General features: G+C 34.9%; 3 protein-coding genes across 4 annotated transcripts; 2 read left to right on the forward strand and 1 right to left on the reverse strand.

Annotated features, from left to right (window-relative positions):
- Window positions 1-11,127: 11,127 nt before the first annotated feature.
- Window positions 11,128-33,419, forward strand: LOC133293846 (protein ALWAYS EARLY 2-like). The gene is made up of 17 exons (XM_061492459.1): window positions 11,128-11,259; window positions 12,182-12,297; window positions 12,792-12,890; window positions 13,063-13,125; window positions 13,591-13,668; window positions 18,787-18,955; window positions 19,644-19,906; window positions 20,122-20,458; window positions 20,628-20,705; window positions 21,216-21,487; window positions 22,686-22,973; window positions 23,061-23,239; window positions 23,348-23,630; window positions 24,428-24,631; window positions 32,005-32,217; window positions 32,533-32,820; window positions 33,059-33,419. Exons 2-17 carry the CDS (start codon window positions 12,193-12,195, stop codon window positions 33,221-33,223), a joined length of 3,084 nt encoding a protein of 1,027 aa, XP_061348443.1. The 5' UTR covers window positions 11,128-11,259; window positions 12,182-12,192; the 3' UTR covers window positions 33,224-33,419.
- Window positions 33,420-38,076: 4,657 nt separating this feature from the next.
- On the reverse strand, window positions 38,077-46,428 carry LOC133293848 (sucrose nonfermenting 4-like protein). Of its 2 annotated transcripts, XM_061492462.1 has the most exons (15): window positions 46,104-46,428; window positions 45,903-46,008; window positions 45,630-45,741; window positions 45,375-45,462; window positions 43,166-43,348; window positions 41,941-42,048; window positions 41,780-41,839; window positions 41,551-41,640; window positions 41,049-41,183; window positions 39,996-40,140; window positions 39,749-39,922; window positions 39,121-39,184; window positions 38,954-39,023; window positions 38,736-38,853; window positions 38,078-38,629 (listed from the first exon to the last, which is right to left on the reverse strand). In XM_061492462.1, the coding sequence occupies exons 4-15, from the start codon at window positions 45,441-45,443 to the stop codon at window positions 38,538-38,540; spliced, it is 1,308 nt and encodes a 435-aa protein (XP_061348446.1). In that variant the 5' UTR covers window positions 45,444-45,462; window positions 45,630-45,741; window positions 45,903-46,008; window positions 46,104-46,428; the 3' UTR covers window positions 38,078-38,537. The 2 variants fall into 2 exon arrangements, with proteins under 2 accessions (XP_061348445.1, XP_061348446.1); XM_061492461.1 differs by having other exon boundaries at window positions 38,077-38,629; window positions 45,630-46,008.
- Window positions 46,429-62,402: 15,974 nt separating this feature from the next.
- LOC133293903 (uncharacterized) lies at window positions 62,403-66,733 on the forward strand. The gene is made up of 4 exons (XM_061492525.1): window positions 62,403-62,498; window positions 63,058-63,135; window positions 63,246-63,983; window positions 64,642-66,733. Exons 1-4 carry the CDS (start codon window positions 62,403-62,405, stop codon window positions 66,538-66,540), a joined length of 2,811 nt encoding a protein of 936 aa, XP_061348509.1. The 3' UTR covers window positions 66,541-66,733.
- Window positions 66,734-72,089: the final 5,356 nt, after the last annotated feature.

A 72,089-nucleotide genomic window follows, 5' to 3' on the forward strand; every position in this document is an offset into this window, starting at 1 on the left:
GAATCGTAACAAAACTCATACAATATGCACTTAAGTCATTTTCAAAAGCAAAATGCTCAAACTAAATAACATATATTACATCAGATCCAATAAACAAATCCATACTATGTAAATTAAAATAACTACATGAATCCAACAAATAAATCATGATGCTTGTAGTAAGTATAACTCTCCCAAAAATCTTTTAATATATTCATATATACAATATAACATGTTGAGATGTTGGTTCCTCCTATATAAGAAATAAAATAAGATTTCTATTATAATATAATCGAATATAATTAAGTTATAAATAATTGCAATTGATTAAATTTATATCTTTTGTTTTTTCTTCAAGACATACTTACTCTATTTTATTTTATTTAAAATAAATAGTACAATATAGGCTGGCCTGTGGGCTTATAGGCTCGACCTTTTGAAAGTTGGCCTATGTAACACCCCGTGTATACCCGGTAATGTTATCATACTATCGTATTAAGCTGGGCTTAATTAAAAATTGCGAAATATCTTTTTCTTTTCTAATTATGACGTCATTATACTTGGCCAAGTTGATTACTTAATCAATTTCATAAAAACAATGCCTGTACGTAAATTGCAAGACAACTAACTGAAATACCTCAATATAAAATATAGAGTGAGTATCTAAGTCACAACATTACATCACGTAATCTGGACAATATCCTGATACATTAATACAACTCCAACTAAAACAACCCATAACAAGTCTACGTGGCATGGACAATCCTCATGCTCACCAAATCAACAGCATAAACGACAGAGTCTCAACAAAATAATCCAAAATCATAACATGAAGCTAAAAGCATAAAAACAGCAAACATATCCAGCATCCAACATGTCAGCATATAATATCATCAATATCTAACTCAGCTCCGGCCTCCTGCCGCCTGGGGCCTCAACCCCCACATTACCTGATCCTGAAATAAGTATTCCCCAAACGTGGGGTGAGATCTCTAAACTAGAAATCTCAGTAAAACAAGGGGTCCTCAAGGATCTTCCACCCCAAGCTCACTTACATGTGCAGTATAAGTTCTAAAAGCATTTATATCAATATTAGTTCCAAAACTATGTAGTGCAACAGATATTCATGTCACGTGTGTTTAAACTATTCTACTGGCCAGAGAAATGCAGGAATACGTCTATTCCTACATGTAGTACAAGGAACACCGCTTGCACCTCACCCACAGCCTCACCATATTGTATGTACCACATACTCAGGCTTACCGTATAGGTGGAACACCACATGCATATCATAAAGGCACTAGCATATAACAGCTCAATAGTATTTCCAAAACATCAAAAGCACGTAACACAACATGCATATAACCATACCCCCATGGGACATGGTGGAACCACACCATGGCTAAACCGAGGACACGAAAGCTTACCTTGCAAGCTCACTATCCAATGCCAAGAGTCCTCACAACTCAAGTCCAACACACAGCAGATCACAATCTGATTTAGGACCAGCAAGTATATCAACATACATAGCTCAAAAGCATTAACATAAAGGCTACGTTCTCCTTTTACGATTTACGTCTTAAGGCTTCCAACAAAGCCACAAGCCCTTAATCACATGATTCTGACTTAGTTCATTAATTACAGAAGTTCAACTTCATCAATCCAGGGTCCACAAACCCCCAATAGCCTACTGTACACACAACACATCTACTGTTCTACGAAATCCCATAATATCTGGATATTCCTCGGGGCATATCCGGATATCTCACTGTACATATCCGGATATCAATATCCGGATATTTCACGATCAGATATCCGGATATTTCACGACAGAATGCAGTTACTGCATTTCGTGAAGATATCCTTCCAATGTTCCATTTTTACCGATTACAGAAGCCCAAACATGCATTTCTAGGGGTGTTTGACATTACCCAACGTTAGGTTATCATCTTTTAACCATTACATGCATCAAGGTTCCATTTTTAAGCATAAAAACTCAAGTTCAAAGATGGTGATCATACCACAAGCTAAAAACAGCAAAGGGAGATGCTCTTGGAGCTCACTTGAAGCTCCCACAATTCTGACTTTACAAGGCTACGGAAATACACTTCAAACTTGTCCATTTATGCCAAAAGGTGGCTTCTTGAAGCTCAAGAAGCCAAGAACAAGGCCACACAACCCAAACTCAGAACAAACATCCCCAAAAACGTCCCACAAACAGCAAGCATCAACTCAAAATGCTCCACCACCCTCTCACAATGCTCTCAAGCTTAGTGTTTACAACTCTCAAGAAGAAGACTCACAACAAAGATGACTTCTTGGTCCCTTTTCATGAGCAAAGGCCAAGATTTTCAAGAGAGAAGAGAAGGCTGGAGAGAATCAGCAAAAAGACTCACGTAGAGGTTGAGTATGGCCTAGGGTTTTGTGCCCTTAGGCTTATATAGGTCCACTTAACACTAACCACACTGTATTAACTTTAATTGCTACGCTTAGCATTTTAATCCCAAACTTTGAATTCTTAACCTACTCAATTTTACAATAATTATCATATTTTTATTATATTTTTCGGAGCACCTTTTCGGTACGCGCTTTTCATAGCCCGTATCAGTTTCTGGCACCAGTTCTCATTATTTTGACTTGAAACTCGTTTTACAAGTCCTATAAATTATTCTAGGAATTATCATGCACTTATTATAATTTTCCGGGATACTTTTTTGGTACGCATTTATACCGACTCGCAGAACCGGTATCTGCATTTTTCTTCCGAAAAGTGACTTTCAGCATTCTTAATCACTTATCATAATTATTAAAGCCTCTTATAATTATTAGGGTCAATTATGGAATCATTTCCTAATTTAACATAATTAATTACTTAATTTCCTTAATTAACGGTGCGGGTTCTTACATTCACCCCACCTTTTTAGGATTTTGTCCTCAAATTCAGAAAACATACATGTCTCGAAACTCGAGGTACTGCCGGAGAAGCTCGTCCTCACGCTCCCAAGTACACTCCTCAGGAGTTCTTCCGGTCCATTGCACTTTGACCATCAGAATGATCTTGCTCCTCAGCTGCTTCTCGCCACGATCGAGAATCTTGAGTGGTCAGACGGGAGTCTTTAGGTTCTCCCGAACCTCCACATCATCAGGTTGCACCACGTGCGACAGATCTGCTATGTACTTCCGAAGCTGAGACACGTGAAATACGTCGTGGATGTTGGCCAAGTTCGGAGGCAAGGCAAGCCGGTAGGCAACTGGTCATACTCTACCAATGATCTGGTATGGCCCAATATATCGCGGGCTCAGCTTCCTCACTCCGAGTGTCCGACCAACACCGGTGACAGGTGAAAGTCTCACAAACACGTGCTCACCCTCACTGAACTCCAGTGGACGATGCTTGACATCATAGTAGCTCTTCTGGCGATTCTGCGCCTGCTTCAACTTTTCTCTGATCAACTGGATCTGCTGGGTGGTATCTTGGACAAAGTCCAAGCCAAAAAGCTCCTTGTCCCCAACCTCAGACCAACAAGTAGGAGTCTGACACCTTCTACCATACAGTGCTTCGTAGGGCGCCATGCCCAGGCTAGCATGAAAGCTGTTGTTGTATGAAAACTCAACCAACGGAAGGTACCTATCCCATGTCGAGCCATGCTCCAACGTGCAAGCTCACAGCATGTCCTCCAAGGTCTGGATGGTCCTCTCAGTCTGTCCATCAGTCTGAGGGTGATAGGCGGTACTCAATCTCAACTGCGTACCAAAAGCCTCTTGCAGCGCCTCCCAGAACCGAGATGTGAACTTCGGGTCCCTATCACTGATGATACTCTCGGGAACCCCGTGAAGCCTCACAATCTCGCGAACATAAAGCTTGGCCAACTGCTCTGTAGTGAAGCTCACCTTCACTGGAAGAAAATGGGCAGGCTTCGTCAGTCTGTCCACAATGACCCAGATAGAGTCACAACCCGCCTGAGTCTTCGACAATCCCACCACAAAGTCCATGGAAATACCTTCCCACTTCCACAGTGGTACTTTAAGAGGTTGAAGTTCACCAAATGGTCTCTGATGTTCAATCTTCACCTTCTGGCAAACCAAACACTTGGACACAAAGACAACAACATCTTTCTTAATGCCTGGCCACCAGAAATTCTTCTTCAGGTTTTGGTACATCTTAGTAGCACCAGGGTGGATAGAAAACTGGCCCTTATGGGCCTCTGCCATAACCTCTTCGGTCAACGGTCCTCGAGGGACCACGATCCTCTGCTGAAACAAAAGAAGTCTATCATCATTCCAAGACACACCGTCTTGGTTCTTCACGTAATCCAGACACTCTCTCTGAACTTTTGCCTCTTTGATCTTTTCTAACAGCTCATTCACAACATCTGCTGCTTCCAGCTCGAGAAGTACACCCTCACTCGGAGCGGTCACTTCCAGGTTTCAGAACTTCTCAACCACATCAAGAAAACCAAGTAACAAGTTGGATGAGCTCCCGGGTTTCTGGCTCAAAGCATCAGCTACCACATTGGCCTTGCCAGGATGGTACTTCAACTCGAAGTCGTAATCCTTTATGAACTCCATCCATCTTCTCTGCCTCATGTTCAACTCTTTCTGGTCGAAAAGATACTTCAAACTCTTGTGGTCACTAAACACCACAAACCTCAAACCAAAAAGATAATGCCTCCAAATCTTGAAAGCAAACACAATAGCAGCCAACTCCAAGTCATGAGTAGGGTAGTTCTCCTCATGAGACTTCAGTTGCCTCGAAGCATAGACAATCACTTTGCCCAACTGCATCTACACACAACCTAGCCCCTTCCCAGAGGCGTCGGTGTAAAGCTCAATCTCGAGCGCAGGATCAGGAAAGACCAACACAGGAGCAGTAGTCAGTATCTCCTTCAACTCCTGAAAGCATTCCTCACACTTGAGTTCAGACAAATGGAGTCTCCTTCCGAGTAAGGAGAGTCAAAGAGAGAATCATCATGGAGAAACCTTTGATGAACCTCTGATAGTAACCTGTCAAACCCAGAAAGCTCCTCACTTCCGTAACTGTCTTGAGCCTCTCCCAATCCAGTACGACCTCGATCTTGTTCGGATCCACTGCAACTCCTTCAGCAGAAATAACATGCCCAAGAAACTTCACAAACTTGAGCCAAAACTCACATTTGGAAGGCTTCACATACAACTTCTCCTCCTCCAACACTTGCAGAACATCAAATGCTCCACACGCTCCTCCTCCGTCTTGGAGTAAATCAAAATATCGTCAATGAAGACGATCACAAACTGATCCAGGTACGGCTGGAAAATTCGTTTCATGTAATCCATGAACATAGCAGGTGCATTGGTGAGTCCAAACGGAATCACCAAATACTCAAAGTGACCGTATCTCGAACGAAATGCGGTCTTAGGGACATCCTTCGGCTTCACCCGAATCTGATGGTAACCGGACCGGAGATCAATCTTAGAATACACGCAAGCACCCCTAAGCTGATCCAACAGATCATCAATCCGAGGGAGGGGATACTTGTTCTTGATCGTCACCTTGTTCAGCTGCCTGTAGTCGGTGCACAATCGCATTGTCCCGTCCTACTTCTTCACGAAGATGACCGGTGCTCCCCAAGGAGACACACTCGGTCGAATGAAGTCTTTTACTGAAAGAACCTCAATATGCTTCTTCAACTCTGCCAGCTACGGTGGCGACATCCGGTATGGAGCTAATGAATAGGCCCCACACCAGGCAACAGATCAATGGAGAACTCTATCTCCCTCTATGGCGAAAACTCAGGAATCTCCTCACGAAACACCTCGAGGAATTCCCTCACCACAGGAATGCCAGTGATATCCTCCTGTGTCCCACTCACCAAACCTCCCAACATGACATATCCAAATGCCCCTGCTCTCAAGGCTCTCCTAGCCTGCAGCAACGAAATGTACGGCGAAGAACTGGCTGTGGAATCACATGGAGACATCACCACACGTTTGGCACAACAATCAATCAATGCACAATTCCTGGACAACCAATCCATGCCCAGAATAAATTCCAAGTTGGCCATCGGCAATCCTTTCAGATCTACCGAGAACTCACGGCCCTCCCACTGAAACACGACATCTCGATGTACAGTGGTAGAATCACACTTTCCTCCGGTGGCGGTGGTCACCCGCAACGGTGGAGAAAGCACAGACATGGGCAACTCAAGTCCCACAGCAATCAGGGTTACAATAAAAGAATGCGTAGCCCCAGAGTCAAACAAGACATCAACAGATGATGCACCAATGGTAACAGTACCTCTAACAAGGTTCGAAGCTCGATCCGACTGCTGACGATCCAGAGTATAAACACGTCATGTAGACGGTGGCACTACCGGTACAGAAGTAGGTGGAAGGGGAACCATCCGAAGTGGCACTGCCTGAACTGCAGTAGCTCTCGCCGTCGACGACGGACAATCTCTAGAGAAGTGACCCTCCTTGCCACACTGAAAACAAATGAACTGACCGATAGAACACGGTCCAAAATGAGTCTTCCCGCATACCGAACACATGGGAGCAGGAGGTCTCGCTGCACTCCCTTGAGCAGAAGTCCTCTTGAACTGATTCGACGCTTGCCGAGTTGCCATCTGCTTTCCTTTGCCCTTGTTCCCAAACGTCCTGTCTCTCCAAGAAGTGGAACTACCAGCTACCTTGGCCCTCTTGGCCTTACTAGTGCTGTAGAAATCTTCAATATCACGACACTGTTGAACCAATGTCCCAAAGTCTCTCGAAGCAGAACCAACAAGGTAACCAGCAATATTCTCACTAAGTCCCTTGCGGAACTTAGCAGCCAATAATGCAGGAGTAGGCCTCGCCAACCTGAAGTGTGAAAACTTCACCAGCTCATTGAACTTGGCCAGGTACTCGTCAACAGACAACGAGCCCTGAACCAACCTGTCAAACTTCCCTTGCTTCCTCTCCTGTGCATCGTACGGGAAGTACTGACCCATAAAACTATCCTCAAAGAATGGCCACGTCATCACACGACCCTGCATCTCGTAGACATGGGAAATGTTCGTCCACCACTCATGGGCATCGCCCTCCAGCATATAAGTAGCGAACATCAACTTCTGCGGATCTGAACATTGCATGACCCGAAAGATCTTGTCTAGCGCCTGAAGCCATCTTGCAGCAGCAATGGGATCATAAGACTCATCAAAAGTAGGTGGCTTATGCTTACGGAAAGCATTCAGCCGGCGATCAATCGCATCTCTGTACTCAGTGGGCTCCACAAAGGGTTCCATCACCCGAACATCATGCGTAGCACTACCAATGTGACTCAGGGTCTCATCCTGAACACTAGGTGGAGGCGGCGGTGGTGGCGGTAGAGGTGGTGGCGGTGGGAACTGACCAACAGCTGGACCAGCTCTCATCTCCTCCAACATGGCCCTCATCAAGGTCATGTTCGCCAACCGATTTGCCTCAGGAGCATCCTCCGTGGCCTTCTGGTTTGCTTATCTAGTAGCGTCCATCATTGCCACGTTGGCCAATCTAGTGGCCTCCTGCATCTCAGCCAATGCAGTCAGGATTGGATCGAGTTGATCCTCAGCAGTCTCACGTGTTCTCCTGGATCCTACCATGACTCTGCACAAGTTACACAATTTATGAGTTGATCAGGCCCACACAATGTGATCACATATGCATCATCATAATAGCAACCAACGGAGCAAACACACAAGACAGACACAACCAAACATCTTAATCATTGCAATACATACAGGCTTTTCCCTTGAACCGTTGCTCTGATACCATAAAATGTAACACCCCGTGTATATCCGGTAATGTTATCATACTATCGTATTAAGATGCGCTTAATTAAAAATTGCGAAATATATTTTTCTTTTCCAATTATGACGTCATTCTACTTGGCCAAGTTGATTACTTAATCAATTTCATAAAAACAATGCCTGTATGTAAATTGCAAGACAACTAACTGAAATACCTCAATATAAAATATAGAGTGAGTATCTAAGTCACGATATTACATCACGTAATCCGGACAATATCCTAATACATTAATACAACTCCAACTAAAACAAGACATAACAAGTCTACGTGGCATGGACAATCCCCATGCTCACCAAATTAACAGCATAAACGACAGAGTCTCAACAAAATAATCCAAAATCATAACATGAAGCTAAAAGCATAAAAGCAGCAAGCATATCCAGCATCCAACATGTCAACATATAATATCATCAATATCTAACTCAGCTCCGGCCTCCTGCAGCCTGGGGCCTCAACCCCCACATTACCTGATCCTGAAATAAGCATTCTCCAAACGTGGGGTGAGATATCTAAACTATAAATCTCAGTAAGACAAGGAATGCAGTGCAATATAAGTTCTAAAAACATTTATATGAATATCAGTTCCAAAACTATGCAGTGCAACAGATATTCATGCCATGTGTGTTTAAACTATTCTTCTGGCCAGAGAAATGCAGGAATACGTCTATACCTACATGTAGTACAAGGAACACCGCTTGCACATCACCCACAGACTCACCATATTGTATGTACCACATACTCAGGCTTACCGTATAGGTAGAACACCACATGCATATCATAAAGGCACTAGCATATAACAACTCAATAGCATTTTCAAAACATCAAAAGCATGTAACACAGCATGCATATAACCATACCCCCATGGGACATGGTGGAACCACAACATGGCTAAACCGAGGACACAAAAGCTTACCTTGCAAGCTCACTATCCAATGCCAAGAGTCCTCACAGCTCAAGTCCAACACACAGCAGATCATAATCTGATTTAGGACCAGCAAGTGTATCAACATACATAGCTCAACAGCATTAACATAAATGTTACGTTCTCCTTTTATGATTTACGTCTTAAGGCTTCTAACAAAGCCACAAGCCCTTAATCACATGATTCTGACTTAGTTCATTAATTACAGAAGTTCAACTTCATCAATCCAGGGTCCACAAACCCCTAATAGCCTACTGTACACACAGCACAACTACTGTTCTACGAAATCCCAGAATATCCGGATATTCCTCGGGGCATATCCGGATATCCAATATCCGGATATCTCACTGTACATATCCGGATATCAATATCCGGATATCCAGATCCCCATATCCAGATATCAATATCCGGATATTTCACGATCAGATATCCGAATATTTCACGACAGAATGCAATTTCTGCATTTCGTGAAGATATCCTTCCAAGGTTCCATTTTTACCGATTACAGAAGCCTAAACATGCATTTCTAAGAGTGTTTAACATTACCCAACGTTAGGTTATCATCTTTTAACCATTACATACATCAAGGTTCCATTTTTAAGCATAAAAACTAAAGTTCAAAGGTGGTGATCATAGCACAAGCTAAAAACAGCAAAGGGAGATGCTCTTGGAGCTCACTTGAAGCTCCCACAATTCTAACTTCACAAGGTTACGAAAATACACTTCAAGCTTGTCCCTTTATGCCAAAAGGTGGCTTCTTGAAGCTCAAGAAGCCAAGAACAAGGCCACACAACCCAAACTCAGAACAAACAGCCCCAAAAACGTCCCACAAACAGCAAGCATCAACTCAAAATGCTCAACCACCCCCTCACAATGCTCTCAAGCTTAGTGTTTACAACTCTCAAGAAGAAGACTCACAACAAAGATGGCTTCTTGGTCCCTTTTCATGAGCAAAGGCCAAGACTTTCAAGAGAGAAGAGAAGGCTGGAGAGAATCAGCAAAAAGACTCACGTAGAGGCTGAGTATGGCCTAGGGTTTTGTGCCCTTAGGCTTATATAAGTCTATTTAACACTAACCACAGTGTATTAACTTTAATTGCTACGCTTAGCATTTTAATTCCAAACTTTGGATTCTTAACCTACTCAATTTTACAAGAATTATCATATTTTTATTATATTTTTTGGAGCACCTTTCCGGTACGCGTTTTTCATAGCCAGTATCAGTTTCTGGCACCATTTCTCATTATTTTGACTTGAAACTCGTTTTACAAGTCCTATAAATTATTCTAGGAATTATCATGCACTTATTTTCCGGGATACTTTTTCGGTACGCATTTATACCGACTAGCAGAACCGGTATCTGCACTTTTCTTCCGAAAAATGACTTTCAGCATTTTTAATCATTTATCATAATTATTAAACCTCTTAATAATTATTAGGGTCAATTATGGAATCATTTCATAATTTAACATAATTAATTACTTAATTTCCTTAATTAGCGGTGCGGGTTCTTACAGCCTACGACCTTTTTATTAAACAAGTTTTTTTAAAGCCCAGGCCCGACCTATTATACAAAAAATATTAGGTCAGGTTTGGCCTGATGTAGGCCGAGCCGTAGGCTCCTGTAGGCCGGCCCGACCCAGTTTCACCCCTAGCTGCCACGACTATCACCATCACTGTGGCAGCCACTGTCATCACCACCACCACCACTACTACCTTCACCATGCCGCAACCATTGCCATCACTATCATCACCACCACCTCTGCCACTACCTTCACCATGCCACCGCCATCATTACCACCACCACCACAACATATGGAAAGAAAAGTGATGATCCGAAATTTTTTTATGCTTAATAGATTTTTTTATTATATTATTTATTGTGTTATCAAACACAATTCTCTTTTTTGAAATAAAAATAAAACATGTTATCAAATACATTTTTTTTCAAGGCATAGAAATAGAAAAAAAATATTTATTTTAAAAAATAATGCGAGAGAACAGAATAATTCTCATGTACATCCTACATCTAAGAGGAAAGATTCAACATTTGTGAGTGTGTGAGTACAAGTACCAACAAACCAAAATTTCAAATAATAATAATAATAATTAAGAGTGGTGCTGGTGTAACATTTCAAATTTCTCAGGGTTTAAACTGACAATAACTGAAAACCCCGGGGGTAGACCTTTATTTATGATCTGTTACAAAATTTCAAATATAATCGTGTATAATGATACGTTAAGATCCTCATGAGGCTCACAATCAGGACCGTCGACGCGCATACACAGCTACGTGTAGGGTTAACGGATAGCATGATATGAAGGCGCGTTGTTCCACTACACTATTTCTACTTTGAATCGCAGTGCCAAAAAGAAACACACTAATATCATTGGCTAGCCAAAAAGACCAAGGTTTCGCGGCAACTCCACCTTCCTTCTCTCTATCCCCCCCTCCCTCTTTTCTCTCTCTCTTTCCTCTCCCTCTCTCTAAACCCTGCCATTTCTCTCTCCTCTTACCTTATGCTTCAGCGCGAATCCAATAAAACCGTACAAACGGTGAGCAAATTTCACTGTCTGATCTGTAATTTAGGGTTTGAATTCGAAAGAAAGAAACAATTTCAGTGACCTTCGGTTAATTTCAAGAAATTTGGCCTTTCGTGATTGTTCTTGCTGATAATTTTGCATTTTTTAAGTTATATATTTATTTATGTTACTGATAAAGATGTTTGGTAGCGGATGACGTTAGTTGATTCATGCTGCAATTTGTTTTTTCTCCTGTATTTGCATCTGCGATTTCTTTTTCCTCGTTACTTTTTTTCTTTTTTGTGTGTGGAAGTTGCGTTATTTTTATTTTTTTGTGGCTGGAAGAATATTGCGAGATACGATGCGATTGCGAGGACTTGTACTTGTTGATTTAGAAGTGCTTCAGGTTCATCTCCAAGATTTAAATGATGCTTCCTCTCTCTCTCTGTCTCTTTTTTTTCTTCTTTTGTTTTGGCGGGGGGGAGCGGCGTTTATGTATTTCAGATTCATTTTGTTCTGAAGTGTTGTTGATGCTTGCAGTCAAGTAGAAGCTTCTATGTCAGTGTAGAGATGTAGTTCTTGATTGGACAAGAGCATTTTTCACGTATGAAAATTTTCTCGTGGATCACTTTATGTATTTGTTATGCACTTCGTCTATCTAAAATAAAAGAGTAACATTAAGAGAAACTATCACTGTGTAATTAACATTTTGATTATGATTATATAGAAACTATCACCCTATCCTTTCAAAAGTTATATGAGTTGTATATCTCATCAGAACGAGTACGAAAACAGGAGATTTTGCTCTAACCTTACATGTTATTTACATAGTTCTCAAGAAAATTTTATGAGTCATGTTTCTTTTATGCATTATTGATCAATTCACTAGCTGAGTTTTAACTGAGCTTTTATTACATCCTATTTTATTCAATTTTAATTTTTTTTGTGCTGATAGATAAAGGATTTATGGCACCAACAAGGAATCCTAGAAGTATGAATAAGCGGTTTTCAAGTTTAAATGAGGTCTCTCCTGAGAAAGACGGAGTTAACTCAAATAAAAATAAGCAACGGGTATGTGTTTGTTTGATGGCATTTCCGTTTTAGGTTTGGAAGGAATTGAACAGGAGCAAAAAAACGCAGCTCACAGTTGTGCTCAGTAACGTACAGTCAGAACAGCTGTTATATGAGATAAAATGATAGTTATCGTGTTTTATTTAACATATAATATTGGGGTTGTTAAGAGGGCGAGCATGGAGCCATGGTAAAGTTGTTCATTTGTGACTGAAAGGTGACGAGTTTGCAATCTAAGAAATAACCTCTTTACAAAATTGCAAAGTTAGGGCTGCTTACAAAGATTTCCGTCACCCCCACCCTCGCAAGTTTGGGTTTCATGGGAGTGGTTTATAAATTGGTGTTATTATAGGTGTATTACACTTGAAAATATTTTGTCTAATAATTATAAGGTTCATTAATTCCATTCCACTAATCTACTTTCTCTTGACATTATTTTTTCTCTTGTTTAAAGCTTGACTTTTTTAATACTATCTGCTGTGCCCATTGTGCAGAAGAAAAAGTTGTCTGATAAATTAGGATCACAGTGGAACAAGGAGGAACTAGAGCGGTTTTATGTAGCATACAGGAAGTACGGGAAAGACTGGAAGAAGGTGTTCTTCTGTTTTGTTGTTATTTTATTCTGTCATCTTTTTTCTTCATTGGAAATTTCAGGGCAGTTGTACTTCTTCTTTTTGCTTCCTACTGTTATCATCACTGATGCAACTTAGTCTTTAGAGTTATTTTTATTATTCTCCACTCTTATTGATTTATTTAGATTTCCAGGTGGCTAAAGTTGTACGTAATAGATCTGTAGAAATGGTGGAGGCTCTTTACAATATGAATCGGGTACGTTAATAATACAGTAGCCTGTGGCTATATGCCATTAACATTATCATTATGTACTCTGTCTTTAGTTCCAGAATTTTGGTGTTATTTTTGTATGTCTTCTTTTTTCTTTTTTTTCCCCAAGTCTCAGCTGATTTGTGCAAAATTCAAATTTATCTTTTATAGAAACTGATTAATTGATGTTTGGTTTATACCTATGGAATATGGATTCTCAGACTTTTGTTCTTCCTCCTCCTTTTCCCATCCCCTCTACTTTTTGCTTTGTAAATCTGGACATTATTGAATATCATGCCATGATCGTCAGCTCACCAGTTTGCATCTAGGTTCTGAGTTAGTTTGACTTTGAATATTTATGTCCATGCTTACTTACAGATTTATTACATATAGGTGTGATGAACTATCTTATTAATGTTGTATGGCTCTTTTATTTTAAGTGTCATTGAAACTACAAATTGTAATTTACAGGCATACCTATCTCTGCCAGAGGGGACAGCTTCTGTTGTTGGCCTAATTGCAATGATGACGGATCACTATAATGTGCTGGTATGGTCGAAGTTAAGTTAAATGTTGGCTGAAATTTGGTTCTTTTTTATGATTCTGGCTGTCTAATATCTCTGTGACTGTTGTATCAAATACAGTTTCCTTCCAATGTTTGCTCTGTATTTGTTTTCTATCTGTTTGGAGGTTTTTTTTTTTTTGGACAAAATAAATTCTGAAAACGGCTTTTGGTGTTAAAAGCTCTTTTGGAAAGGAAAAATATTTCAGCTTGCGGAAAGAAAGATGAAACTTTTATGCTTAAAACTAAATTTATAAGCTGTTGTGGTTATTGCCAATGGCCTCCCTTATACTATATCATTTCAATCTCTCTTTTTCCTCCTAAGCAACAATTATGAAATTACAAGTGATGTAATTCATGCTTACATTTTGATACGGGTTAACAAGGAAGTAGACCCTCTTAGAGAGACACCAGTAATTTGGAAACTGTATACCCGCAAGAATATACATGGGCGGTTAGTTACTACTAGGGGCAAAAGGGGTAGTGGGTATAGTAGGTTACTAGAGATAATGTTAACACAATGGCTGGATTACTTTGCCTTTCTGTTAGTCTGATCCTATTGTACTTACTATGTACCATGTTCTAGAGAATTCTTCCTCTATTTCTGTTAGACTAGTCAGTTAGACGGTTCACTTCTGTTACGCTTCTGTTAGTGATTGTTTCCTTTGTACTGCTCTATAAATAGAGCTCTCTTGTATTAGAATAGTATGAAAGATTTCAGTTCTTTGATATGAAGATGTTATTCAGATTCTCTTTCTTTAATTTTCCGTCACTTTCTCTTGTTTTCTTGGCACTAAAATTGTCACAAAAGACCTGAGGTGTTGAGAATGGAACTTGCAGCTCCTGGAGCAGAGATTTAATCCATAATATTTCAGCACATGTTAGAGCTAGGCTTCGATATTCAGCCTCGGTACTAGACCTTGCCACCATGGTTTGCTTCTATTATTCCGCAATTTCCGCAACTGCAATCCCCTATAACGCTATAGCGTTTTTTAGGGTTGGCCGTGCAAGGCTGTAATCTGCAATTGATAACTATGACTTAGATTTCATTGATTCAAGCCATGAAGGACTGTTTAGAGCTTGTTTGACAGTAGTGGGCTTAACATGTGTGAGCAACTCTAGGTTTCAAGCAATAGATTTAGATCTGGTTATGATAGAATGAGTACGTGAGTGAGGACCAAGATCTTGGGAAGGAATGTACTCAGAATGTGAGGAAGAGAGGGACTAGAACTGACATCTGAGGAAGACATTGGTGGGAGTACTTCACGAGGACAAGGATGTGGGACTAGTGGAAATAGAAGAGGAAGATGATACCTCGGTAGTCTCTCACCTTTAGTAGTATCTCCATCAGGTTCTTCATCTCCCTCTACTAGTTCATTTACCTCTCCTTCAGAGTATCTTCCCTCTGGTTCCTTTCACACTCCCTCACCTACTCACTCTATTCAAACAAGGTCTAAAACAACAACATAACCTATTGCATCACTGAGTCTGTTAGGAATGGTATGAGGGAGCTTAAAACCCTTTGCAAAGGATTCTTCCACCAATGGGCTAAATGATAAACCATAATAAGTGGGCCGACACCACATCTTAACCCAAAACTTTAAGGCTAAAGTTGTACGGGTCTTTTTTGCACTTATATGGTACTCACATGAACATTTCTAATCGATGTGGAACTTCATCACTAATCACACTTGATTATTTCTAACATCTTCCCCTTACGAGTGAAGTCCAATATTATGCTCCCCCCTAAGGGCAACTTCTGCGTAAGTCTTTTCTCTTCAAATATTAGGGTCACACTAGCCTTGTAGTGAGGCCTCTTCAAGTGCATCACCATTTCCATATACTCGGCCCTAGCCAAACCTTTGGCTCTAATACCACTGTTAGCAATAGTATGAGAGAGTCTAAAATCCTTTGCAAATGATTCCTCCACCAATGGGCCAAATGATAAACCACAATATGTGGACCGTCACCACATCTTAACCCAAAACTTTAAGGGTCAAGTTGTATAGGTCTTTTTTGCACTTATATGGTACTCACTTGGAACATTTCTAATCAATGTGGAACTTGATCACTAATCACCCTTGATTATTTCTAAGAGACTCACATTGAACCTGCCTCAGTTAAGCAAGCACTTAATAGTCCTCCTTGGTTGGATCCAATGAAAATTGAATATAATGTTTGTTAGCTAATCATACATGGTCTTTTGTAAGTTTGCCTTCTCACAGGAAAGCTATTGGATGCAAGTAGGTATTCAAGGTAAAGGAGAATCCAAATGGATCAGTCAATAAGTATAAGGCTTGATTAGTTGCTAAAGGGTTTCACCAGGAGGCAGGTTTTGACTACAATGAAACTTTCTCTCCAGTTGTAAGACTAGTCACTGATTGGATCATACTTACTTTTGCAATTTCTCATGGCTGGCCTCTAAGACAGCTTGATGTCAACAATGCTTTTCTCAATAGAGACTTGGAAGAAGAAGTTTACATGACTCTGCCGCCTGGGTTTGATGCGTCAGATTAAACACTTGTGTGCAGACTTCACAAGGCCTTGTATGGGCTTAAATGGGCCCCAAGGGCCTGGTTTGACAAGTTAAAACACTCTTTTACTTCTTGGTTTTCACTCTAGCAAATGCGATCCCTCACTTTTCTATCTTCAAGAGGATGGCAGGCAGATGTACATCCTAGTATATGTAGATACATATTTATTCCATGGCTAAGCAGTGATGAACCCTCCAACCTCACAAATAAATTCAAGTTCGGAGGTTTAAGTAATGGCAGTGGGTGCTCCACCTCCTCCGTTGGTTGAGGCTTCAACGGTTCTTGCGCCACCTTTGTTGATACATCTCTTTCATTCATAGCTTCATGAAATTCATCGACCTCTTTTACTTCCATGGTTTGTTGCTACAATTTCTTCTTGCATGTGCATCGTTGGAGTCCTCCAATCTCCTCCAACACCCTATAGCTTTTTATCGAATCACCATAGTTTTCCACCTTCTTCGGTAGAGATTTTTTCTGCATCTTCGTCTCAGATTTAAGAAATATTGGTTCTGCATATCGAGAGGATTCTTGAATCTCCTCACTCTCCTCATCCTTCTTCAACGTCTATGTTTTTGGTTTTTTTGACACTACTTTAACCTCATCTTCCAAACAAATCTTAGGTTGGTATAACTGTAAAAGAACTTTTAAAAACGTCCACCAACTTGCATTTGGATGAAGTCAACTCCAGCATATCTACCAGCTTTGTGCTCAACCCTTGAGTGTCTTCACCGCTTTGAACAACTTTGCAGATTCAGGAATTCCCTTCGCTTAGCAGTGTTGTTCAACTTTGATAAGCCACCCATATCCTTCTCCTCCCCAAAAATATGCAATCATCTTTTTCTTTTTCTTTTTTGATCTCTGATACCAATTGATAGGACCAGATCAGAAATCAAGAACAATAAAGAACACAAGCAAGTTTTTGGCCCAGATTAATATCTGGATTTTCTGTATATTGATGAATCAAATTGCGTCAGTAATGGAAATTTGTAAAAATTGAAACTACTACACGGCAATGTTGTTATAGAAAGAAAGCTCTAATGACAGAAACCATAGATCAGCATATTAGAGAGATGCTGAGCTCTCCAAGTCCCAATTCTAATTCTAATTCCCAACTCACTTCCCTTTCCATGCCCAACTCACCATGTAACCAACCTTCCTAACCAACTTAGCCGCCTAAGCACCTACATAACAGAATTGCACACATTTAATTACGTGTGCTATTATCCAGAATATTCCCATGGTTATTTATTCCATGTGTCGCCTCCTACCATACACCTACATATGTGTCGTGTCATATCGCAATGGCACTCACACCTTTGGCTTGCATATCTAGAAAGCCTCTTTTTCTCTCAATCATTGGGCCTTACTGCATTCTGTGATGCAGTTTAGGCGAGTGATCCTGATTATATGTGTTCTACTTCAAGAGCTTGTCTATTTCTCGGTCCTAACTTGGTCTTATGGTGGTCAAAGAAGCAGACTCTAGTGGCTAGGTCCAGCACTAAAGCTGAGAACCGTAGCCTTGCTTTAACTTGCTCGGAAATACTTTGGATCCAGTCACTTCTCAAGGAGATCAATATACCTCTTGCAACCCCATTGGTGCTATGTGACAACCTGAGCACTATTCCCTTGTCTCACAATCCAGTTCTCCATGCTAGAACCAAACATATGGAGCTTGAAATATTCTTTGTTCGAGAGAAAGTATTTCCAAGCAACTTGTGGTCTCTCATGTTCCAGCTACAGAACAACTGACTGATACCCTTACAAAGCCTTTATCCTCTGCTCATTTTGAATTTCTGCGACACAAACTCGTGGTTGTGGATTCAGTTTCATGACTTCACACTTCCTGAGTTTGCGAGGACGTATTAGAGATAATGTTAACACAGTGACTGGATTACTTTGCCTTTCTATTAGTCTGATCCTAGTGTACTTACTAAGTTACTATGTACCATGTTCTAGGGAATTCTTCCTCTATTTCTGTTAGACTAGTCAGGTAGACGGTTCACTTCTGTTACGCTGCTGTTAGTGATCGTTTCCTTTGTATTTCTCTGTAAATAGAGCTCTCTTGTATCAGAGCAGCATGAAAGATTTCAGTTCTTCGATATGAAGATTTTATTAAGATTCTCTCTCTTTAATTTTCCGTCACTTTCTCTTGTTTTCTTGGCAGTTTCCTTTACAGGGGAACTTTATAAGGACCCTTGGACAGTTGTAAGAGGGTAGGGTGTTAGTTTCTGAGTAGAAGATTTGAGACGAGTCTCAGACAAGGAGGGGAGTGCCCCTATTTGGGAGTGTGTATTTTTACCTTTTCTGGATTAGAATCAAGGTGAATTTAATTTTCTGTTCATTATTTCTCTTTTCTTAAATCATCCTTCATTGTTATTTGCTCTTTGTTATTCCGGACCATGATACAAGTTTGGATTTCATCTGTCTTAGTTTGTTGAGATTCATGACCGATTGATGTTTAGTAAGTTGATTTCTTCTGAGTTTTGTTGGGCTTTGCTATGTGCTCAAAATTTATTTCATTAGCTTCAATTATGTGTTTCTGAATTTATTTTCTGGACCGGGAATTTACAGGAAGAGAGTGATAGTGAAAGAGAGATCAATGATGCACCAGGATCTCGAAAACATGTGAAACGAAAGCGGGGGAAAATTCAGCTTAGTGTCTCAAAAGATGCAGACCAGTCTCAATCAATTGCTTCCAATGATGGTTGCCTCTCTCTATTGAAGAGAGGACGCTTTGATGGTGAACTACCATTCAGTCCAGTCCAGTTTTGGATTACTAGAAGTTCTATCTGTTTGAAACCTTTGTAACTAGAAATTAAGAGTTAAGATAGAAAATTTCATTCGTATAACTGGTAGACTTTCTAAACTTTAGCTCAACCAACACCCCCCTCCCTCCCCAAATAAATAAATTAATAAAATATCATATTCTGGTAGTAGTAAATCAGTAACCATATCTAAATCAACATTACTTGACAGATAGGTTATAATTATGCGATATGTTAATTATTGTACCTGTGGTCTGTTATTGCCTTTTTTTTGTTTTTCTACTATTAGATTTATCACCTTAATAAGGTTGTGGTCCTGCTGATGTCAAGTGCTATCAAGACAAATGGGTATGCAGAAATTATTATGCATTACTTCGTTGATGTTATTCTGGCATTTGAGATCAAACTTCATTTATCATTTGCTTTTACAGGATTTTGGAAAATTCCTCGCAATTTAAAATTTAAAATTGAATAGTAGAACCGATAAAACTAGACCCTTCTTGAACTCCCCCTCCATTTCCAAGGCATTAGCAATTTAGAATCAAACATAGAGCTTGAATACTTTCCTTCAACTTCTTTAAACTAATAACTTGGTAATATATTTTCATAATATCTAAATATTCAACAGTTGATTGCAATTTTGATGGTTGTTCTATTAATCAGGTAGCCAGCCTCGTGCAGTTGGGAAAAGGACTCCTCGTGTCCCAGTTAATTACTCCTATAAGAAAGATTATAGGGAAAATTATGTGTCACCTAATAAAAGAAGCCTGAAGTCAGATTTTGATGCTAATGATGATGAAGTTGCTCATGTGGCAGCTTTTGCATTAACTGAGGCTGCACAAAGAGGTAGTGTTCCCCAAATATCTCAAATGCCGTATAAAAGATCAGATCAGAAGTCCACTCCTGTTCAGAGCTGGGAAAGAATGGTATTTAACTGCTCTCCTGCATGTTCTGTCATTAGGGTGTTTCTGTTGGCTCTTTTTTTGCTTAACAAGACGTGTTTGGGTTTTGATTTTGTGAATAAGCTTCAAAATTCAAATATAAGCTTGTGGCAAGCTTTGTAGTTGACTTTCTTGTGTTCATACCTTGTTTTTTCAAAAGTTTGCGACTTGAATCAATTATTTTCTATTTTGTCAACTAGCACCAAGAGTCCGAGACAGTTCCTGTCAAGTTTTATAATTCTTCTATGGAAGAAGAGTGCTTGGAAGTTAGTATAGAAAGCAGGGGAGCTGAAAATGGAGAATATACTAGAGATACTAGTTCCTTGATGAACATGGAAGGCATAGGCACTGTTGAAGTTCATCAGAAAGGGAAAAAAAACTATGCAAAGAAGAAAAGAGTGGAAATTGTTGGAAACTATCTTGATGATGGTGGAGAAGCATGTAATGGCACTGAAGAAGGACTTAATTTTAGTTTGAAGGAAAAAGTTGTTATTGAGGGTACTAATGCCAAACCAAAGCATAATCTTTTGTTTGGAGGTAACTCTGTCACCACTGCACTTATCTACACGAATGTTTTGTGCAAACCATCTTTTAGTTGCTTTTCCTCCCTTCACCCAGGAGCAAGGTGAATGGTTGGACTCCTGTAAAATTGAATTTCCTTCCACATATCTCCTTGGTAACCATATTTAATTATTTTATTTAACAGATGAAAGCTCTGCCCTGGATGCTTTGCAAACTTTGGCTAATCTGTCTCTAATGATACCAGCATCTACTTTGGAATCTGGTAAGAAGAATGGAGTCATTGATATTATTTATAGTGTAAGAGACTTGTACAAATATACACTTGCACACATCCGCGCTCAGAGTAATAGCTGAATCAGAAAAAATTTCAGTTTTTAGCATTTTCGTGTTCAACACAATTTATTATCCATTTATACTGACGTTCACTTAGTTAAGATTGATTTACCTCATTTCAGTCCATTTAATAACACAATCTGCATGAGACTGAGAGCACATATGAGATTCCAATACAAGAAAGAAGCTTCCATTTTCCAGCTTCTTCACATTGGCATAATTAATTGCACTTTTAACCTCTTATTGATTTGGGATGATTTTTTGCTCATTTTCTTTTTCAACTGAAATGCCATGGAGTCCTGAGCTAGAATCTACTTCTTGGTGCTACTTATGTTTATGTTTGTTGCTTTAGTCATCATTGGGATTTTGCAAATATTCTTCTCTATCCAAATTCTTTTAATTCATCACTGTCCTCTCATCTCACCCTTTTCACATCTAGAATCATCTGCCCAGTTGAAGGAAGGAAGAATGATTGTTGAGAAAGCCAAAAAGTCTACTTTTCCTGAAGGGACCCAAAACATAGACAAAATTCTCCCAGATTCAAGACAAAAGGTTGTTCATGCAGGCCCTGGAATTGAAGTTTCAACCTCCCCAAAATCTAAACTTGAAAGGGAATCAGTAAATGATACTAATGCTCTCTTTGAATCAAAAGAGCATATTCTCTCTGCTTATAAAACGTGGAAAAGAAAACGCAAGTCTATGGTTTCAAAGGTAAAGTGAATTTTTTTTTCCTTTGTTGCTTTATCAAATGGATAATACATTGCTAGGCAACAATGTAGAGAAACTTAAGGGTTGTACAAAATAATAGTTGATATATGATAGTCATATGGTTTCACATATGAAAATTTAGATTTGAGATGAGATGTGATGATGATGTTGGAGATTTAAAATCGTGGTTTATTACTTGCTTACTTATTTTATTAATTTTGACTAACAAATCGATCAGTTTCACCAGTTACCAATTAACAGTGCAACATCACTGGAATTGTGCTTATAATGATATTTTATCTTACAATTATCAGATTCCACTCCCTCTGGTTCTGTCTAATGCTTGATTTCTGGAGGCTAAGAAGCATGGATACTAAAATTTACATGACAACCTCAGAGAGACAGTTACATAGGTTTTTGTAAGTGTCTCTTTGTGTCTAACATGAGGGCTCCATATTAGATATGGCTCCTTTTTGAGGTGTCCATGCTTCATAGCTAAGAGGATAGTTCTGCAAAATTGCAAGTTACGGATTTTTAAACAGCCATCATGGCATTCAAGCATGTAAGGCTGAATATTTGTTCTTTCTGTTCTTTTCTTTTAAATTATTTTTATTTAGTAATGATAGTAGTCCCTTACAAAAATCAAAATATAATTACAATGTCAAGTGATTTTGCATGCCTGTATGGAACAATGTAATCTAGTAATATTTTTATCCTTCTTGGTATTCCTCAATTATTTTTCAGATCCCACCACCAATTTTCAAATTCAGTAATATTTGCAATTAAATAATTAAGAACCATCAACATCACCTTTATCCCAAACTAGTTGGGATAATGAAAATCTTTATATTTTTGTCGTCCCAAGTGCGTGTATTTGTGTAAACCTCTGAGTAAATAATTCAAGTTTTATGGTTGAGAGGAATATTTGCCCTTTAGAATCTTTAAGACTTTGTTCAGGTAATAGGGATGATAAGTGCTATTATGTAATTTTATCAACTATAAAGTTAAGTGTTCCACGAATTATGTATTCTATCTAATTTAATAACTTTTGAATGTTTAAATTGTGGTTAGATGTTCTGGTCCTATTTGTTAATACATGTCAAATTGTCACAGAAATTAAGTTGCTTATGTGCTCTTATCTATGAAAGATGCTTGGTATGTATTTAATGTACTTATGAAAGATGTGCTGCTTGCCGTGTAGGATGTAGATGAAGAGAGCAAAGCTGATCAGATTTCCACTCTTGAAAAACAATTAAAGTTGGTCATGTCATCAGAAAGTTCCCCGTGTAGTGACCAGAAAGAATTGGGCGTATCAACTGCAGAAATTCCACTTGCGAGTGAAGTTATTTTATCAACTAAAATAAGAAGTAGACATAAGATGATTTTACAGAGAACGTTAATGCCTAAAGAGAAATCTTCTGAGAACATATTGAAAAGTCAACCTAATAAAGATTTGACCCCCCTCCAAGATAGGGCATTAGTTTTAAAGGTAGGAGCTTTGACTCAGTTTAAATTGATTAATTTCTGAAGCTTGGAGGGGTATTACTTTTTTTATTGGGGTAATTGTTACTTGCAGGAAAAGCTTTCTGGTTGCTTGTCATCTTATATGGTTCGCAGATGGTGTATGTTTGAATGGTTTTATAGCGCAATTGATTATCCATGGTTTTCCAAAAGGGAGTTCACGGAGTACTTAAATCTTGTAGGTCTAGGGAATATCCCAAGGCTATGTCATGTTGAGTGGAGTGTCATTAAAAGGTATTAAATCCAGTTTTGGTTAGCATAATCTACTGCTGAACCTTTTGAACAGTAAAGTATAAAATAGGAAAGGCCATATTTGACACTGCATTTACTTGTTTCTTGCAGTTCCCTTGGCAAACCACGCAGATTTTCTGAACACTTTCTTCATGAAGAAAGACAAAATCTGGAACGGTATCGGGAATCTGTTAGGAAACATTATGCTGAACTGCTGACTGGTATCAGAGATGGACTTCCAACGGATTTAGCTAAACCTTTATATGTTGGACAACGAGTAATTGCTCTTCACTCAAAGACAAGAGAGATTCATGATGGAATTGTGCTTACAGTTGACCATGACAAGTACAGGGTTCAGTTTGACCGTCCTGAATTGGGTGTTGAATTTGTCATGGTAATGTGGTCTCTTATCATGATGATGCTCAAATTTTAATTATTATAGCCATTCTACAAGAGTTAGTTTTAAAATCAACATCAACAATACCTTTATCCCAAACTAATTGGGATCGGTGGTATATGAACCCAAATGAAAGATATGAAGGGATTGAAAAAATATATATATAAAAAAAATCACTTCCCGTTAAACTCGACTAGGGAGTGTGAGGTGGAGGAAATCTTTGTACGCTGCATTACTCTTGCATAATTGCAAAGAGGCTGTTTCCTGGATTCGAACTCATAACCTTTTAGTCATGAAGGAACAGTTTTACCACTGCTCCGATTCGTCCCCTTTAAAATAAAATAATATAAAAAAATAAAAAAATAAAAATAAAATAATACATATATAAATATAAAAATAAAAATAAAAATAAAAGGGGTGTAAAAAATAATAATAATAAATAAATAAAATAAATAAGTAAGAGAAAAAATAAATAAGATGGGGAAGGGGAAAAGAGATAAAGGAAAATAAGGGGAAAAGAAGAAAAGGGGGGAGATGAAAAGGAAAAGGACTAAAAATGGACCATTTGGAACATAAGAATAACAATGGATCTAATCCTCCACCATACTTATAGTTTGAAATAAGACCAAAATTTTCTTCCTTGTTATGTAACGAAATTTTCTATACCACGTGATGTTGAAAAAAATAATACCCCTTTTCTCCCCTCTTGGAGAAAATTGCATTATATTTGTGAAAACAAGAGACTTGTTGTTACATTTTGTATACGCTTTTAATGAGTGGTAATTTGGGTGCAGGACATTGATTGCATGCCTTTTAATCCATTGGATAATATGCCAGAAGCTCTGAGGAGGCATATTGACGCTGGTAAAGTCCCTCGTGTGAGTAAAGAACCACAACTGAAAGGAAATTCAAGTTTTGGGGGGTGCATGACGTGGGCTTCAAGTGGACCTGGGGAGAAGACACACACCGCTTCAATTAATTTGGCTAAGCAGGAAAAGGTTAGATTGCTTATCAATAGCAAGTATCAATGCACAATTTAGTCTCAGAATACTATGTCCTTGATGTGATGGCTGTTCCTTTTTGCTCATAAAGATTTTTCGGTGCTTATGCTTTTGTTTTATATGTTCCATTCATACATGAATGCTTATTATTTTCACTCACTAAGTTTGTCAGTTCATTGCAAATTAATTATTGTTCTTTACTTCTTATCTGCATAATACGATTAGCTTGAACAGTTTGTAGGGGAGATTCATAGTTTACAATTTTCCTTAATTTGTTCTTGCTTTTATGTGGATTCATCAAACCACTTATCCCAACTAATTCATGATAAAGGTGATGTTGAAGTTGACTTTGTTTGATTAGTTGACAAACCTCCACACAGTCCCATTTTTTTTCTTTTCTTCTTTACAAAGGGTTGATTTGTAACAAGTTCTTGAGGGGGAGTGTTAAAATATATGAAAAATATCTCAAAATATCTTGATTGCATCTTAAAATAATAGAGTATCTTAAATTATCTCACGGGATTGGTTTCCATATATCTATATATTTCATGATTTGTTTCCTTATTTAATTTGGATTTGGATTCTAATATTAGTATAAATAAGGTATTAGTGCTTTATAGTTTGTATAACATCATAACACATCCTTTATGTCAAATCAATATTAATTTCAGATTATTTAATCTTTATTTTCTCTTTTCTTCCTTCCCTACCTAAATTCCTACAATTTTGATGGAATATTAAAACAAGAGACGTCGTATTAATCAAGAGAAATATGGAGACAGAGCTCCTTACAATAACTTCCATAATAGTGAAGGAAATTCAAGCTAAAAAAAAGAAACTAACACTAAATCTCAGACTTAGAAAAGCATGTACACCCTCACATAGGACCCAACGAACAAAACAGAGATAATAGGTGATACTGAGACTTGGCCATCCAGAGTCTCACTCCTCTAGTAGCCCCCATTCAGACACAAAATCAGCCTACCCCCTCTGCGCTCCCCTCCAATCTTTTTATCCCCTTTGTCCTTTTGTTTTGTCTTCTCTATTTTCCTTTTGCCACGGGTCCTGGTAGCCAACTAGTTCTTTTTCATTTTTTTGGACTGGTTCATTTGGCAGCCCACTTATTGGCCCATCCTCCTTTGCAGACTTCTTTATTTTTCCATATACTTGTTTAAAAGGCTCAACAACACCTCTCCCCTCAAGTTCCGCCTTGTCCTAAGGTGCAAGGTAGGAAATTGCTTCTGCATCTCTTCCAGGTCTTCCCAAGAACATTCGCAGTCTGAGAGGTCTTCTCATTCAATCAATACTTCGATCTTTCCATTTAACAATTTAAGCTTTTAAAATTTCAACAGGTTTAACCTACAGCTCCAACTTTTCTGATAAACACCTTAGAAGTTCTAACACTAGAACAACGAGATTAACAACTCGTTTGAGTTAAGAAACATGAAAAATAGGATGAACCTTCGAATAATTGGGAAGTAGAAGCTTATATGCTATGGGTTCAATTTTCTTTGTAATTTCAAAAGGACTATAAAACCTGGGGCTGAGCTTCTGATTAATTTGTCTAGCTAACAACCTTAATTTATATGGCTATATTTTGAGGTACACCATATCCCCCACCACAAACACAACTTCTCGTCTTTTCTTGTCTGCTTGGAGCTTCAGTCGTTCTTATACCTTCCCCAAATTTTGTTTTAAATCATCTAAGATAGTGTCCCTCATTGAGCAGCTGATCTACTGCTGCCACAGGGCTACTGCCTTTTTTTAGCCGGATTAATGCAAGAGGTTCCTTTCCATACAATGCTTTAATTTGTATGGATCAATTTAAAGATGAATAAAACCAATGTTTTGCCCATGGGATCTATTTCAGCCAACTCTTAGGATGTGCACCAACAAAATATATCAAATAAGTCTCTAATGTGCTATTGACTACTCCGTTTGTCCATCCATTTGTGGATGATAAGCGGAGCTGAATTTCAATTTGGTACCCACTAGTTTGAATAACCTTCCCCAAAATTTGCTTAGAAATACCCTATCTCTATCGAACACTATGGATCTAGGGAAACCATGCAGCTTTACAATGTCTCTCAGAAAAATAGCAGCAACTTCTTGGGTTGTATACGAGTGTGATAGAGCCAAAATATAGGCATATTTAGTTAGTCGATCTACAACGACTACTATGGTGTCCATATCTTGGGACTCGGGCAAACCTCCTATGAAATCCATGGAGATATCTTCACATACTTCTTCCACTATGCTTAGGGGTTGCAACAACCCTGATGGAGTCAAGCTGCTATAGTTTTGCTGTTGGCAAATAGCACATGATTTGACAAAATCGACTACATCCCTTATAATTCCTTTCCAATAAAAAAGAGCAGCCATTTTTTTGTATGTTCCAAGCTCTCCTGAATCTCCTCCCAACAGTGATTCATGGAACTCTTGCAAGATCAATGGAATTTGAGGCGATGTCTTGGGTATAACCAATCTATTATTTAGCCATAAACAACCCTTGAGCACGTTGTATCCAGGATGTGTATTCGGATCCTGTTTAATCTCTAGAATCATTTTTCGAATGTGCTCATCCTTCAATACTTCTTCTGTTAGTTTCTGCGATAGTGAGCTATAAGTCACACTCATCTCCTTGCAATCCATTACTCGGGGCAAGGCATTAGCTACGCGGTTCTCTACTCCTGGTTTATAATGGATTTCAAAGTCAAACCCAAGGAGTTTAGCCACTAGTTTTTGTTGTCCTTCTGCCTTGAGATGTTCTGTTAAATATCTCAAACTTTTCTGATATGTTTTTATGATAAGTATCCTCCCTATAAAATAATGTCACCATTTGTGTTCAGCGAACACAATTGCCTTAAGTTCTTTCTCATATGCTGATGGAGACCTCCCTTCTTCGCTGAAAGCTTGATTGAGGAAAGCCGAGGGAAGACCCTGTTGCATTAGGATAGCCCCCATCCCCATCCCTGAAGCATCTATTTCCACTTCAATGTCTTGGTGAAATCCGGTAATGCCAGCATTGGTAGATGCATCATTGCTTTTTTCAATGATCAAAAGCCCGTTGAGCCTCCTCTCCCCTCTTAAAGTTATCCTTCTTAAGCAATTCGGTTAGTAGTCTTGCCAATTGTCCATAATTCTTAACAAATCTTCTATAGTACCATGTAAGCCCTAAAAATCCTCTCACTCCCTTGGCATTAACAGGAGCTAGCCAATTTTTAATTGGCTCTACCTTATCGGGATCAGTTTTTACACCCTCACTTGAGATAATATGGCCCAAGTATTCCAACTCTCGCTGACCAAAGCTGCATTTCTTATAATTAACAAGCAATTGATTCTATCTAATCACCTCTAAAACTTGTGTGATATAGGTAGTGTGCATTTTTGCGGTTCTGCTATATATCATAATGTCATCAAAGAATACAAGCACAAAATTTCTCAAAAATGGTCTAAAAATCCCATTCATCAAAGCTTGGAGTGTAGAAGGGCCATTCTTCAACCCAAAGGGCATTACGAGATACTCATAATACCCCTCATGGGTGCAGAATGCAGTCTTCTCAACGTCTACTTCACACATTATGATTTGATTGTATCCTGATTTGGGATCTAATTTAGAAAAAATGACTGTTGATTCATCTATCAGTTCATCTATGATTGGAATAGGGAATTTATCAGTGATTGTTACCTGATTTAATGCCCTGTAGTCCACGCAGAAACGCCAACTCCAGTCTTTCTTCTTCACAAGGATGAGTGAAGTGGAATAAGGAGTTGTACTTGGCCGAATCAACCTGTGGACAACATCTCTTTGACAAATTTCTCAATCTCTTCCTTTTGGTATTAAGGGGACCTATACGGTTTGATGTTAGGGATAGTTGCCCCTTCCTTCAAAACAATCGTATGATTACATGCTCTTCCCGGTGAAAGACTATTGGGTGACTTGAAAGAACTGCTGGATAACCGTGGAAATCTCGTGAGAAATTTCTGATTGTCCTTGTTCCTTCATCTCAAAAAATCCCAACTCCACATAATATGCCTATACTCTTTTTTTCCAGACTTTCCCTAATTTTTTACAAGATACCTTGTTGTAAGATAACTCTGGATCTCCTTGTATTCCTACCATTTTGTCTTTCTTGCCTGGTAATTTGAGGACCAACTCTTTAAAATTTGCTTTAATGTCACCCAAGTTGGCCAACCAATCAAAACCTAAGATGACATTCACTCCCCCTAAAGTGAACAAGAAGAAATCTTGGATGATTGTCAGCTCTGGTAATTTCAATGCCGCTCCACAACACATTCCCTTATTAACTCGATGCCCATCACCAACTTCCACCGAGGAGACCTTCGTGTTGTCATTGGGAAGCCCTATATTTTGTGGTATATGCTTTCGGGGAGAAAGTCATGTGAAGCCCCTGAGTCAATCAACACCGTCACCTTAGTCCCCTCAATTTCTCCCTAAACCTTCAAAGATCTCTTCGAAGTTAAGCCCACCATGCTATGGACACTAAGCCTAAGGGATTCCCCATCTGTTTCTTCTCTCCGTAAAGCCTCTTCTCCTTCCTCTTCAGTAACGTCTGCTCCTGTGCCTAAGATCATCACATTGAGATTTTGGTTTCGACATACATGATATGGGGAGCATCACATCTGAAACACAAGTTTCTTCGTCGTTTCTCTACCATTTAGCCTGCTATGAGTTGTGTGAATCAGATCATATGTCGTTTTACCCCCATGGTGTTGTCACCAGTCACCTATGACGTCACACCTCTCTTTGGGTTTCCATTTGGGTTCTGAGTCGTTGATCCTTGGATAAATCCTAGGGTTCGCTCAATACTGGTTACAATAATGGGCCCATTTCGTGGGCCACCCCCTCCAATATTTGAGGCTCGTGGATTGAAGGAGGCTCCTAGCCCAATTCGCGTTTCTCCAGCAAGGCAACAACTAATTGACTTTGATTTTGGACTCTATTGGGTAAAGTGACCCTAGTATGACCCGCTCCTTTCTCTTCTCATCCCTACACTGCTTTTCGTTCCTCCACTCTCCATGTTCCTCCATCGTTCCACTGTAGGTAGCAACTCCAAGGACTCAGAGCTTTGATATCAAAATGATGGAATATAAAAACAAGAGACATTGTATTAATCAAGAGAAATATGGAGACAGAGCTCCTTACAATAACTTCCACAGAAAGGAAGGAAATTCAAGCTAAAAAAAAGAAACCAACACTAAACTTCAGACTTAGAAAAGCCCGTACACCCTCACACAGGACCCAACGAACAAAACAGAGATAACATGGTGATACTGAGACCTGGTTAGCCAGAGTCTCTCTCCTCCTAGTAGCGCCCAATTCAAAGACAAAATCAGCCTACCCCCTCTGCGCTCCCCTCCAATCTTTTTATCCGCTTTGTCCTTCTATTTTGTTTGCTTTTAAAAGGGGGCAAACCGGAGCAGTGGTAAAACTGCTCCTTCATGACTGAAAGGTCATGGGTTCGAATCCAGGAAACAGCCTCTTTGCAATTATGCAAGGGTAAGGCTGCGTACTAGGATTTCCTCCACCCCACACTCGCTAGTCGGGTTTAACGGGAAGTGGTTTTTTTTGTCCTTCTATTTTGTCTTCTCCTTCATTTTCCTTTTGCCATGTGTCTTGGTAGCCAACTAGCTCTTTTTCATTTTTCTGGACTAGTTCATTTGGCAGCCCACTTAGTGGCCCATCCTCTTTTGGAGACTTGTTTAAAAGGCTCAACAAATTTCAACAAAAGTATTCACCTATTGCTTTTCTCGTTTCTTCAAAATATGCTAATATAAAACCCATAAAGGTCTAGCATTGGTTCTACTGTATCCTCGATGCTTATCACATAGGTTGACTATGCAAATTTTACGTGGTGTATCCCAAATATTAATTTTATTTCATTAAAATCTCTTGTAGGGAGATATTAACCATTAAGTTGCCCAAACAAAGACTGCTATTATTGATCACATCTGCTCACAAGAAGCAGTGTGTGTTCAACCATGTAAAATGACAAACTATTAGAGCACCGACACTGACACTGTGCAACACTCCGACACGTCAATTCTAAAAAAATATAGATTTCGACACGTTGGGACACATTTTGATATTAAATAATATATTTAATATATATATATATAGTGTATATTTTCAACATCAACATCAACAACACCTTTATCCCAAATTAATTAGGGTCGGTGGTAGATGAACCCAAATGAAAGATATAAAAAGGTTGAAAAAAGAGATATAATCAATAACTTAACAAAAAAATGAAACAAAACTGATAATATCCATCAATTTAACCAAAAAAATTCAAAGAAAATAAATCATTTCCATAATTCCATTACATTAATATAAAGCAAAATTAATAGAATATCCATAGAAAACCGTAAATTATGTAGACTACATTCATGGAGCATTTTCATCTAGAATAACACTTGACTCCATCTCAAGTGAAAGAGTAGTGACTTCAAGAATTCCAACGTCTTTAAATGTATCTCCACTTTTTTAAGTTTTTATTAAATGTATTTTAATTTTTTCAAAATTACAATTATAGTAATGTATTTTAATTTTTTTAAAATTATAATTTTATTATAAAAATCTCATTTGACCATGTCGGACAAAGTCGAATTTATTTGTCAGATTGGTCAACGTGTTAGAAATGTTGATCACGCGTCGGACATGTGTCGGATCATGTTGGGTGTCTCAGGTTTTTTGAAGTTTTCGTGCTTCATAGATGACAAATGATCGTACTATGGATGCTGATATACATGCCCTTTTCTGAGCTGACAAGTGCTCTAGATAAAAAGGATTTTATGCACACAAATTAATAGTTGATTCTATGCTGTTATTTTGGAAACTGTTTCTCTCTTGTACATTGTTTATTTACTTGCTTTGTTAGTGTCTAGCTGGATTCATTTGTCTTTATATGTAAATATTATTGCACGGTACTTGTACAACTAAAGGAAGCCAGTGGACAGGCATGTGGCTTCCATGGATTATTATTTCTGTTATTACAACATTCTGCCTTGACTGATAGGTATCTGCACGAAAATGGACTAGGGTTGTAGAATGTAGAGTAGAAAAAGAAGGAAACTAGAGAGGTAAGAACAAAGTTCTGTTATTCTGTTAAAGAGTACAAGGAAAAAATCTCCTTGCTAGGTTAAATCCCAAACTATTCTTCCAACGACTCACCCCTTTCCTACATTTCCCACCCATTTAAATCTCCTTCCTTCCTTACTTCCCAAACTACTCTTGTAACTGCTATAACAAAACCCTCGGATTTTACTGTTTGTTCCTTCGGGGATAGACCTTCCTGAGCCTCCTCAACATCATTGAAGCAACTTATGATTGATTATTTCCTCCTCAGGTTTCTAATGCTTTGCTTCATTTGAGGCAACGTAATAATAACACGGGAAACTCATTGCCACCTTGGATGAAACCTCAAGCAAGTTTCAACGTTCATGATGGCCTTGCCAGTACGTTGGATAGTTCTTTACCTCAAGAGTTAGGGTCAACTGTCATTGAAATTATTAGAGGATCAAGGCTTAAAGCACATGCCATGGTGGATGCGGCAATTCAGGTATGGGCCTATGGAGAATCCTGTACCCCCTCTGCTTTTGCAGTCATTATGAATTATGCATAAAATGATTTTTTCTAACATATTTTGTTATTTGTCCATAATCCGGTAACATAAGGACTCGTAATTTTTCTACATGCAAATTATTCATTGTTCTTGATCCAGTAATGCTTCATCAGTTTCGAGCAAATGATGCAAGTCATATGTAATGATTTCTTCGTAGCTCTAGACTCTGGTGGAACACATACATTGGAATATTTTTCAAGTATTGCCTCAAACTATAAGCTTCAATAAACTCTAGTTGATTTTATAATTCAGGCATTGTCTTTGACGAAGGAAGGTGGAGATGCTTTCATGAGGATTGGGCAGTTATTGGATTGTATCGATTATCAGAAGTTGGGCACCAACTCTAGGTTACCTGGGATCAGGTCCCAAGAGCAAGTGAATTGCAGTTTTGATTACCATAGTCGGTCAATTTGCTGTTCATCTGAGCCTTTGCTCAATGATGCATCTGGTCCAAAATTGCATCACGATTCTGACAAAGTTGATACCAAAATTCCTTCAGACCTCATCATTTCTTGTGTTGCTACATTGATCATGATACAGGTAATTAATTGAGACATGAAACGCACCAACCCACCACTTCCCCATGTGTGACTCTAAAGTAAAAATGAGTTCTTTGTCATACTCGAGACCAGTGGCCACATAAATGCTTCTGCTAGGTTTTGAGCGCGCATCTTTTTTGGATTTTACCATCTTACCTTTCAACTTAAAGAGACGTTTATCACACCAAGGTTTTTAGAATATACTAACCAGAATTAAATTAATATTCTTCAACTTGCAGACTTGTACTGAACGACAATATCCTCCAGCTGATGTGGCTCAGACATTAGATTCTGCTGTTACCAGCCTGCATCCATGCAATCCACGAAACCTTCCTATTTACAGAGAAATTGAAATGTGCATGGGAAGAATTAAGACCCAGATTTTAGCTCTCATCCCTACCTGACTTATATCTGTTCCTTTTCTCGAGTTGTATATAGGATGCTGAAATATTCGTTCATTTCAGTCAGAGAAGTTCCTCGCCAACCTTGTAATTTATGGCATTTTATATCATGTCAATAGGGTCAAGCGCTGGAAGCAGATATAACATAGTTGATCTAATCTTGAAACATCTCTTTGTATCTATAAAATAAAATCTTTATTCAGCCTAGAACGAAAATGGATCCTCTCATACAAAGATGAATTTACGATTATGACTTTGTAACTATCTATTTTAATATATATTTTTCTCTCTTTCTTATGATTTTGTAACTATTTATTTCAATATTTTTCTCTCTTTCTTTTGATTCATCCTTGTATGGTTATGATTTCTCATACGATCATGTCATATTTTTTTTTCACGTGAGAGGATCCACATCCGTGTAGAATTGCTTTGCAATTGGGATACTCTATTTAGCCCTAATAAAGGGGGAACCCCTTATCCCGGTTTAATCGGAATTTCACTGGAAAATCTGAGTATAGAACATTTATTCGCCGCTCGCTTCGGAATATCAACCAGAATCAATCTTCTGAGCAAATGGCATGGAATATGTATTCTGAAATATAGGATAAGTATTATCATTCCGATATGCATATTTTCATATGAGGTTTTAAATTTTAAGAGTATCCTTTTTAGTATAGTTTTTGTATCTTTGAGACTTCAAATTTAAATTTATTTGTAATCTTATATAGGGTGAGATATTGTAACAATCAATTAGTGTTACTACCAATGTTATTACCAATCAATTTAACCGTTAGATCGATTATTTTGATCTAACGGTTATATTTATTTTCATCTTTGTATGGTTATTATTTCCCATATTTAATGTGAAAGCATTAAATATGGAAAATGTAGAAATAAATAAAAAATATAAAATATGGAAAATCATAATCATACAAAGATATAAATAAATATAACCGTTGGATCAACATAATGATCTAACGGTGAGATTAATTGGTAGTAACACTAATTGGTTGTTATAATATCCTTCTTCATTTTATATTACTATAGAATAATAATTATAAAATAATTAGACTTTCAATTTTAGGCATAACCACATATTCCATGCTTTCATCTAAGTAGTCCCGACTTCTGTTTCACAATTTTTATTTAGTTTCAGCACAGATTGATCAGACCAATCAAATAGCTTAATTATTTGATATTGATTTAACCGGGGCGTTTGGTTCAGAATTTTTTTTTAAAATACTAGGGAAATGTAATTGATAGGAAAATAGTTAGAAAGTGAGTTAGATAGTAAAATGTGAAAAAAGTTGTTTGGTTTGAACAAATTTTACTGGGCAAATTAGGTAAGATTTATAAAATTTATGTTTGGTTTGAGGTAAAATATAGATGGAAAAATAAGTGACAATTACGAAAATATCCCTGTTATTAAAATTTTTAAAACGAAAAAGAAAAAGTGATGTGCAACTCATCCCTGTTACGAAAATATCTATGTTTTGGTTACTCGCAGCCATTAAATCACCCAAAGCAAGACCGTATTCGAGACATATTGATAACTCCCTCCCATCATTCACTACAGGGACATTATTTGATGCATGTGCAACTCATCCTCCAAAAATATTGTCAGCATGCATGAAACTGTTGCATAAATTAGTATCTCACTCCAGTTTGGCATGGACAATGTATTGATGTTTAAGATCGTGAAATAATTATGAAACTATGTTGTTAAACAGAAGATAGGCGGTTTCTTATATTATGATTTATGAAGTGAATGAATGTAAATTCTGATAATTTTGTAATGTTTTAATTTGAATAAAAAGCCGAATACAAATAAAGAAAGGCAAAGCAAAACATACAGAGACAACGAGAGCTGAGGTGGCAAGAGCCAATCCTGCAATTTTGGTAGCATCGACGCATTTTTGAGCCAAGTCTTCGAGATCAGCATGAAGAGAGCATGTGAGCTTAGATGCAGAGGATTCAAAGCCGAAAACCTTAGAAATAGATTGTGTAGACTTGAGCTGTAAAGTGTTGCTGCGAGCAGTGATGCCTACCTTGGTGGGTTGCATGAGGGTAGCAGCTGCTTGTAGTGAGGCTGCCATTGTTGATGTTTTTTCTTAATTTCTCTCAAACTAACAACTTTGTAAGTGTTTTTTTTTTGTCCTTTTTGTGTTGGTGGAGAATTGACAGAGTACAATTATTTGGTGGTTATGGTGTGAGTAAGATTTCCGATAGGAAAAACAGAGCATGCCAACATAGAAAAAACAGTTTCTGTCAAGACATCAATTGAAGCACTTGACCAGCGACTCCATGCAAAGATACGTCTCTCGAGAGCAAATCAGAGGGTATATTTGGTCTGATTTATTGTGGCCCATGTGATTTAGCCGGTTATCATCAAAAAACCGCCTCCCCTTTTGCTTTTTAAACAGTACATAAGCCTAGCTAAATGGCACAAAACTGAAAATTCTATGCATCCTGCTTCCCTAGGTTTTGAGTCATTTCTCCCTCCCCCAAACGCATGCTTCCCAAAATCCCAACATCATTTGCATGGGGTAATTTAAAAACCCCCCAAACCAAACACCACCTAACGAACGTTTGGAGAAAGGAATTTCACATTTTCTTTTGTTCAACGTTCTTCAAGATGCATAATTGTTCTATTTGCGATAACGGGGATCTTAAACAAACAAGCCTCAAATTAGCCCATCTGAAATTATTGTCTTCGAAAGACCTCAAATTATTGTCTTCTGTAATTTTACGGTAAAATATCTCAAATTCGAAAAAATATAGGAATTTTTTTTGACCAAATCCCCTTAAATGGGATGTCATTGCGTAGCTCTTGAAAAGTTATATGAAATAAAAAAAACCTGATTCGGACATCCGAGTCAAAAATTATGGCCATCTGAAATTTTACGGTAAAATATCTCAAATTCAAAAAAATGTTGAAAATTTTTACCAAACCCCCTTCAATGAGATGTAATTGCGTAGCTCTCGAAAAATTACTTGAATAGAAAAAGACACATGATTCGGATAGTCGAGTCAAAAGTTATGGTCTTTCGAAGTTTTATGATAAAATATCTCAAATTTGGAAAAATATTGAAGTTTTTTTGACCAATTCCCTTTTAATGAGATGTCTTTGCATAGCTCTCAAAAAGTTACAAGGAATTAAAAAAAAGCACCTGATTCAGAAACCTAATGTCACAAATTATGGCTTTCCGAAGTTTTAAGGTAAAATATCTCAAATTCAAAAAAATATTGGACTTTTTTTTAATAAATCCCCTTCTTTTTTAATAAATCCCCTTCAATGAAATGTCATTGTGTAACTCTCGAAAAGTTACATGGAATAAAAAAAAGCATCTTGATTTGGACACCCGAATCAAAAGTTATGGCCTTCCGAATTTTTACACTAAAATATCCCAAATTCGAGAAAATATTTAATTTTTTTTTTACTAAATCTCCTTTTTTTTTTGTAAAAATTACCAAATCCTCTTTAATAAGATGTCATTGCGTAACTCTCAAAAAGTTACATGGAATATAAAAAAGGCACATTATTCGGATACCCGAGTCAAAAGTTATGATCTTCCGAATTTTTGCGGTAAAATATCCTAAATTCAAAAAAATGTTGGAATTTTTTTTACCAAATCCCCTTTATCGAGATGTTATTGCATAGCTCTCAAAAAGTTAAATAGAATAAAAACAAAAGGTACATGATTCGAACACCCGAATTAAAATTTATGGCCTTCCAGAATTTTATGGTAAAATATCCCAAATTCAAAAAAATATTGGAAATTTTTTTTGACTAAATTCCCTTCAATAAGATGTCATTGCGTAGCTCTCAAAAAGTTACATGGAATAAAAAAAACACCTGATTCAAAATCCCGAGTCAAAAGTTATGGCTTTCGTAAGTTTTAAAGTCCCTCTGAGTGAGATGTCATTGTGTAGCTATCAAAAAGATAGCTGATATAAAAAAAAAATACACTCAAGTCAAAAGTTATGGCATTTTGAATTTTTACGATAAAATATCCCAAATTCAAGAAAATATTTAATTTTTTTTACCAAATCTCTTTCAATAAGATGTCATAGTTACATGGAATATTAAAAAAAAAAAAAAAAAAACACCTAATTCGTACACTTGAAGCAAAAGTTATAGCCTTCCGAAATTTCACGGTAAAATATCCTAAATCAAAAAAATATTGGAATTTCTTTTTACCCAATCCCCTTCGTTGAGATGTTATTGCGTAGCTCTCAAAAAGTTATATGAAAGAAAAAACCTAAGTCGGACACCAAATCAAAAGTAATGATGACCTTCCGAAGTTTTACAATAAAATATTTCAAATTCAAAAAAATATTGGAAATATTTTTTATCAAATTTCTTTCAATGAGATATTATTGCGTAACTCTCGAAAAGTTACATGAAATTAAAAAAAAAATCTAATTCGAACACCTGAATCAAAATTTATGGCCTTCCAAAATTTTACGGTAAAATATCTCAAATTCAAAAAAATATTGAAAATTTCTTTGACCAAACCCCTATGATAAAATATCAGTGCATAGTCCTCAAAAGGTTATATGGAATAAAAAAAATCACATAATCCAGACATTTGATGTCAAAAGTTATAACCTTCTGAAATTTTACAGAGCCCTCAATATTCCTATAAACTTCAACTCTTTGAGCTCACAACAAGAAATCACAATTAAAGCTCGTCGCTCCTCGTTAAAAATATATTTAGTAAAATCAAACTCAAATTCTCTCCTCACTTAGTGTATTCTGAATTGAACTAAATCCATTAGGTATATTTACGCAACTAAAATATAAAGATTTGGCATTACTCTTCATTATAATGCAAGTGACAGCTCCACGAACTCAAGTCATAATGAACTTGTCAGTAGAAATCTGAAGTCAAAATGATCTGAAAAAAACGAAAAAGGAATCCCTTAAATTATAAGGATACAACCTGCCAACAGCATGCGTGCTGCATAGGGTTAAATATTTCATCTTTTCCTCGTCTTTTTTTTTTTAAAGTTTCTCCTTGATGTCTTTTAGCACTGGACACAAACATCGCAAATGTGCCGGCACAAAGGAGAAAACGATTTCGTTAAGATGTTTAAAGGAGAAAATTGGTCCTCAATATACAGAATTTTCTCTCTCCAATTTCTATCCTAAAAAACAAGGGAGCAACAGCCAAAGAAGCCCATCGAACCAAAGACTCTGAAAAGTAATCAGGTAAGGAAGGCAGGGGATATAGCTCAGAAAACAAGTGCAAATAGAACAAATGGGTCCCTTCCAATGCTATTCCCTTCATATAAGATGGCCAATATATCCCAACTAGCCTAACAAGAATCTGAACACGTCACTTAAGGAAATAATCCCTTCCACGCGCTTGCTGCCAGCCTCCACAATCACAAGTCTCCTAACCCCTGTAAAGGTGAAGAAAGTGGTTTAGCAAAGAAACTACTATCATTTTTTACCCTTTCCCTTCCTTTTAAAAAAGAAAAAGCAGCTCCTTAATGAAGAAAATAATACCAGGATTAGCCAACCGCTCCATCACTTTGTGCAACGAATCAGACCTCAAACACATATGACATCTGTGGCCATTGTAAAGCCCATAAGGAGAATTTGCATCTTGTCCCAGAAGCAATGCCTGCAGCCATAAAGTTTAAATATTTAGATTCAGTTTTTGCTAACAAACAAAACCAAACAAATGTATTATTAAATCTCAAAAGTCATTATATTGTAATTACCTGATGAATACTAATTTCATCGAGAGATATCCGAGCATAAGCTTTATCTTTAGCCAATGCTGTAATATCGCTGAGAAGAAAACAACAGGCACATATCACGTATTCTCGAGGGAACCTTTCAAGGTATAAACATGAGAATCACGCACATGGACAAAAAGAAATAATACCTTCTTGTATATATGTCAAGCAATGAATCATTATCGTCCACTATTGGTATTGAGCTAACTTCAGCTGCAAAGGGAAAGAATATTAACATAGGTTACCAAAAGCTAGACAATAATTAATATGAAAGTATTCTTGATTTTAGCAACACTGCCAATACTACATACTAATCACGAATTAGAAAGTTAAGTTCCCATGGCAAGGGCAAAAACTATTCACCAAATATTATCCCTCTTGCCAAAAACAAAAATAACAATCATGAATGTATTTGTCAAATGACACTTTAATTTGGAAAATTCTAAGTGAGACAAGTGTACCAGTCTGTACACTGGACCGTTGAAAGCTAAAGTTGATTTTTTCAAATTTTAGTCCAAACAGTGCAATATTTGTCAAACAAATTGATTGTTTCTATTCGTTCAGTGCACAAATGAATGGTGCACCACGTGTACACAAGAACCTGCCCTTCATTTTTCTATTCCCTTTCTTAATTGATACACATTTTATATTACAAAAAAGTCCTTGAAAGATTCCCCTTGGACTCCTTCATGAAAACATAAGTGGGGCAAAAAATGCATAACTCACCAACTAATCAGAACCAACACCATGATAATGTTAAAACAGAAGAATGATCACCTTGAATAAACATAGACAGAGCAGCACCAAGAGAAGCATTTGGCCTTAGCATTGCAAGTGGTTGTCCATTTGGTTCCCCAACTTTAGGCACCCATGTACCCAAAGGTATTGAACCAACCGGAAGTTGAAGAATTGGCAAAGAACCAGAGGAGTGCTTAAAATGCCTGCATATACCTGAAAATTAAGTTCATACATTAGTTCCAACTTCCAAACCATTTATCTATCTCCCATAGACCTAGAAGTTTACATTTTAGTATTCCTGACAGGGAAGCAAGATGTAGCAGTTGAGGAAATGAACCATCCTCTGAAGAAGAATGGATGATAGGAACCGTCGACACCTTGTTTTGCAAAACTTTCAAAGCCACATCTTTTAGACATTCATGGGGCCCAGCCTGAAGATCAAAGATAAAAACAGCAAGAAGTCCAATCATAAAAGATTCAAGAGTTCACCTCCAGTTCTTTTTTATGGAGAAGGGGAATCTGGAATCATAATCAGAACGAAGTACAAGGCTAAAATGCATTTTCTTCCACATAAGATGTTCAATCATCATCAAGCATAATATGAATGGCAAAAAGAAGCCATAAAAATTCATATTAAATGAAATGCTAAATAATATAGAGGAAAAGGAATAACAGATAATCGGGAGAAGGAATGAAGCAGAAACATGACCTAATAGATAGGACAAAACCACATGGAAAAACAGCTGTGAATTTATGGACAAATAAAAAAAAATGGATGATGGTAGCTGACCAGTTCACTCAAAAATGGGTGCTTCTTTTATAGAGATTACTGGAGAAAAAATTCCTCATAGGACCCATAGAGGAGAAACTCAGAAAGAACAAGAATACGCTTCCTAAATTCATTCAGTGCCTGACCACGTGATCTTTTTTCAAAAGGAAGGTGTTTGTTTTTTTTTAATGCACTTTTGGAGAAGCAAAAAAAATGGCCTCTGAAAAAGCACTAAAAAAGCTGATTGAGCTTTTTCTAAATGCTTGAATAAAAAGCTATGTACAGTAATATCACTTTTGAGCTTCAGCAAAGTAAACCATGCATGATTTTTTAGAAGTAGATTGAACCAGTGGTAAATACCTATATCTAAATGTCTTTCAAGATATTAATATTGCCTAGAACTTAATAATCATCACTCATGTTGCAAAAGCAAACCTTAATATGATCTCACAGCTAACAAATCAGAACCATCTCACAAGTATAAAAAAGTTGACAACCTTAAAAAGTATGAAATTGGAAGAATATCTTATATACATGAAAATTTTGTCATAAATGCTCAGGAGCACTTACATGAACAAAACGAAGTGGATATGATCCCCCATTACTATCAAGCGTTCCGCGTTGCTGTAATTTTCCCTCTTTCCAAGCTGCTATAGTATGAGTCTCAAGTTGTTCTTCAGTCAAATTTGATCCATGATTCCCCAGCTGAAATTACACTTGTTACTATGAATCATAGATACTGAAGCATAGAATGCACATACTCTCTAGGCTCTTTCTCTAGTAAATTTCTCTTTAAATATTCTATTTAAGCATAAATTATCTTATACCAGTTCCATAAATGATCTATTATTAGCTTAAAATGATAACAAAAGGATTCTCTTTAAAATTTTCATTGTTCCTTTTTAACCAATTGTTAAGTTTTCATTTTGTATCAATTTTAACCAGCTGTTTAAGTAGTTTAAAACATCAAGTATCAACCCTATAAATTATTATTCATAGAGTGCAGATCATGACTTTTACCAAAAACTAGCACTGGAGAGTTGCATAAACACTTTATTCCACACAAACAAACCTCTTTCAATATTAGAATGAAGTCCATTGCACTAAGCACTCCAACAAACCGACTCTTGTAAAAGTCCCATAGAGGAGCCATAGATACACCCTGAAAGTAGATTACATTACAATACATATAAGGTAACACATAGTCATGCAGATAGACATACGTCCATGGGGATGGGTGTGCGCCCTCATGTAAATAGAAAAAATTCATGTTAATAAATGATGGAAACGGGAGAAAATACCTGTTCATAGAGAACATGGAATGCTTGCTTAACAGGTAAATTTATATCCAAGGCAATGACCTGCAATTATAATAAACCAAACAAGAAAAATGAGCTAACACAAAGTAGCTCTCAAACTTTATAAGGACATAAAAAAAGTGAGAAGAAAAAAATATTCAAACCTTTCCTGACTCAGGAAGCAAATCATAAGCAGTAGATGTAGACAAGAATACTGATATACGGTGGCGAGAGACCTCAAGATCAGACTCTGACATCCTTGGATTACCTTCCTGTAAAATTCTCAAGTCAAGTAGCTACTTTTGTGTAGCATATAGTTTAAGACTACAAGGAATCAAGGATTATGGGATGAATTCTGATACCATTTGAAATGAGTTGAGGATATAGAAGAAAAAATAAGACATTTAATTTTTCAAAGCAAAAAGAAGATTATAAGTTATAACATTCAAGACTTTTAAGCATGATTTTTTTTTCATTTGTAGTGAATATAATTTTTTTAATTTTATTAGAGGGAAGAAAGAAAATTTACACACAGAGCCATACCCAAAAGGAAAAGGGAAAAGGATGATAAGATAACTTCCAATGCGAAGTACAAAGATAAATGCATCAACAGAATAAAGCTCTCCACCCCTTGCATATGTATGTTACAAAGACTCCATCAAATAGAACATGAGGCCAACACCAAAGAGAAGCAGGAAAAATGATTCTGTCACGCATTAGATCTAAGGGTTGAGAAGAGTTTTAAAATATGAGCATTTCTCTCAAGCCAAATACATAAAAAAGTAGCATGGATAGTAAACCACCATAGAGCCTTTCCCTTAAGGAGCAATGCAAAAGAAATTGTTCAAAAATAATGGGGAAGATGGGAATGTCAACCAAAAACTGCTCTCTAAAAAAGAAAAAGATTGGGGAGGGAGTTCTGTAAACAATCTAAGACCCATATCAAGCAAGGATGCTTCTCCTTATTGAGGTGTTGGAGTGTCGGACACGTTTCCAACACTTACACCAGTACAACACTCGTATAACTCCAGTCAGACATTACTCATCAGGTGTCCCATTATTAAATTATTTTTGGTCAGCTTGGACACACTTGACACAGTTGGAACACTCAGCCGACACTCACATATGGATGGATACTTGAAGGACACTCACAAAGAGCAGTCGCCCAACATGGGGTCAGGACAAACTAGGCACAATACCAATTTCATGTACATGCAAACCCACTCCTAAAAGCGAGGCTGTTAAGAGGGGATAGCCTCTACTTTAAATGTAGTTCCATGACTCCCACCCAGCCAAAGTGAGACTCAAGCTCCTGAGTCAATTAGAATACTATCCAACCACTAAAATATATGCAACAGCAAAAGGGGACAAAAGTAGGAAGAAACTTACCACATGCCCAAAGACATCATTATCAACCTCCATGCGGGATCTACCGGGTGTTTCAGCACTTAAGATGGGAGGTAAAATATCTGGTTCTCTCACTAAATAAATAGTATTCACTACTCCATAGTTCCCACTTACAAATGGCTGCTGCTCATCATGCCGCCACTCCCCATCCACGTTAAATTTATACTGTACATAATTGGAAACAATATTATCCTTGTCAGCATGAATCAGTTATCCTTGCCATATTATGTTTAGCAGTATTTCAATATTTCCCTAAAATATCAGATATTATGTCAAACAGATGGATTATATTAAACATACCAACATTACATAAGTCAATGCAAAAGGCAGCCTGGTGCTATAAAGCTTCCATTATGTGTAAGGTTTAGGGATGGGTCAGTCCCATTGCGGGTCTCTAGTATGCAAGCTTAACATGCATTCGCAAGAGGCTGATTACATGAATCGAACCTATAACCTCCGGGTCACATGGCGACAACATCAACCATTGTGTCAAGGTTCCCCTTCTATTGGTTAAAGCTCCTGCTAAGAACGGGGTTCAGGAAAGGGTCAGACGCATTGTGTGGGTCTACAGAGTATTTGCAAAAAACTGATTACATGAATTGAACCTCTGACTTCTGAGTCACTTGGCGACAACATTAACCGTTGTACCAAGGCTCCCCTTCTTAATGTAAGTCAATGCAAAAGGCAAGAAACTAAAATACTTCCTAGATAAATTGAATCTCAATTAATATTTACTTATTAACATATAAGTCTTGATGGAACATCTTATCAAAAGTTAACGTAAACAAATCACGATATGCCAAAAATGTGAGCATATAAGTTCTATACAATTCGATATTTGTTACAAGATATGGCAAAATAAGAACCCAACCTACCAAATGTCCTCGATCTAGTAATCATAATCTTTAGATCTACCACAATAAGAAAATTAGTTCCCAAGAAAAGATGGGACACAACCAGATAGATGACAAATGAGTTATATAACACTACAAAATTTGGTAGAACTTACTAAAAGTATCACATTGCATATTCAATCATATGCTTGAATCATTATAGTATAACTCCTCCCCATTACACACACACACACACATATAATGAATGTAATATGCCACTACCCAAATCACACCTCCACCCTAACCATATGGGCTTAGTTCAAGTGGTAACTCCTGAAAATTAATAATCTTGTTTTCTCATATCATTATATAAATTAGATGAGGGGCACTCGAAAAGAAATACAAAAAAAAAAAAAAAAAAAAAAAAAAAAATTCACTCCCCATTAAACCCGACTAGCGAGTGTGGGGTGAAGGTAATCCTTGTACGCAGCCTTACCCTTGCATAATTGCACATAGGCTTTTTCCTGGATTCGAAAAGCAATACAAAGTTTTACAAAAATCAATATAACTTAAATTGCTCCTCCAAATATATAATAAGGATATATTTATGCTATTGTTTTGATGGATGAACTAAAGCAAGAACAAAATTATAAGGGCTTTCAATTTTACGAATAAAAATAAGATGCAAGTCAAAATAATATGATGTAAAATTTGATTCAAATTCATGCATAAAATGTATAGATAGAGGATAGCGTGGTAGGAAATCTAGGTTATAATAAACTTAAATAATTGCGTGATATAATCAAATTCATCGTTAGTCTAACCTACCATCCAGTAGACCATACTGTTTCAGCAAAACATGCTTGCTTGCATGACTTCCTTCGTAGTCAAAATGATGCAAATTACCCAAATGTTTTCCCATTTCAAACCCAATCATTAACGTTTACTTGTTCACTCCTCCAAATAACTCCAAAGGGGGCAAGACAACTCTTATGCCTTCTATGGAGACTATGCCAATTTTTACCCATCAATTAGTGATACAAACTCCTAATATAAATTATTATGAAGTTCCTCATTTGTTTCTGCAAACTCTAAGTTAAGATCCTAATCACACAAAACGAAGTTTAAAGCAATCAATTTACAAGCTCATTCCTCTTTTTTGGTTTTTAATATTTATGGCAACATGGACAAACATTACTCGATGAGCTAATCCCCTTACACCGATATTCAAATAGAAGGAGGTGCATTCGGACATAATGGTCATCAGCAACATATACAAGTAAATGATGTAAAAGCGTCAATCAATCATAATAAAGATTATTTCCTCAAGTTTGCAATATTCATAGAGCCCAAACAACCTGGTGATATCCCGGCATTAAGCTGCAAATAACTTGAAACACTGCAGGGCATCCCTCCATCGGAGACATAGGTATATGTTGTGACCATCTGTGCACATCCAAGTTAACATTAGTAAATTAATTCTGATTTCTGACATTAAAAAAAAAAAAAAATGTATAAAACTCGGCAAAGTCAGAGCAATCACATCCATCATGTTCAATAACAAAGAACAAAGATCAGAACAGTAACCACCGTTGCAATAAGTAATTCGATACCTCGTGAAAGAACCACTTAGAAATACCCTTCTTCCACCATAAGGCCAGACAAAGCGCTTTGGAATCCAAATGGGTCCTGAAGCACCAGTGCCCTCACATCCTGTATCCGCTACTGAAGCAAACATTTCCATAATACACAAAATTCAAAGCAACTCACCAACTCCAACAAACAACCAATAAAAGCCACAAATCTCAACAAACAACTCTGCCACGGGTATCCTCCACAGCAGAGCAGAGGACCCCCCCTCCTTAACACTCAAACATGCAGTGTACCTTCACAACCAACACCACCCCTCTCCTAATTGCAAAACGGAAAATTTTCACACCCACTGAATCCGGAGCACTGTTAATCAAAACCTTCTGATCGATAATTCAGCACCTGAAAATCAACGAATTACAGTGACGTCAACCAAAACAAAACAAAAAAAAAATTGAAAAAGAAAAAGAGAAGCAAGATTTTTCAAAGGCGGGTACAATTTGGGTGCAATCCATCACAGAAAAATGCGACACGACTCCCCTGAAATGGGATGTGAAATGAAAATAATATATGAATCAGCGAGGCTAGTAGAGAGAGAATGGGATTTAGGTCAAAAGAAGAGAGAGAATGAAATTAAAAGCGATGGAGAAGAGAGAGAGAGAGAGGATATGCAGCGAGCGAGAATGAGAACGAGAATGGAGGAAGAAGCATTAAATTGATTAAAAATATTAAAAAATTAAAAATTAAAATGGCAGGCAGAGGCAGCACACAAACACAAAACGAGCGGAGAATAAAAGGAAAAAGAGGGAAACAAAAGGCACAAAATACTGTGGGCAGTAATTATGTGATGGTAGAGAAGACATCTGAATCGGGTAAAGAAACTACTGCAAAATCACTACAAAAATATAAATAAGTTCGAGACAAAGGCTTATAATAATGAGAAATTAAATTCGAGACAAAGGCTTATAATAACGAGAAATGATATTTTTATTGCCAAAATTTTCTATCACTAATTTATTACCTATTTAATCAATATTGAATCAAAGAGAGAAGGAAATATTTAATATGGTACAGGAACACTGAATCTTTTAGTACTCCCTCTCACATCATTAATTTTTTCTTTCTCTTTTTATCCTATTATTTTCCCTCTTTCTGATTTTACCTTCCTAATTATATTAAGGGACCACTTAAATAATGGTGGTCCCGGTTCACTCTAAATAATTTCAAGAGAGAGAATGCTAAAAAAAATTTGAAAAAAGAGAAAATATTGATCCAATGATGATTAGATAGGTAATGAGTTAGTAGTAGAAGATTTTGGTAGTAAGAATATCTTTCCTCTATAATAATAAGGGTAAATCAATTCTGATATTACATGATATAAAATAATAATGTTTACTCTTACAATAAAGAAGAGAAAAAAAAATAATAATGAATAGAGAAAAGTTAAGAGATGGGACGCACGTATAATTGTGAGCAGGAATATTGTATTACATCATATAATATAACAACTCATTTACCCTCATAATAAATAAGTAAATATGCTCTTATTATAGTTTTTAATAATATATATAAAATGAAAATTAAATAAATATTAAATGTATGCATAGAAATCTTTTAAAAGAAAAACTAATTATAAAACTATGGGAAAATTGAATCTGCTACACATTATTATCCGTAGTGTGTGACACAAAATAATGATGGTTCTATTTTAATATTTTCTTTTTTATGGGACCCACATCATTTCTCTATCAGTAGCTGCTGATAGTAATCTGCAGTAAATACAGATTTGATTTTCCCATGAAACTATGAGAAAAATACTTTTCATGTTGCATCAAAAATACTTTATCATATTATGATATTTCAATTTACGTAAAAAAAAAATTTAATAAATATGGGATCATTACTAGTTAAATTATAATACGAGAAAATAATTTTACTACATCGTAAGAAAATCAAAGCCCTGAAAGTATACAAGAATTATGAAACTATAATTTAAACGAAAATTATTTAAAAGAACTTTTAACTAAATCAGAATTTAAAACTTTTTAAACGAGAAACCAAATAAGCAAGTACTATATTTTGAGGCCACGTTTGGCCAGTGTGGGGAGTAGCTAACCTGAATGTGTGACAATCTTTTAAATAAGAAATGATAATATTCATCTGCTCAAAGCATATTGGGGGAGTTTTGTCCCTTCTCAATGTGTTGAATTACCCATTTACAATGATTTTTCTTTTAATATTTTGAGCCTTTTACACATTTTGAGTGCAATGGAATCATTTGGAAATTACTAGAATATGCTATTAAGAATGTAGGATTTTCTTTTTTAGTAAATAATGCAGCATCTTATTTTATTTTACACTTAAATAGTGACATCCAATGGCTTTTGGGTCATATTGAAAGAATAAAATAGTGAATACTCAATGTTATAATATTTAAGAGTTATTGTTTGTTTTACAACAACAACAAAAAGGTTATTGTTTGAATTCCAAAATTAAAAGTTTGATCCTTAGAAAAGTGTCGTTGAAAAGGTCTTTTGATTTTCATCACATCCTAGTCAAAATTATGATATATATATATATATATATATATATATATATATATATATATATGGAAAAAATGAAAATAATATATATGGAAAAAATGAAAATAAAGTGACTGGACGGTCCAGTGCACTATGTTCTCCAGCGAGAACATAGTGCAAAAATATTACAATGGTGTTCTTCCGAGAGAACATAGTTATAATTTTACTATAACTGTGTTCTTGCGGAAAAACATAGTGCACTGAACCAATTTTTACATCCATCATTGTACACTCACTAAACCCCTCTCTCTATATATATATATATATATATGAGAAATACTGAACACAGGCCACTTAATTTACTTCCGCAACCAAAGGATAAACGACAAGTTACTTAAATGTACAATCAAGTTACTTAAATGTTGCTCCTAGACTTTCCTCATCTAGGGACTTTAACGCTTCTCGTGTATAAAAAATAAAGACATAGATATTTCTCTTTTATCTATTATTTTAAGATGAAAAATAAATAAATAAAATAAATTTTACATTTAGATTTAAATACTAATTATTATTTTAAGTTTTTGAATATTTTTTTCTCAATACATGTTTAATATTTTTTATCTGTTTGTGGATATTTAATGTTAATTTATTTCTAAAATTATCAAATTTAAAATATTAGTTTCTTTTATACTGTATTCTTGCGAACAACTATAATGAATCACACGTATTAAAATTAATAGACGATGTTAGCTAGTTTAAATCTTTAAACAATTTAAACATAATCAATACGTTTATGGTCAATTTCTTTTTAAATATGTCCACTGGTTCATCGATCGACTATTCAACTAGTGTGTTTCGACTTTCGAGCACAAATTTCATTAATTGTATTATTACATTGTTCATGAGAAATCTTCGTACTATTATATTACCCAAAGTTTCCATTAATTTTGCTGTTTTTTTTTTTTGGTTAACCTCGTAATACAAAAGAAGATGTATTCACGTCAAGAAACGAAGTGGGTGGGTAGTATATGTTTCAATGGAATCTAGGTCACAAGGTTCGTTCAAAAAGCAAGCTATATTTTCTTAGGGCCGTTGATATTATTGCCAACTAAACGGACAGAAGAATCTCTTGTTTTGTTTTTCTGTTGCTACCAACGAAAAGGAAATACAAACTAAAGGGCATAATGGGATCTTATCGTGGGACCCCAGATATTAGTAGCCTAATTGGAGACTTTAATTTTTTTCTGGAGTGGTAAGTGGGGATGTATCTCTTATGATTTATAAGTAATATGACGTGACAGTTGATGGTATATTGAATTTACGGTGATAAAGTCCTTGTTGAGTGTGACCATGAGATCAAGGGGCATTGACGTGTGGGGCAGTGGCCTACAACTGAACGTGATTCTCGGATAGCTTCCCCCACTGCAATTTATTTGTTGGGTGACAAGCATGATTGCAAGCATTCTTTTGTTTTTTTTTTTAAATATTTCAATCGGTTCATTCCTTTTGCAACTAATCTGATTCGGGACGGGTTAAGGATTAAGATTTTATATCATTTTTTGGCAAGCATTCTTTTGTAATTATATATATATATATATTTGTGGAAAAATATATTCCTTTTTAAAGGACAAAAAATTAGGTTCTTTTAAAAAAAGAGATAGATATAAAGAGATGAAATTTATACTTTTATTTTACTTTTTGTCTTTATTTTTTTTAATGGAATTTACACCTCTTTATGTTTATCTCTTTCTTAAAAAGATATAAGTTTGTGTTCTTTAAAAGAACACATATTTTTCCCATATACGAAATAGATTATTCTTACATTAATATAAAAATAATAAATCTTATAATAAATCTTGATCATTGATTTCTTTACATCTAATGGCTTGTATATGGACTAAATCAAGTTGTTCGATATAAATATTATCAACGATACCAAGAATAAAAGTGTAATTTACAAGAGTATAAAATGATCATCATCCCTTCTCTCTCTATATATAAAGGGTGGTATGTTATTTTAAAGGTATGTTTAAATTGAAGTAAAAATGTTTACCAAAAAATTGAAGTAAAAATAAGTTATTTTTTTATATTTTATAATATCAAATAAAAGTGTTTTTTTTTTTTTTTTGCATCTAAAGTAAATGATAATAATAACCATTAACATTAACATCATCAACAACAACACTTTTATCTCAAACCATTTGGAACATAAGAACAACAACGGGTCTAACCTTTCACCATGCATATAGTCTTTATCCATTTCATTCTAAAACACATCATCCGCCAACTTATATCTCACTTCATTAAGTTTTGTTTTGGCCTTTATCTCTTTCTGACTCCATTAATGTTGTTTTACTACATTCTCTTAAGTAAGTTTTGACCAACCTCTTTTTGGCTCGTGTCAAACTTTCGATAACAAACTTATTTTCTTACACGAGCATTTTGGGATTTTTGCATTATGTGCTCAAACCATTTTAATCAATGTTCTTTTATTTTTTCAACATCTGTATTATTCTTACATTTCGTCGAATATCTTCATTTTTGAAACATCCTCATTTCGATTACTCCTATTTTATGCTTATGTTGTTTATGTGTTTACCAACATTTAACTCCATTTAACATTGCATACTTTATTGTTATTATGTAGAACTTCCCTTTTAGCCTAAAGGGATTATTGCATTCTTACAAAAATCCTGATGCACTTTGCCATTTTATCCACCTTGCTCTAATTCAATTATTTACATCTTCATCAATCTTTCAACCATTTTGCAAAATTGATCCTAGACACATGAAAGCATATTTGTTGAGTACCTTACATCCAAGTAAATGCATGAAAATTTGATCTTAATATATTTTTGAAGCAAACTCACTTCATATACTCAACATTGTTCCGATTTAGTATAAATTCTTTAGACTCCAACTTGCCTCTCCACAATTATAGTTTCGTGGATACCATTAATAAGCGCAATATCATTTGCAAATAGCATACACCATAATACTTTCTCTTGGATATCTTTTGTTAACTCATCCATAACAAGAGCAAAAAGACGAGGACTCAAAATAGAGTCTTGGTGTACACCTATCTTCATAGAAAATGACTTGATGTTTGATTACAAACCTTCATATATGTAGTAGCACGATCATACATACTTCTCTATTGCTACATAAAAAGATAACATTGTGTATGTGTATCCATTATTATCAGTTGGTAATAATGGAAGATTTGATTTGACTCTGTGATGTTATGTGACTTTTCTCCCACATTAAGTTTTCGACATTAAAAGTCTTGTGTGCCAATTGTGTTGTCGATAAAGGTTGTTGATATTTTCACCAAAAAAAGGTTGTTGATATTATTTTCTAAGTTTTTTACATCAATTTGTACTTGATCTATTTGTCCCCTTTAACACCATTAGGCATAAACAAATCAATTAGTTATTATTTTCTCACACCCATCTCCATTAATTTATTTGTGAACAAATAACATCATTTCACATAATATCATGTGACATAAAAGGATTTATGTTGAGTGAAGTTAGCCAAGCTTGAACCCAATGGAAGTATTATGATTCTTTATTCTCACATGTTCTCCAAGCTTATTTTGACATCATTATGACTGCCTTTGAGCAGTCAAGATTGAATCTTATAGAGCCGGCACAATCCAATTCTTAATGTTTATTAAATGTTTTTCAGAAATACATTAAATGGCTTAATGAACTATTCCTGAAATTAGGTTATATAAAGAGAGATATATACAAATACTTTAAACATAGGATTAATGCCTGTGTGGGAGCTCTTATTTTTAATTTATTTTCATCTTATAAGAAGAAGCTTAGCTAAACATAATTTTACAAAAACGTTTATTATAATTTTTTCATAATAAAGAAAAAAATTAAAAGTTAAAATCTCCCGGTCAGAGCCTTTTTTAAGATATGTGTCAACTTTTTTGAATTCTTAAACTTATTTTTCAATTGTACTTTTATTCTAAATTTTTATTTATAAATTTTATCACTTACCCATAGAATTTATCTCAATAACAAATCATTTCATCTCCATGCCTTCAAAACTCTAAGAACAACTTTATACAATTATCAAACAACTTTTAACTTTATTTTTTAAACTATTTTTTTTAACTTTAACTTAAATATAATTTTTAGCTTAAAAAAAGATGTCTCAAACATGCTCTTATAAATTTTGATAAAATTATTTAATGATTTTATATTACAATATATAATTTAATGATAATGCATTCACATTAACTATGATTTAATGTTAAATTTAATATTTTAAATAGACTATCTTCAAATTAAGTTAGCACACTGTTAAACCTTATTGTAAAATTAATACCATTAATCATCTAAAATGTAAGAGCTTTATTTATCAATACATTATCAATTACAAGTGAATACAAAAAGTAAGGAAAGACTTCAACCTTATTGGATTCATAATGAAATACAACTATATAGTAAAAATAAAAAAATTAATATGCATAAAGTAAAATATATCTATTATAAAATATGTATCCCTCACGTATTTTAATACATTGTATACATTATTTTTAAGAAATATTCCTTTGAATTCAAGTTCTCTGCAAATATGTTTACCAAAAAAAAAAAAGTTCTCTGCAAATATTAAATCCTTTGCAGCCATAATCATTTTACCAATATGAAATTTTATAGACCTCTAAAATTTCTAGTTTTTCCTGCATAGAATTGCGCATGCTAATCTCAATTGATTATGCCCACCTCCATTGAAAATTACCACGTTTATATTAATCTTATTATTTCGCTGTTCTATTTAAGTTTCGTTTTGTATTTATTATATGGGAAAATTGTTTATCCTTTTAAATGACACAACTTATATCATTTCACTCTCATAAAGGAGTGGGACCCACACCTTTATTTTTTTGTCAACTCTCTCTCTTCCTTTATCTATCTCTTTCTCTCTTAAAATCACACAACTTTATATTCTTTAAAACTAGTATATTACCCGTGCGATGCACGGGGAAAAAAGATTAAAATTTTTGTCGTCCGCCGTGGCTGGTTAATCATACTGCAAACCTTATATTTATAAAAAATTGTGTTGTTATTTTGTTCTATATTTCAGGTGAAAAAAATTACAGCATTGACACAGAGCTTTGCAAATATCAACCACAAACAAAAATATGTTATTCAGAGGGATAATTAATTTTGCATACAACTACATAATTGTTGGGGTGCGAATTGCAATCAATTAATTCAGTCACACAAATACGCAAGTGTACGTGACAAGTAATAAAGGGATGTGTGAGTCCAAGTATCGTTCCCATGGAGAGAAGTTTAAGTAATGATTATTTAAGTGAAGAAAGTGAGTAAAAGGATTGATTATGATGGTTGGTTTGGTAAAATAAAAGACAACTATAATAAGAAAACAGTAAACTAAAATATGAGGTATTAAGATGATGGATGAGATATAGGTCAGCATCAATTTCTCTGATACAGCAACACTGATCTGATGCTTAACGATGCTATGTCAATGCTAATTAGTAACCGAACATTAATGTATGCTGCGGCTTTTGGCCAACCTAACATATATACCCAATAACTAATTCCCACATCTCTATGGTCAAACTAATTAATGAATTGTTCATGTTCAAGTTCTAGGCTATGTGGTGTGAATGATCTCTCTACCCACAACTTAATTAAGTTAATTAAACCTGATTAATCCACACTATTCAACAAGGGTCTGGATTCAGCAACCTCTCGGTTCTAACCTCCTCAATATCTCATATGTATCTCTCGACATGCACACATGAATAAGATTAAGCAAACTCGTTGAATAACTAATTAAACATTAACATAAACAAAGTTTAGGCATACATCTCAATGTTACAACATAGGTACTTTATCACCTAACCCATAGAGCAAATTAGCTTATGATGGAATTAAATAAAAACAGAGAAAAGAAAGGAAGAATTCATTGGAAAAATAGAAAAGAAGATGAAAAACAATTGCTGAAGAAGACGTCGTCACTGCCTTGCTCCAGCACTGCTTCAGCGCTGCTCTTCTTCTTCCTCTTCCAAGAACCTCACGCTCTCTCTCTAAAACATTCCTCCTTGCTTCTGACTTCTGAACTCTTGCGTCTCGTCTCCGTCCTTTCGAACTGTGTTTCTCTCGTGGAGGAGCTCTTCTTAAATAGGAAAAATAGTTGGGCTTTGGGTTTTAGGAGTTAAGAGTGAAGATTGTTGAATCCGGTTGCTGCAGCCTTATCTTATCCCTAAATTCTTGGGCTGTTGGCACTTGATTGGATAAGATCTTAATCTTCTCGATTATCTTGTGCCAATATTGTTATTGACCGAACAAGAGTTTTGTTGTCATTGTTCTTTGGGATTTTGGGATAAGACTCAATCTTTGATCCTTGGGATTTTCGGATTTGTTGGCACTTAATTGGATAAGATCTTTATCTTCTTGGTTTTCTTGTGCCAATGTTGTTGACCAAATCAAGGTTGTTGTCCTTGTTCATTGGGGATTGGATAAGATTCAATCTTTGAATTTGTCTTTTAACCCTTGAGCTAAATCTCCAGAAACTTCCTTTGCTTGCTGGTGTATTGTTGAAGAATAACTAACTTTTGAAATTCAAAAGTTTGGTTGTCCCTTTGTCCACGCTGTCATGTTGTAGCACTTGCTATATCATTACTTCGTCAGCTTCTCTACTACAGCATTCCTACGTCAATTTTCCTGCAAAGGCAAACATTCAACAAATCATCTATTCTTATACAAAATCAAGGGATATTGTCTTATTTTCCATACTTAGTCATCTTATGGCATTCAATCATAAATATACAATATTTAGCTCAGTTATCATGCAAAGAGGTCCACTTATATGGAAATTATGCAACAAATTCATCATAAAAATAATAAAATAACTCTCATTTGGGAGAGTTATCAATAATACACCATAATATGTTATAATACACCATGTTAACATGAGAAAGGGATATAAAAAGAAAAATGCGTACAAATCATTGCTAACTATAACATTCATCAACAAAATCAAGGTAACAATAACACCAAGCAAATATGGATTTAAAATATCAGCTTTTACCTATAATATGAAAACGCTATTCATACAGTGTCATTTTTTAGCAATCATTGGAGGGATGAGTTCAACACTTACTAAATATGTCATTTCTTGTGTGATTTTCGTTCCTTGTGTGATTTTCGTTCCTTGTGCCTACGATACAGAAGGCAAATACTCATTAAATAAGTAACACTAATATGTTAACACCCAAAAGTCATAGTATCAGCAAAAAAAAATATTGGATTAAATTTTTTTAAGGAAAAAAAAATGTTGTCTGAACGGAATTTGAATGCAACTTAATCAAATAAGCATGTATAAGTCATATGTTTTGCTTACATTGCAACAAATGCATATGAACAAAATAAAAGCAACTACACTAATCTTTGAGATAGACTTTCATTTATTGCAATCACATTTAAAAAATAATAATAAATTATTATTATTTGCAAGGATTTGTGTCGTTAGTATTTGGAATTTTTCAAATTTGTATTTACAAAAATAAAAATCAGATTTAGGAATTTAATTATAAAAGAAGAAGAATGAAATTTTAATTTAATTATAAAAATGTGTTTGTGGGTTGGCCCTCCGGACTGAGTCCAGTTTGCCACCTCTAACTATGAGCATGTAAAAAGTTTTTATATTTATCTACAAAATTTTTTTTTATAGTTGTGTCTTGGTTTTTATATTTTATCTCAGAGATGAACTTTCATTTGCTACAATCAGATTTATAAAATAATAATAAATTATTATTATTTTTGCAAGAATTTGTGTCGTTAGTCTTTGAAATTTCACAAATTTATATTTACAAAAATTGAAATTAAGATTTAGTAATTTAGTTATAAAAGAAGAAGGATAAAATTTTAGTTGAATTATAAAAATATATTAGCGGGTCGAGCCCAGTTTCCCACCTCTAACTATCAGCATTTTATATAAATAATTTTTTTTGCAAGGATTAGTGTCGTTAGTCTTTGAAATTTCACAAATTTATATTTACAAAAATTGAAATCAAATTTAGTAATTTAATTATAAAAGAAGAAGGATAAAATTTCAGTTGAATTATAAAAAGATATTAGCGGGCCAGCCCTCCGAGCCGAGCCCAGTTTTTCACCTCTAGCTGTCAGCATTTTATATAAATAATTTTTTTTGCAAGGATTAGTGTCATTAGTATTTGAAATTTCACAAATTTGATGTTACAAAAATTGAAATCAGATTTAGTAATTTAATTATAAAAGAAGAAAAATAAAATTTCAATTGAATTATAAAAATATATTGGCGGGCCGCCCTCCAGGCCGAGCCCAATTTTTCACCTCTAACTGTCAGCATTTTATATAAATAATTATTTTTTGCAAGTATTTGTGTTTATTACACTCTTGCAATAAAAAAATGAAAGTTTAATTTATTTCTTATGTACTAAATTAAAATTTTCAATTTTATAGTTCTGAAATTTTAATAATTTTTTTTTACAGAATGACAGACGTCATTTTCTATTTAAATTTAAAATTTATTTATTTTTATATTAATTATACATATTTTTATATATATTTTTTCTATTTTAATTTGTGATTTTCATATATTTTTTTAATTGGTTATACATGTACATTTAAAATTTTTATTTTAAATTTTTTTTTAAAAATACATGTATATTATTTTAATTGGTTATACATGTATATCTAAAAATTTTATATTAAAATTTTAATTTATTTTTAGTAAAGTATAAATTATGCCATTTCTTATTTTTTCTTTTAAATTTGAAATTTTAAATAATTTTTATCGACTATAAATGTATTTTTATAATTTTAAATATTTTATTGTTTAATCTATAATTTTATATTAAATTCAAATTTATTATATATATCTTTTTTCACTGCATAAATATTAAATGTTGAACTCTTTTCCCACATATCAAGTTCACATAATTTTTCATTTAATTTATTTTCAAATTTAGAATTTATTTTACAATATAAATAATTTTGTTATTATACAATTTTTTTTTAATGTTTTTGTTTTTTTATGCAGCATTAATAGGGCTAACAATTATCCATGCAAAAAATAGTGGGATATACAACAAAATAAAAGTAGAGGTCTTTTTACTCATAATATACAACACAAGAAAAGTAGTGGGACATTAAATGAGTTGTGTGCCACACAAAATTTTCTAAAAGTTTTTCCATCATTACAAAGTTAAAAATTCAAATCCAAAATTCAAATTTAAACATAAATTCAAAATTTAGAAGAGTTGAAATCCAAAATTTGAAATCAATTCAGAATTCGAATTTAAAAGAGTGAGCAATTTCAATGTAGAAAGTATTTAATGTAATTCCAATGTACAAATCAGTGGGACATTGAATGAGTTGTCTGCCACCATAAATGATTAACTTAATTTTTCATTGATTTTTTATTTCGATTTTTAAAAGAAATTATTATTTATTTAATTTTTTATTTCTAAATCCTTTCCCACCATTACAATTTAAAATTGAAATCTAAAATTTGAAATCAATTCTAAATTCGAATTTCAAAAGAGTGAGGAAATACACAGAAGAATTAGCATTAAAAATCTTGTTCCTCTATGATTTCAACTTTCAAGGAATGAGAAGAAAATCAAAATGGAGAGTAAATGCGCATTTCCCCTTTTATTTCATTTGATAGCGGCTATCTCCTAATAACTTTTGGGAAGAACACTATCTTTTTTTTTTTTTTTTTTTGTAAATAAAGAGGGGCTAAGCCCCAGAAACAGAAAGAAATTACAAATCAGAAACTAACAAGCTAGACATATTTCTAGCATCAGCAACTATAAGTTCCATCAACTGAGGAGGAGGATCTTTAAAAATCTTGAAATGGAGATTATTAGTCTGCCCAGCTTTAGCTAACCAATGAGCACATTTGTTGTTTTCTCTCTTGGTATGAACAAGAAGAACACTATCTTAGTGTGTGTGTGTGTGCATATATATATATATATATATATATATATATATATATATATATATATATATATGTATGTATGTATATTCTATTAATTAATATGATAAATATTATTATTAATAAGTCAAGTAGGCTATATACGTATACATTTGGTCTTAGCCAATTTCTCTATCACTTTTTTATTTTTCGTATCCTCTTCAAATTTTGAGCGAAATATTTTGAATTATCTCTTCGGCTTTTGCACAACAATCCCTTATTTCTATTTTCAAATTAATTGTTATCTTTTCATTGCTATCTTCATTCATTCATTAACATTATTTCCTAGGCTATGCGTGGATCATTGTAAAAGGATGCAATTATTACAATACGCATACTTCCTTCTATGCGTTGTTTAGTGTGTGTGCTTATAATAAATAGATTATATTTTCCATAGAAAGAATGATATCGTAATATTCACGGAATTATTACATTATCTTTTATTTTTATTTTGTAGAAAAATTAAAAGATGGCCTTTCAATTTACGATTGAGAAAATAGTGGGAGTTACTAATGATGAAAATGGTATACTTCAACAAATCTATGATTTATTACTAATATCATTATATTTTATGAGAATCTAAATAGCTTTTAAGTAAATCATGCATTTTATAAATTTTTAGTCTAAATATTTATAGGCTTTAATGTGTCTAAAGTGAGAGTAGATAAGTTATCTACATTCGCTCCTAAAACGACGTCGTTTTGAGTTAAAAAATTATAATTAAAAAGACTATTATAACCTTAAAATAAATTATAATTACAAAAATACCTTGATTTTTGTCTCAAAACGATGTCGTTTGAACTCATTGTAGAAAAGTCATCTACATTGACTGTAGAAAAAGCGAACCCATATTTATATGTGCTAATAGAGGGAAAATTTTAAAAGTAGAGAAATTATCTCATGATTAAGGTGGCCTTCTTTTTCATCAAGCAAATGTCAAATCAGCTATGATCAAATTAAAGTGTTGTCAAGTTGGCTTTAATTATTATTATTATTATTTTTTTATGTTTCAATATTTTTACACTTCACTGTTATTTTTTTCCCCATTTTGCGTGGTTTAAATCACCATAAATATCAAGTACAAATATCTTTTTGCGATGCAGGAGCTGGATGGTCATTCATTTTTATAGTCATTAAATTTTAATAAATTATTTTTTACAGAATCATAGATGTAAATTTTTAATTTTTTATTAAAATTTAAAATTTAAATTCTTTTATATTAATTATACATATTTTTTTTAAAGTAAGTTTTTTCTCTTTTAATTTAAAATTTTATATTTTTAAATTGGTTATACATATAAATTAAAAACGTTTATATTACTTTATTTAAAAAAAGTACTCTTACGAATTTTTTTCTTTTTTTGAATTATTTTTTAAGTTAAATTTTTAATTTATTTTCTTTTGAAGTATAAATATGTCATTTCTTATTTTTTTCATTTAATTTCCAAATTTAAATTATTTTGTATCAACTATATTTAAATTTTTATAATTTTAAACATTTTTTGTTTAATCTATATTTTTCTCTTTTAAATTTTAATTGTGTTTTGGTGAGAAATTGATTGATTAATAAATGACAGTTAATGGTGTGTTGTTATGTCTGATTCTTTAATCAATCTTTTAAAATTTCTTTCACGGTATGATTTATGACATTTATAGAGGATTTTAAGTTACCATTCCTTTTATTATTACTTAAAGTTGGCGATTGTCAAATTTTTTTCGATTCTTTAATCAGTTTTTTTTTTTGTAATCAATCAGTCTTTTAATATTCTTATGGATGTTGATGTTGGGCTTTTATAAAAATTAAATGATATTTATTAGGCTTGACGTTTCCAATGCAAAAAGTTGTGATTCTGTTCATGAACACAATCCCAAGATTCACAATAATTGTATTTTAATAAAAATCATTTCTGTTTTCAATTTCAACAAAAATCGAAAAAGCTTGAAAACTTTTAACTTCTTCTGATATTGAAATCACGAATAAACAACTGAAACGCGGAGCGTTATATACTGGACAATGATTGAAATTTTATCTTATCTTACATCGGTGCTAAATTTTATTGAAACAGTTTTTTGTAAATATAAGGTTTGCAGTGCGATTAACCAACCACGGCGGACGACAAAAATTTTGATTTTTTTTTTCCGTACATCGCACGGGTAATATACTAATAATAATAAATAGAGAGATGATGTTCATACCTATAAATTTTACCTTTAATTTATAAAGTTTGTATGTGGGTAATGGAATTCTGGACATTGAGTAGCTCTTCTGAGAGCCCATGTCCAAGTTCGTAGTTATCTTAATAGGATTCTCAATAATTAATAATTCTTTTCTTTATTTGCCTTAGTTTTTTTTTTTTTTTTCTGTTACTATTTCTTGTACCTTCTAGAATACGAGACTCTTACATGGCCCATAACAATTTTCTAATAAAGAAAAATATATTATTTTTAAAATAAAAATTTGCCTTAGAATTCTATCTCTGTTGCGAGAAAACATTTCCACAATCAAGTTGTAGCAAATTACCTAGAAATTTTATTGTTTGGGGAATTTTTTAATTGCTAACAGAGTAACAAATTCGATACTCCTCTTTTCCTAAAATGGAATTTTTTCAACTCATTTAAACCATCATCTTTACCTTTATTTCCTTCTAAATCCCAATTTTTTTACCCAAACTAGCACCCAAAATTTGTTCATTGTTTGGATGAAATATAAATCTCAATTCTCAACCCCGTTTAGTGGGTCCTTAAGCTTTCAGAAATTGATTGAGCGATTGAATAAAATATAATATCCTCCATTTTCTAGTGCAAAATTATGGTTGTTTGCAATATTACACACACTACATATCTATGAACTATTGGGCATTTGTATGGCTGGGACTTGGGAGATTGTAAATTAGGATCCAATTTGTGTAGTTTTTTTTTTTTTAATTAAGTCCAACTTGGGTAATCATTTGATATTATATAACATTGTTTTGATAACTTAATTACCTGCTATATATGACAAATAACAAGATCATAGCAGGTAATTTTTCTATCTTACCATTTAATTTATGTTTTGGATTTCAAATAATTATTATTATAGTTGATTTTTTTGAAAAATATTTATCATTTTGAAATACACTACTTTAGATAATTTTAAGTGAAATAATCGTATTCTGCTATGTATTTATTAATGTATTTTAAATGATAGAATTTTGTATATATTAAGTGAAGCATTTTTTTTAATTAATACATCAAAATAGAAAAAGATCTGTTAACAATTTTTTTTTTTTTATAAATTATACTATGTATTTTTAAAAGTATAATACATAATATAATTTATAAAAAAATTTAAATAAAAAATTTGTAAATATAACCGTCATCAATCAAAATATAATAAGGCCTTAGTGTTTCTAAAGTAAATATAGATAAGTTATTTACATTCGTTTTCAAAATGACGTCGTTTTGGATTGAAAAATTAAAAAATTAATGAAAAAGACTATTATAATCCTGAAATAAATTATAATTACAAAAATACCTTAATTTTCATCTCAAAACGATATCATTTTGGACTCAATATAGATAAATTATCTGCGATTAATTGTATAAAAGCCAATCCATATACTAAACCCTCGTTCAAGTTTCAATTTTTGTTCACGTCGTGAACTCAACTCGAGTGTCATGAACTCGGGCGAGTCACATTGTTGAAGGAAACTCGGCGTGTTTTTAAAGTGAGGATGTAAGTAGTTCATTGTGTGATTCTTGCCCCGCGAATTCACCTTGTGTTTCGACCAGGTTCTCTTTCTTTCCCTTCTTCCTTCTACGTTAACGTCTTTGATGTTCACTCAACTTTGATAACACACACATATATATATGTATTATGTATATATACAAATCAACTCATAATATTAGCACCCATTCATTTATTTATTGATTTATTTTTCTTCTTACGTGTGTACTTTGCTTGATGCTTCCCCTTTCAAGTTTTAGCATTTGACGTTTCTACCATCTGTTCTGAGGTTAACAAATATTCATCTTTCTCTGTCATCAACCTTTGACTTGTCCAATGTGTGTATCCGTTGTGATGCTGTGGATTATACAGATTATTTATGTGTGTATAATAATATAGGATACGGAGAAAGATACTTTAAATATTTTTGGGTGCTTGATATTTCGATTAATTGTTACAATTATGTGCTTGTAATGTGGGTGCACTTAATCTTCGTGTCAATGACTGTTCTTGTTATCTTCTGTTTTCAATGATTTCCTTTACTCTTCCTCGGTTACATGTCTGAGTCAGTTTGTTATGTATTCATCTGCAAGCGCTTTGATTATGAACTTGCATACAAGTGGATCTGGGGTTGTATATCTTGTTGTCGGTTGGTAATTAAAATTCTTCGCCTTTATATTATTTTCCACAAAGGGTTTTTATTTTTTATTCCTAAGATTGCATATATGGTGGTCATTGTTTGGTGTGATTGTTTTGAAGCTGTGTCAGCCATTGAAGAATGTTGTCTTTGAGATGGAGTTGACAAAATTTGCTTTTCTGGCAAAGAAAATTAATAGCTGTTTTATGTGGGTGATTTAGGTATCCATTTTGAGGCTAACGTTAGCGATTGTTGTAGCTTCAGCTGTGTTCTAATTTTATCTTTGTAATCCTTTTGGAATTACACGCCAATGAAGATTTCCTTACCCAGAAATTGCTCCTGTTACTTTTACTCTAATTCCGAGTTCATGGATTGTTGATTTTTTTAAGAATTTGATAGTGGTGAAATAATTGAGAGTAAAAACAATTAGAAATCTAATATTTTGGTATATTGGTAAAATATGAAAAGGGTTGAGAAGTTAGGAAACAAATTATCAATTCCTTATAGGTAGTTGAATACTAATGGTGTTATAAAATCTGAATTCTTCCAATAAGTATGATGCTTTGCAAAACCAGTGGCCAGTTGTTAACTCTGAATGGCTGGGGATTAACTCTGTACATTTCTCTTATGACTATTTGCAACTAATTTTTGAAGTATGCTCCATGATAATGTTATGTAATCTACATTTCCTTTATAATATTTCTTCTTAATCTTTGATTTCAGTTTATTGTTATTAAGTTTTTAATCCTATGATTCTTGGCAGATGGAGTCAATTCAGCAGAATTATAACGATAATTTCATGGAGCATGCATCTAGTGGTTCTCCAAGTTCTCCTGATATAAGCAATATAGTTGGAGCCGCACAGTTGAATCCTCGAATTGGTCATGAATACCAGGTGGAAGTTTCTTCCATGATAGAAGAACCAGAACGCCTTCAACTTCTAATGAATCCTGCTGATTCAGAAGTTGTGCATGATAACTCACTTTTCTTTGCAATTGGTTTACCCATCTTAGGTGCATGGAAACATAATGAAGTGGAGGATAGTGGGCATGAGGGGTGGGGATATCTTGGAGACATTGATCGTACGGTCAATGCAATTAAGCCTGCAAAAACAGCTAATGTAAAAAAGAATGGTATGTCAGGAGATAGCAAGTCAGGTGAACTGGGTAAAAGCAAAAAATATAAAATGGCCCCTGGCACATCAAGTAACTCCTGGAGTGATGCTGATGCAAAAAGTTTTCTCCTTGGTTTGTTTGTTTTTGGGAAGAATTTTATTCAGATAAAAAGATTCTTAGAGAACAAAGGGATGGGGGAAATACTGTCATTTTACTATGGGAAATTTTATAAAAGTGATGAATATCGTAGATGGTCAAGCTGCAGGAAGATAAAAGGAAGAAAATGTATGATAGGACAGAAATTTTTTACTGGACGTAGACAACATGAACTATTGTCTCGCTTAATTCCCCATGTCTCAGAAGAATCTCAAGATACTTTGCTCCAGGTATTCAGTTGTGTGATCTCATCTCCAATGTAGTTAATGAAATATAACAAGTATATTGCAGTTGCCTGATGATTGACTTGGCCTGTGTCACACTGCATTCTATGATTTCAAAATTTCTTTCATTCTCCCGTGCCACCTCTTTGTTACAGTCCTTTGTACGTTCGCAATGTTGATTTTTTCCCCTTGCAATTTTAAATATAACCTCCTTTTAACTTCTTTCTTGAAGTGTCATATATTTTTTTATGACAATAATAATTTTGTTTAATGATAATCTGGTTTATGATGTGCCTTATATATATATAACAATTTCTGTCCATTTTTTTATGGGTATATTAACCATGTAGAAGAATTGAAGCCATCAGCAATGTACTCCATATCTTTTCATTTGGAAGTACCTAATATATTCTGCTTATGAACTTTAAATGATGCTTAGATTGTTTCTCCTAGTCCATTTGATGTTAGAAAGTGAAAGCTTCACTAAATACATTAGATACAACGGTAATTGAGGTGGAAATGTGGAATAGCTAATTGAGTTATTATCCTTGTGATGTACCGATGATTATTTGAACCTTTATGGAAAATGGACTTTTATTTGTTTATCATTCCAGTTGTATCATTTATGTGATTCGGTCCTCACTTTGCTTATTTCCGTAATCAGGTTTCCAAGTCATATGTGGAGGGCAGAGCTTCTCTAGAAAAATACATATCCTCTTTGAAGTCTATTGTTGGACTTGGTGTTCTTGTGGAAGCAGTTGGTATTGGTAAGGAGAAGGAAGACCTTACAAGCCTTTCCGCAGGATCTGGGAAGAACAATCGGTTGTTTTCAGCACGAACTAGCAAATCTTGGTCTTCTCTTGCACCCAGTGATATAATAAAACTTTTGACAGGTGGATTTCGACTTAGCAAAGCCAAAAGTAAAGATCTCTTCTGGGAAGCTGTTTGGCCCCGCCTACTGGCAAGAGGTTGGCACTCTGAACAACCAAAGAATCAAGGCTATGTCAACTCCAAAGATTATCTGGTTTTTCTTATGCCCGGTGTTGAGAATTTTTCAAGGAGAAAACTTGTTAGAGGTGATCATTACTTTGATTCTGTTAGTGATGTCTTGAGCAAAGTGGTAGCTGAACCAAATCTTCTTGAGCTTGAAGAAGAAACTAAAGTTGGTAACTGCAATGAAGAACCAGAAACGGGATCATATGAGGATGATCAATCTGATTATCATCTTCAATGTTACCTTAAGCCCCGAGCTTCCACTTACAATACAGCCCATATGGAATTCATGGTTATTGATACCAGTTTGATGCATGGAGGGAAGTCATCTGGTTTAAGGGAATTGAAATCTGTACCTGGTAATTCAGTGGGTAAAGTTGAGGTAGATGCTGCTGCTATAACATATAAAGGGGCTAACCGTACGAGGAAAGTAAACCGTGACAAGGTTATGTTAGAAAGCATCAATCAAAAGTTGACAAAGTTCAGAGTTATTGATTCCAGTATGCTTTATGATGGAAAATTATTGAAGGTGAGAGAACTGAGGTATCCACAAGTTGAATTGGAAGATGCTTCTAAGATGACTGGTCTTTCAGGAGAAAGTAAACGTAGCTCTTCCGATGATGATTCACCAAGTGTGGTGGAAGCCAATATGCAGATGTATGGTAAAAATAATATTAGTAATACTGATAGCCAAAAGGACATATCTGACTGTAATGCTACCAACCAAAAAGAAGCATATGATAACCCACATATTAATGCAAGCAAGATGGTAGAAAGCCAGCAAAATCAGAAGTCCTGTGTGTCTGATGATAATCAACTAAAGAGGACCATAAAGCATCAATTCAGTCGGAGACCAAGATCAGGTCATTCTAATCATGCAGTTCTTCCCATTAAACGGAGGAGATTGACTGCTTGTGCCAAGGCAGAGTCAAGCCACGTCATTGAAAAATCCACAGGAGGCTTGGGATCAGAAGAACTGGCATTTTCTCAGTCATCAAGCTTTCCAGATGCCAATGAAAATGTTGGTGATCCAGTTAGTGATCAGCAAAATGGAAGCTCAATTGCTTCTTCTGCTGACAGAATTGTGGAAGAAAGTAAGCAAGAAAGCATTCTCAATGAAAATTGTCAATGCATGAGCGTTTCTTGTGTTAAAGATGAGAAATGTGAAGCACAGTCTCCAATCAACTTCAACATACCCCAGGTCTTATCTAAGCCTGAAAATGGTGAAATGATGGCAATGGTGGAGGAAGATGGGCAGACCCTAAAGGCAAATGATCCATCTATGGAACAGCAACCTAAGATAAATCCCAGGAGGCAGAGCACAAGAAACCGACCTTTGACTGTTAGAGCGTTGGAATCTTTAGCAAATGAATTCTTGCACGTGCAAAGGAGACAGAAAAGGAAAGACATCCAGATACACAAAGATGCTTTCAGTCCTTGCCGCAGGGCTCGTACAAAAGGCAAAACAATGCTGCGTCGTCATAGTTCAGATCATGGGACAGCAGTTTTAGTAGAAGAAAAGCATTTGAATGGAGATTCTAGTGCTAGTGAAATATCTGCAAACCACTAGATTAATTTAAAGAGTAGTGATATATTATACTAGATATCTTTGAAGCAACCAGTCACATTGAAGCTTTGACTTTTAGAAACAAACTGATTTTGAAAGTACTGATGCTTCTCCTGTCTGACTTGCAAATTGCATTCTAAAGCTGCCGGAGTGGTTAGACATATTGTACAGATTTTTGCCTTAAGAGAATTTTTATGAGATCAACCTTTTTATTTTTAAATGGAATAGGATATGGGATAGCTACTTTGATTGTTTGTGTTCTTATTTCTTACAATGTTAAACATGTGATCGGTTTTAAGGGTAAGTGGAAAAACAAGGAAATCATGTTAAGTTTCATGAAAGGAGCACAAGGTTAATAGCTATTTTTGTGCTCCTAGCTATTCCAATTTAGATGCATAAAGTTGTAAACTAAGGTGATAAAGGAGAATTTCAAGATTCACCCTCTGCGGTCAGCACTTTCATCATCAGTGTATGTGGCTTTTCCCGGTTCGTTATATACCTAATTAGAGGCCTATCGATAATGACCTTTTGAAGTTCCCTTCTGCAAACTCCAATGCTGAACACAGTTTCCTCTTGAACGAGTGATCATGTAACACCCCGTATATATTCGGTAATGTTATCTTAGAGCCCGTTTGGATCCTCTTATTTTTAAGCTAGAAGCTACTTATAAGATAAAGTTAAAATAAAGAGCTTAAAAAAAGAAGCTAAAAGCTGTTTGGAAATTACAAAAAAAATTTAGCTTAAAAATTACTTAAAAGCACATATTTCAAGAAAATTATCTCTTTTTCTATCTTTATCACTCTTCATTTAAAAAAAAGCACACAATTCAAGAAAAACAAATAAGAGCTTAAAAAAAAGCTCCTCCTAGGAGCTTTTAATTTTCAGCTTTTTCTTCATTATAAAAAAAAGAACTTTTCGTTATAAGAGCTTTTTCCAAAACCTGTTTGGCCTAGCTTATGCTTATAAGTAGCTTCTAGCTTAAAAATAAGAGGATCCAAACAGGCACTTAATATCGTATTAAGTTGCGCTTAATTAAAATGCGGAATTACTTTTTCTTTTCAATTATGATGCCATTAACATTACCAATCTTGCTTAATAATCAATTAATAAAACATCGCCTGTATGTAATTTCAATAAAACAGCTAACTGAAATACCTCATAACATAGACAATATAAGTGTGGCTCTAGTCACGGAACTACAACAACGTAGACCGGACCATCTAACAGTTTATACAACTCCAAATACAAGTACTAACAGAAAGTGTCATGGACAATCCCCATGCTCACTCAAATAAGGCAACATGCCCAACATCAGTCTCAACAACAACATATCATAAATAACGGAAACATAAACAGCATCCAAAACCAGTCATGCTAACATATAAGCAGAAACAACATAATCAGCTAAGCTCCGGCCTCCTGCCGCCTGAGGCATCAGTACCCATACTACCTGATCCTGAAATAAGCATTCCCCAAACGTGGGGTAAGATCTCTAATCTAGAAATCTCAGTAAGTCAGTGAGTCCTCAAGGATCTTCCACCCCAAGCTCACTTACATGTGCAATATAAGTTAAAAACAGTTTATCATTTATCATTTCTAAAACAATGCAATGCAGCAGATAATCATGTCATGTGTGTCAATACTAATCTATTGGCCAGAGACAGTGCATGTATACGTCTATCACCTACACACCGTGCAAGTACCACTTGCATTCACCCCGGTACACCATCTTGTATGGCGCTACATACTCAGGCTTCCCGTCAAGATGAAACAACACATGCATATTAAAAGCCATTACATGTAAAGTTCAATCAACATATCAAATATCCAAAAGCATGTACACAACATGCATAAACCATACCCCCATGGGACATGGTGGAACCACAACATGGCTAAACCGAGGACACGGAAGCTTACCTTGCAAGCTAACTCCAAAAGCCAAGAGTCCACAGCTCAAAGTCCAAACACAGCAGATTCACAATCTGTTATGGACCAACAATACATCAACAACATGCACCACAAGCATACAATATTAAGACAACGCCTTTTCATTACGTTTTCAAGTCTTAAAGCTTCTAACAAAGCCACAAGCCCTTAATCCCATGATTCTGGCTTAATCCATTAAATACAGAAGTTCAATCTTCATCAAACTAGGGTCCACAAACCCCCAATAGCCTACTGTACACACAACACAGCTGCTGTTCTGCGAAATCCCAAAATATCCGGATATCTCACTGTCCATATCCGGATATGCAATATCCGGATATACAGATTCACATATCCGGATATCCAATATCCGGATATTCCAAAACCACGTATCCGGATATCCAATATCCGGATATCAGTTCGACAAATATCCGGATATCTCACGACAGAATGCAGTTTCTGCATTTTCGTGAAGATATCCCTAAAAGGTTCCCTTTTTACCGATTTTAAACACCTAATCATGCATTTCTAGATGTGTTAAGCTTCACCCAACAACAAGTTATCGTCTTTTAACCTTAACATGCATCAAGCTTTCATTTTTAAGCATTAAACTCATGATTAAAGGTTGGTATACATACCAAAGGCCAAAACAGAAGAAGAGGCTGCTCTTTGGAGCTCACAATCAGCCCCTCAAGACTGACTCAACAAGGTGCACGAAAATGGATCAACAAGCTTGGACCTTTCAACACAAAGGAAGCTTCTTGGACCTCATAATGCCAAAACAAAGGCTTCCACACACAACCAACCCAAGTCAGCCTCAAAACCTCACACACAGCAGCTCTCTCAACTCAGAAAAGACCAGCAATAGAGTCCCAAGGCTAGCTCTCATCCTCACCAAGTGTATCCCAAGTGAAAGTGTGAAGAAAATCAAGAAAGGAAGTGTCTTGGACCCAAAATGGAGGAGAAACCCCACAAGTCAGCCAAGCTGATCAGCCACCCTCACACACTCACGTAGAGAAACTGTTTTCTAGGGTTTTGTGCCCTTACAAAGGGTATTTATAGCCCAAGCCACTTAAACACACAGTGTTAACTTTAATTGCTACGCTTAGCATTTTAATCCCAAACTTTAGATTCTGAAACTACATAATTTTCTAAGATTTATCATATTTTTCTTATAATTTTCTGAGCACTTTTCCGGTACGCACTTTTCCAAGCCAGTACCAGTTTCTAGCACCAGTTCTCATTATCTGGACTTGAAACTCGTTTTACAAGTCCTACATATTATTCTAGTAATTAACATGCATTTAGTATAATTTTCCGGGATACTTTTTCGGTACGCATTTATACCGACTAGCAGAACCGGTATCTGCATTTTTCTTCCGAAAAGCGACTTTCATCATTATTACTCACTTACTATAATTATTAAAGCCTCATAATAATTATTAGAGTCAATTATGGAATCATTTCCTAATTTCGCATAATTAATTAATTAAATATCTTAATTAACGGTGCAGGTTCTTACAGATTACACTAAATCCCGAACATAGTTTCTTCTTGGACGGTGAATTCATTCATTTTCTTCCTAAATGCGAACACATTTTCTTCTAAACCTGTTAAATTTTAGCATATTGTCAATGGGTTCGCTTTTTCTACAATCAATGTAAATAACTTATCTACAGTCAGCCCAAAACTACATCGTTTTGGGACGGAAATCAAGGTATTTATGCAATTATAATTTATTTCATGGTTACAATAGTATTTTTTTATAATTTTTTAATTTTTCAACCCAAAACGACGTCATTTTGGAAGTGAATGTAGATAACTTATCTACATTTACTTTAGAAACATTAAAGCCTTTTGTTCGTATTCTAATCTTGAGAAATCTCTCTCGCATTCTTTTGGATACAATTAAAATACAATCAAGAATTAAATCATTGATTTAAACAATTAGAGACTGAAAAAGCAACTAAAATAAAAATAAAATGGGAATTTACATTACTTTCCTAATCCCATTCTCGTTCCCTCAAAATCATTCAATCAAATCAAGATGAGGTAAAAATGTATGTAGAATGATCATGCCCTGTATACGTTTATATGGTTTAATTTGTTAGGTGGCATCAATTAATTATTAATTGCATAACTAACAAATTTAAGTTATTAGATGCAAGTGGTAATATCGATTAATATTGAGAGTTCCATACCAGTATAAAATGATTATCCTTTTATATACGAGAAAGATTATATTTATAAACTTTTTGTTTACAAATTATACTATGTTATTCTGGGAGAACACTAAGTTATACTATGTTCTCCCGAGAATACATAGTGTAATTTACAAAAATTTATAAAAAAAAATTGTAAACAAATCATTTTCCTTTATATATATATATATATATATATATATATATATATATATATATATATATAGAGAGAGAGAGAGAGAGAGAGTTAGGATCCTTTGACACCGATGTCAAATTTAAAGTTTGACACCTTTTCAGAGTCGTTGATTTTTTTTGATCTGACGGCTCTCAGATGAGGTGTCAAACTTCAAATTTGACACCGATGTCAAATGATCCTACCTCATATATATATATAAAGTTTATTATTTCTCCCACAATAGGAGATAACTTTATCTCCTGCAACCCAGGGTGTTTCAATAACTTTTTTGTCTGTGTCTTTATTATATGAAAATTACTGAAACACTCAAAAATTACTGAATTCCCCTAACCCTCGAAACAACGTAGTTTTGAGGTTGCAGGAGATAACTTTTATCTCATGTGATAGGAAAAAACAATAAACCCATATATATAGGTAATATATCGGTTATGTAACAATAAAATAAAAAAAAATCCTGCACACACAAGAATTGATGTGGGATCCATTAAAACTTGTTTCTCTCACATTACATTTGTTTCTCTCTCCCAATTCATGTATGTGGAGGAAAACTTTTTGTTTTCCTGTTACATGACCAATATATTACCCAATATATATATATATGTAAAATGTTTCTTTAATCAATGGAGATAAGTTATCTCCGGTGATCACAAAACGACGTCGTTTTGTGACGGATATCAAGATGTTTTTGTAATTCTAATTTATTACATGGTTATATTAGTCTTTATTATTAAAAATTTTAATCTTACAACTCCAAAACGACTTCGTTTTGAGTTCACAGTAGATAACTTTATCTCCAGTGACTGGAAAAATACTTATATATATATATATATATATATATATATATATATATATATATATACGAGATAACAATTTCTCCTGTTGGCGGAGAAGTTGTTATTTTGCAGCTGACACGATAATTAGAAGAGAGAGAGGGGAAGAAGTGAGAGAACAAAAATTGAAGTGGGCTCCGCCTATCTATAATATGAGAAGAAGGAGGAGTATAAACTCCTATATATATATATATATATATATATATATATATATATATATATATATATATATATATATAGGTAAAATGATTTGTAATGTGACTGTATATAAGCATTAATGCAGTCACCTAAAAACTACGTCGTTTTGGGTGGGATAAAGGAAGTTCGCATTTAAAATTAATTGTAGAAAATAAAAATATTATATTTATTTCCAACTCCTCATATTTAATGTTTTATATT

The sequence above is a fragment of the Gastrolobium bilobum genome, unplaced genomic scaffold, assembly GCF_033153095.1.
Source record: "Gastrolobium bilobum isolate Gb01-03AN ecotype WA unplaced genomic scaffold, APGP_CSIRO_Gbil_v1 utg4431, whole genome shotgun sequence".
NCBI lineage: Eukaryota > Viridiplantae > Streptophyta > Magnoliopsida > Fabales > Fabaceae > Gastrolobium > Gastrolobium bilobum.

Bases quoted from the DNA above. Each gene is read 5' to 3' on its own strand.
- LOC133293846 (XM_061492459.1), top strand. From the start codon at position 12,193: ATGGCACCAACAAGGAATCCTAGAAGTATGAATAAGCGGTTTTCAAGT. The intron at 12,891-13,062 runs GTGTTCTTCTGT...TTAGATTTCCAG, and splicing joins ACGGGAAAGACTGGAAGAAG to GTGGCTAAAGTTGTACGTAA. The intron at 13,126-13,590 runs GTACGTTAATAA...TGTAATTTACAG, and splicing joins CTCTTTACAATATGAATCGG to GCATACCTATCTCTGCCAGA.
- LOC133293903 (XM_061492525.1), top strand. From the start codon at position 62,403: ATGTCTGAGTCAGTTTGTTATGTATTCATCTGCAAGCGCTTTGATTAT. The intron at 62,499-63,057 runs GTAATTAAAATT...TTGCAAAACCAG, and splicing joins GTATATCTTGTTGTCGGTTG to TGGCCAGTTGTTAACTCTGA. The intron at 63,136-63,245 runs GTATGCTCCATG...GATTCTTGGCAG, and splicing joins ATTTGCAACTAATTTTTGAA to ATGGAGTCAATTCAGCAGAA.
- LOC133293848 (XM_061492461.1), bottom strand. From the start codon at position 45,760: ATGGAAATGTTTGCTTCAGTAGCGGATACAGGATGTGAGGGCACTGGT. The intron at 41,840-41,940 runs GTTTGAATATTT...TTATAATTGCAG, and splicing joins TGCTTCCTGAGTCAGGAAAG to GTCATTGCCTTGGATATAAA. The intron at 40,141-41,048 runs GTAAGTGCTCCT...TTTGATCTTCAG, and splicing joins ATCCACTTCGTTTTGTTCAT to GCTGGGCCCCATGAATGTCT.